Below are 72,089 nucleotides of genomic sequence, written 5' to 3' on the forward strand. Positions count from 1 at the left end.
TAAGGGCTAATGAGAAATAAATTAAAAACTGAAATACAGTAGAACCTCGTTGATACGATCTTCACAGGAACTGGAAAATAAAGTGTATCATAGGAAAATCGTATCATCCAACATATTATCCAACCAAATTGGATTTTCGGGAAAAGAAAAAACTTAACATTTCGAAAAATGTATTAAGCAGAATCGTATCGAGGTTCCACTTTATAAAAAGAAACGACACTGAAATTGGCTGTAGAAAAGTTAGTAAATTACTAACTGCGCTCTGAAGCTTGTCACAATTTTTTCTAGAGTTTAGAAGTCTAGGACCTTGATTTAACGCAAGAAATGAATAGTCAAAAATATTGTTACGGTGAAGGGAAGGAAGAAGTTGGATTAGACTAGAAGTCTGGCAGTTGCCTGAATGCCATTAACATCAGTTGTAAATATACATTATTTTACACTTGTGGGCCTGCTTTTCTCCTGCAACATTTCGGTGGAAGTGCTGGGTACAATCACGGAACTTCGCAGCGGACGTCATCTACCTGCCGCCACAATGGCAAATCAACCGGACGATACCGATGCAGACTCGGACATCAGTGTACTATCCCTCTCCGGCTTCCTCCATATTGGCAACAAGCAGCGGAAAGATCCTGTTCTTCGAACACTTATGGAACGCCTAAGCTCCTCGCCCAATGACCCATCCCTCCGGATGTTCACCTTGCGCGATGGAACTTTATACCGTTGCAGCGTTCGTCCAGACGGCCCAGAGCTCCTCCTAGTCGTTCCCAAGCACCTTCGACTCGCCTTGCTCCAGCAAGTTCACGACGCTCCTTCTGGCCCAGCATTTATCGCTCGGTGCGCCGTTATGTCGCTTCTTGCGACCTGTGTCAGCGCCGAAAGACGCCTGCTATGCCTCCTGCTGGTTTGCTGCAACCAATTGATATCCCTAAAGAGCCCTTTTACTGGGTGGGCCTAGACCTCCTTGGCCCCTTTCCAATTTCCATCAAAGGAAACAAATGGATTGCTGTAGCAACGATTATGCCACGAGATATGCCATCGCACAAGCGCTACCAACCAGCTGCGCTACAGATGTCGCCGACTTCTTACTATACGACGTCATCCTGCACCACGGCGACCCTTACCAGTTGCTGATGAATCGTGGCCGCTACTTTCTATCGAAGGTCGTCGACGATCTGCTCCGCTCCTGTTCTACAGAACACCAGAGTGCTACCGCGTACCAAGCTCAAATGAACGGCCTCACCGAGCGACTCAATCGCAAGCTAACTGAAATGCTGGCCATGTACGTTTCCGACGATCACCGCGACTGGGACGTCGCTTTACCATACATCACTTTTGCATACAACTCGTCCCGTCACGACACTGCCGGATTTTCACCATTTTACCTGCTGTATGGCCGCGACCCCACCTTGCCCTTTGACATATTGCTACCTTCCGCAGTACAATCACCCAGCACTGGTTACACTCGCGATGCTATTGACTTAGCCGCCCAGGCCCGAGAAGTAGCCCATTATCGCCTCACAGTCTCGCAAGCTTCTCAAAAGCGACGCTACGACCTTCGGCACCGAGACTCCCATTTTTCACCTGGTTCCCTTGTCCTTCTCTGGACGCCTTCACGTCGCGTCAGCTTGTCGGAAAAACTACTGTGCCATTATTCTGGTCCGTACCAGATCTTACACCAACTTTCCAACGTGACATGCGAGATCGCCCCAGTCGGTCAGCCTTCAGTGCCTTCCAACCTCATTAGCGATGTTGTTCACATCGCCAGGCTGAAGCCCTATGTCCCCCCATTAAGTGATGCCCTATAACTTGCACCGGGACGGAGCTACCCCGCCGGGAAGGTGATGTTACGGTGAAGGGAAGGAAGAAGTTGGATTAGACTAGATGAAGACGAAGTCTGGCAGTTGCCTGAATGCCATTAACATCAGTTGTAAATATACATTATTTTACACTCGTGGGCCTGCTTTCTTCCTGCAGCAATATCATGTAAGTACCCCTTTAAAGTTCAACATCTTTAGACGTATTTCTGCACATTGAGACGTAGTATTTACCGAAGACATAAGACTCTTAACAAAGCATGTTTCAGTCTTGCAGGCAAACCAAACATTTACAGTGGTGCACCTTCAAATAGTGCAGTCAATTCTATGGACCTTGAAATGCTTGCATCTTGCACACCTGCTCAAGCCAGAGGCAGGAAATTAGGACAACCTCCAAAACATTTCAATGATCTCTTTCTGAAAGGGAGAAGTGTGTTTTATCCAGCAATTCTTGACATAGCCAGAGTGGTCTAAAGGTATATTGACAACTATGTTCCTCACGAGCCCCGATTCACACTACAGGTGTTATCGGCCCCATCACGGTACACGCGTCTGTCAGGACAGAGCATTTCCTTGCCGATTTCTCCGCAGAAACAAGACGCTATCGACATTTGCTGATGCTCTAAACATCATCAGTATCCTATGTTAGAGGAGAAAATGGTGTGAAAACCCTCTATTTTCACAGATACAGGTTCCGTAACATTTTGTGCCGAGACATGACAGGATGGGTCAAATGTGTGAACCAGAATTAACTTACAATGGCACTTGAACATAAGATAAGTTAGAGAAACATTGCTGTAAACAGGTGGCAACACAGGTGAAAAGTTTTAGATAATGATGCCAAAGGACAGACACCATTGCTTGTAATGCTACAGTAGAAGCACAAGGTGAGATTTTCAAGATCATATGCTGGAATCTAAACCACACAAGGTAAGCAAAGCCCACCTGCCAACTGTGTTCACAGCAGCCTACACATATTGTCAACACACGTGACGTTTCTGTGGCCAACATACCATGGCTGTTGTGCCAGGATGATTGTGGACGCAGATGGCACTGAGCCAAAGCATTCTCGCCTTGAGCGCCTGCTGCATAAACCATTATTGCGTCTGGAAGCGTCCGCAACCTCCATGAAAGTGTTACAGAGGAAAAGAGATGCACCAAATATATTTACTGAATATTTACAAAAACTGTAGCAGCTGACAAGATAGTACTTAGCACGCAAAATCCAAAAGTGTTCCCTTTTTCATCAGCCTTTTAAAGTATGCTTTCTAGATCACTAGACTTTATCTTAGATCACTAGACTTTATCTAAAGCAGGAACAATCGATCAATCCTCTTAAAAAAAAAAAGACAATACAGCACTGACATGGGTACTCACATGAATGAGCCCACTTCATGTGTCGACCACTCGAATCTGTTTTAAACACAGGCCTATTTCCAAAGCTCCAACTGCAGTGCACTTGCTTTTATGAGATATGTAAATTAATTTGGGCTAGTTGATGGGTCTTAAACGAATGCACAGTGCAAAACAAAATATAGATGGAAGTGACAATGGTGCACAGAACCGTCTTCCAACTGTTTCTATTAGAGCATAACCTCCCTATAGCGAAGCAACATATAGGGAACTGACAGTTAAACTGAAAAAAGTGCCAGTCCTGATTACACCACCCTTAGGCATTCACATATTTTTTAATGATATCCCATTCATGCACTGCGTGCACAAGAGACTATTTAAATATGACAAGCCTTTGGTGCAACTTAGAATGATCAGGGGTTCCCTGCAGTGCGATTAGGTGACAAGTTTGGTTCAGTACATATTGATTGGTTTAATTGCATGGTATTTATATAATTGTTATTTTTACAATATATTTCGCCTACTGGCTAATGCGAAATTTGAGTGCAGCTCTATACATGTTTCCATCTCGCAATATATTGGCTAGCATGGACAATCTGTCTCGTGTGGCACTTCGCAAACAAAGCGAAGTGTGGCACGACTGCGTTGCTAATTGGAAGACCACGAGAGCAGCACATGGGTGATGCGTGGGCACAATTCACAGCAGCTGCCGCAGACAGACCTCTGCTCATGCAGCGCTTTGTTTCCATACAGATGATGCGCACTAGTGTGGTATAAAGGCATCCAAGATTTTCCTTCCTAGGAAACATCTAATGAAGCAATAGCTCCTAAGAAGGACACTATCCAAAATAATCAAGAAAGGAATAGAGAAAAATGTCACAGAAAATCACATCAAACTAGGTCAGAGCACCAAAAGTTGACCAACATTCTAGGCCTTGCCCTTGGAAAAAGTCTTGCAGCAATGTTAATTGAGCACAAATGATATGCAGGTATTCTATGGAGTGATGTCAAGGCTCGAACACTGAGCTCTGCTCTTCTGCAGGACCTTGGTGATGCACATTTTAAATGCCATTCTTCTGGCTACTATGGTTTCCAGGAAAATTGGTCATCCTTAAGAGGACAGGACACCACCATAGTACATTTTCAGGCATATTACTTGCACTAGCATACAAAACAATTAAGGTCTACTGACAATGAACATTTGCAGCAGGACACAATAGCAATGACAGTATTCGGCAGGATGTTTAGACAACAGACTAAAAAGAGTGGACTGGAGGTGAAACCAGTTCTTTTGGTGAAGTATTTAGCTCGGCTTTAAACAGTGCATTGCTTGCATATAGGGTAACATACTTGTCATGTGCAATTTTGTAACAGTGTACTTATGATGGAAAATTCTGATCAAAACCACACAGTGGCATGGTGAGGCAAGTGGACAACACAGTGGTTTTAAAGCATTGTTTCGTGCTGAGTACTAAGTAGCAAGTTCGGTATTCCCGCACAGCAGCCAGGTTAATAAGATCAAAAATGAGAATAAAATGTCAAACCAAGTGACAAAGCATGAAGTGAGACCTACAAAGTTTCAAGGTTCTTTGAGTCGTGTATGCACCTTGTTGGCAAATGTGTTAACTTTCAACGCAGAAAAAATGTTGTCATTGGAAACAACTTGTCAAAGATAATCACTTGTTTATCAACAAAGCGAGATTTTATCACACAAAAGTTCAAAAAAGCCTGCTTAAAAAATTTAAAACACCAGTAATTTTGACCTTCTTTTACATTGAACACCCTGTGATTAAACTGTCTATGGCATCTCTAGCATGTCATGCGGACCAACACCTAGGCAAGAGACAATGCCAGCAACTGCTGCAGAATAGGTGAAAGCAGAGAAAACAGTGATGGCACGAAACAGGCTGTAGCATTACAAAAAAATGCACAAGTTTGATGACAAATGATAAAAAAAAAATACAATTCAGAGCCCTTCCACTATGTGAAGATGGAAGACCAGCTGAAGCTGTACTTGTTGACAAGTATATTGAGTTATATATGGCTAATTGCTATATTGATTAAATAAAGAAACATACACAGAACTTCGTTATCTTTTATATTCTATTTACTTTGTCACCATGGTAACCATTGCTTTGTGGTCACTGTGATATACTGCAATTGGTCGCTGATGCTTTCGTGCCCACTCCCGCTTCTGTTTGCAAAGGTGATCCTCACGGGCACGCTGTTCTTCATCGGTCACAGAGCAGCTATCTGACATTACAGATCTGAGGACAAGACGGGTCTGGCTATAGCAGCTGCCCGTTGCCTTCACGCTGTTGCTCACACCGGTGCTCTTAACATGCACATCATTCTTCTTCAGTACGGGCTAGACGCGTCCTGGCCATAGCAGGACCAAAGTAAAACTGCTGATAACATCGCTAGAGTGATGTCGACTTCACAAGAAAACGAGGCACAGACATTGGTGGGTACACAATGACGTTTTATTATTCTGCCATCCACTACAGAGCCACTGAGCACTGCTGGCGCACAGCAGGCTACTGTGGATGCAATTTTGTCAACGCAACTTTTTTCTACACACCCTGTCGATGTATGCACTATTGGTCGCGGTCAGAACCTAGCCATATACAGCTTCGCTGTAAAAATAGCAGGGGAAACGGAAGCAGACACGTTCAATGCATCACAAAGGAATGCAGCAAGCAAAAAGATGCGGTTTCTGCAGCACAAGCCATGACCTTGTACAGCTTGTGGCAACAAAATGCAGCACAAGCAGATAGCTCAATCACTTCGCAGTTGTTCTAGCCTTGTGAACTGGAGCAACTGGCTTTCCTGTCCAGGAAGCACGGGCAACGACACTGCACACATGTTGGTAATATCAAGCTTTGATGCAGACATAGTAATGTGTGGTGAGGAATTAAGTGTAATCTTTGTTTCCACTTCTGCATGAATTTTGTGGAAGTGCTGGAGGGTCAAGGTTTTATAAAGCTATTAATTTATGTATGTGGTCTAATAAACCATTGCATAGTGAATGTGTGGCATCAGCAACAGATAGCCAGGCACTATCACAAAAAGAAGCAAAATAATGCTAGGTTGTCGAAAGTTGCAAATTCTGGAAGAGAGAGAGAAAAGGACAAGACTGCATCGATCAATTGGACATGACTGAAGGCATGCACGGTATGTCGAGCAAGAAGCAGACAGAAGGAGTATTAAAGAAACGCATGAAGGAGAAGCCTGACAGTGTGTGAAGGCAAGAGCATCACATGAAAAGAAAAACTTGAAGAAAGTAGCAAATGAATGGGGAGCTCAGATGATAAGGAGCAAGAATTTTCTGCTAGAAATGTTATTGCTGTTGTGCCTTAGCCCTGGTGCTGCAAATGGAAGGTGGAAGAAACAAGTACAGTACAAGTTGAAAAAGTGTTGTGGCAAGAGTGAGCGGCATTAGATCGGTGCCTCATCAAAATGATTGAATTTGCAGTGCTCATCTGCACTCAACAAAGTGTGCTAACCTGTGCTGCTGGAAGTGTGTGAGCTATCTCGAGATGAAATGTGCAATCAGCCAGCTCTTCCAGATTCAGAAAAGACTTAAGACCAGAGGAAAATTTCTAAAACTACAAGACGGCAACCTGATTTGATAAATCTTATTTTGAATGTTTCCAGTAGAAGCACTTGCACCAACGGAAACTAAGCTGCATTAAAGGTTGGACTTCAGAAAGTGAATCAACACTACACCAACGATAAATGCACTTCCACTACATGGATGACTTGCCTTGTATGAAAACATTCTTTCACCTTTTGCTCTCCTGTTCGCCACGTAAGCATTGCGGACTAAGACAAAGTCTCACTGTTTGGTGCAATGCGTTTATCACTGGCTGACCACAAATTAATCGCTGTCAATGTCGTGTAATAAAATTAAAAAGTTCTCTTCAGTTCCTACTTTGTGACTAATGAGCCGGCTGCGCTTACATAGGTGCGGATCCACCTCCAGAGGGTCACCACTGAATTGCATCTTTCTTTTTTTACAGGAGCGTGGAGGGCTGCATTAATAGTGTTTTCTCACTGACTGCACATATGTTACCAGGCTTTTTATCAATCTTTTAAATCACCCACACAGGCGTACGTTATCCCCTTCATTTAGTAAAGAGGGGTAAACATCGACAAAATGATGCAGCTCAAATAGCTTGAACGTGTATGCGTTTTCTATCCACAGCGATAGACAACATGGCTCGAGCGTTGCATAATGCCGTTTGCCTAAATCCTGCTTCGCTGCAGGGCCCCAATGTCGTGCAATGTACTGCGGCAAAGTATACCAAGAGTGGAAAGCGGCCAGTCAGAGGATACAGCGTGATGTTACGTGCCCAATTGCCGTCACGTCTCCTGCCGCAGTACAAGCACAGAGACTCCGAACAAGTGTACTGGCAGGCATTCAGAGCTATTTCGCATGCGGTTGTAGCGGTCTGAGCCCTTGTTTCGCCCACATAGAGCGCCCCGTATATGAGGTAACAGCCGGGATAATTAATTACCCTTGCGCACAAGCACCTCAGAAACGCTACGAATCTGCACCACGTAACCAATATCAGTGTTACTGTACAGCTTTCACAACGGTCTACTGTTATGAAATTGCATGACGACCACTTTTCTTTAGCATAAATTTGTTCGGTATTCATCCGCAGGACGTAGTGTTTTGCCAGTGTGGCTGTACAGCTCTCACAACGATCTACGGCTCAGATTGCATGGCGACGCAAGTTTTAGTACTTACACATACAGAGTACAAAATTTCCATTCCCACGAATCTCCAAGTGTGTTGTATGCTCAGTTACATTAAGAACTAATGCATCGGCACGGCAGTTGAATTCGTAAACTGTTTCCGTTCCCGCGATTCCCCTGAAGTGTGTGATATGCTGACCTTGATCAACGACACTAATGAACAATGCATCGGCACGACGTAATACTTTGCCACTAAAGTCCTCCGAGAAGACACCTCACTTCCAAACGTATCCCCTGCGACTATAACATTTAATATGCTACCGTCGCAACAAAATAGCAACAAACTCACCTCGGACGCGGCTTTGTCGTCTTGCCGCCCACGCATCCTGTCGATTCTGTGCTGCAAGCTCGGCTAGGGACAAACGGAGCAAACAGTTTTCTTCCCCGTAGTACCTAGGCGAAGAGAAATTTTGAGCACCAAAAGTCCCCACATTTCTCTCTCGCAACTACTGCTCCTCGCGCGTGCGCAGAAAGAGCGGTGAAATCCATTTTCGATGTGCTCGTCGAGACGGCATGCTGCTACGCTGCTACGGTTGCCGGATTAAAACTGACTACTGTCACCAAGTCTAGCAAGCGTCTCAGGAGCTGGCAACCTCGGCGCGTAGCAACATGGTGGTGCTCTTGGGGTTCCCGATTTCAATGCATGGGCCCTATGGGTAGCTTGTCCTCTAGAGGCAGTATAGTAACTCTATGGCGTAAGCCGAAGTGACCAGAATCGTGCAGCCACCTGGTGGCGCAGGGCTAACACAGACAAAAATAGCTAATATTGCAGTGACCAAGTGTATTTTACTTTGCTTCGGGTGAAAATTGTTGGCAGCAACACGATTACGCCATTGCCGAACATTTACACCAGCAGCGAAGCAGAATGCACTTGCTTACTACAATATTACCTGTTTCACGGCCGGTCTCGAGGGGAAGCGCGCGCTCCCCTAGAGACCGGCCGTGCCTGTTTTTCTCTGTTTGAGCTTTGCGCCGCCAGATGGCTGCACCATGCAGGTCGCTGTAAGGTCCCTCTATAATTTCCAAGGTAGCGACATCTGCCGCGCGCGCCACCTAGGAAGTTCCTGTAGCAAACGGCGCCCACGCTAAACCGCGGCATTCGTGAGGTGAAAAAATATCTGCATACGCACGGAAATAAAACCTACGGGTGCTTGACTGTGGCGAAAAATGCAAGAAGGACCCGAACTGCTAAATTTAGTCTTTTAATTTCAAATGAGTGCTCCAAGAAAATAGCTCAAGAGAGCGTAATGAGGGCTTGATCGCCTCGATTCCGAGTGTTTACGCTTCGTTCGTTTGCGCTCAATCACCGCGCGAGCCTTGGTGATTGCTTACGCTTAATCCCGTATGCTCTGTGAAATCTTTTGCATGTAAGTGTGCTGCGTACACATAGCGGTTGCATTGAACGAAGAAGTCGTGTAAAAATGAAGGCTGACAGTCGCTTGGACCGGAAAACTTTCGACATAACGTCGCTGAAACGTGCGATTCTCAAAGCGCGCGACCCTCACGGCAAATAAACAACATTCTGTGTGTTTGTGGAAACGAGTGCGCCAACAGTCTTCTTGTCGCTGAGTGTGTCTGTCGTGTAGCGATTACACGACGACTGCTGTATCTTGTGGTTCAATTTTACGAGCCAGTGCAACTGTCTTGACATGATGAAGAGGTGGTATGGATCGTGTCAGCGTGTCTCCTTGATCGTGTTCGGGCTGCCAGCGCGAACTGACCTCGCGGCACACCAACATCGAGCGTAGCGTGTGCGCGTGTGTGAATGTGGTTGACTGTTCTCGTGAACCGTGCGACGTCGCCGCGTAAACTCGAATCATGACGCGCATTGTTGTGTTTATCCCTTTTCGCCTCCGTGCACCGCTAAAGCCCCGTAAGAATTAGAGGGCTCTTATACTAAACGCACGCGGATTGACCCAGCTATTACTGCACTGTGTTTTGCTGGCAATCCGTGTATCACTTGTGGCGTTTTTCTTATGTTCATTTGCAGTTGTGTGTTTTTCCTCAGTAAAATGGCATTGCCGATTACTCAAACATCTTCGAGTGTAAGGGAAACTTGGAAGGAACGAGCTCGCAGCTGTATGTAATGTACTTTGATATACTGTATTACGCTTTATTATTTGACGGCCAGTAGCTGTGGCTATATATGCAGTATTCGTTTTTAAAAACAGAGTAATGCAGGCACTTAGCAATATATTTATTCACATATGCAATGCACAAAATACGAGTAGGATATTGGAAATTTCATTTTGGACATGTTGTAAAGCGCAGTTAAGAACGCGCGCACTAACACAGGAAAGTGTAAAAGTAGAATTCGCTGCTGAATTTCATTTTTTATCGCACGTAACGCAATTCGGATATTTGTCAGCGAGTTAATGCGTTTCTACTCTACTATTTACTTGCATGCTAGGTCATACTGCACTTGCTAAGTCAACGGGCTCGTAATGCACTAAAATCAGTAATCTCCACAAACTTCGGTCGTCAACATTCATGCGCGCGAGTAAAATACTATCGCAGCTCTGCACACACAGGTGTATACTATCTCTCGCACCTTCGTATCGCTCTACGTTACTTTCCTCGCATAGTCGTGCAGTTACCGACGGTTCAGTCTGTCTGTCCATTCCTATGCAACCAGAATTACCTTCTGGTAAGGTTTTGTTTGCTATGCGGGATGCAAAATAACTTCTTGTCGTCCTCCGTCTGATCTCGGTACCCATCCGCACAGCAACAAGGCATTTCGGTCCTTCGCATCCTAGGTTATACCGATCTATTCAGCGGGCTCACAGCGAACTAAAATAAATAATCTCCACAAACTTCGGCCCTCAACATTCATGCACGAGAGTGAAATACTATCACCGCTCGACACACGCACGTGTATACTTTCTATCACACCTTTGTATCGTTGTATGTTACTTGCCTCGCATAGTCGTGCTGTTACCGACGGTTCAAAGTCCGTCCGTGCAATTCTGTATAGCCATACTTTTCGTCTGGTTAGGTTCTGGTAGCCGCGCGCGATGCAAAATAACTTCTTGCCATCCTTCGTCCGGTTTCGGCACCCAACCGCACAGCAACAAGGCATATCAGACCTCCCGGAACGAAATTATCGCAGCGATGTGCAAAGCACAACAGGCTAAACGCGCGCTTTTCGCCTGGCGCGCAGGAACTTTCATGGCGGCAAAGGGGCGGAGCAAGGTCACATGTCGCCGATCAGCCTATCGCAGGAGTTGTCGGCTGGATCAAAGCGTGGCGGTACTTTTAAATGATTGAGGGACTTTAGGTCGCTGAAGAACAAACGCTGAAGAAATGAAACATTCGTAGTCAGCATCACCGCTAGGTATTGCCTATCGAATCAAACAGCACAGATAGCTTTGTTTACATGGATTACCACAGTGCGTGGGATCCGCACCATTTTGTAGACTGTGAAGTTATACGCTTAACGATCCCGCTCATTAATGGGATAGTTATACTCGAAGTGGGAACAAAGAAGCTGTCGGGTCCACGGCACATTTGATTTTAACGGCTTCAGTCGGATAGCCGCTGCGTGATTGAAGACTTCCGTGGAAATTTAGTCGTCTAAATTGGCTACAATCGATGGTGAATTCAGGAAGTTGATGAACGGCAAGAAGACAAAAGCTTGTCGACGGCCTCAGGAAAATAAAAATACTTTTTGAGCAGCATGTTCAGGGGGCCGTGCTATGGTTTTAACGTGTATCAGAAATCCTCCAAAATATGAACAGAGGCCGACAAAAATACGGGCATCTTTGGCCAGGCGAAATTGTTGATAATCCCAGGACTGCAATAACGTAAATATAAAGATAACTTGAAAATAAAAATATCATAATGTACGTTGGTAGGGAAGCCACATTTCGGGACGAATAACTTGTCTGTTGAAAGAGTTCAGCTGAAATCCGATGGTACCAAATAGGGCGAGAATGTCGGCTAGCGTCCTCATAGGGAGAAGCCCAGTATATCCTAAGGCCGACGCCAGCGTCAGGAAACTATCGGTTGACTACACATATAAGCGAGATGCTTACTGGTCAGTCTTAGAGGGTGAATCCTTACAGGGTGAGGAATGGGTCTGAAATTGGAGTCGTAAACCCCATCACTATAATTACAATGCACTCTACGGTGTCATTTTTCGATGGCTGATACCGATTTTCGCGCAATGAGAATCCGAACAAATTGTTTCATGCGCCGACTATCACCTACGTGGAATTGCCAACATTCCTTAATGATGTCCTCGACAGTCGCACAAGTCTTGAATGCAATTAAGTGTGAGGAGTTGTGCTCGAGGCTTTTGAGTATGTGAGCAGCCTTTTTGGCGTTCGATAACTGCTAGTCTACATTGCGGCTATCGTATAAAAGGAGAAGGGCAACATGGTAGACAATATGGTGATCAGACAAATCCTGCATGTGTAATCTTGCGCAATAATCTTAAATAGGAGCCATCTTTCACGCATGTGAATAACCGTCACAGGGCAGTACTTCGACAACTAAATGCAAGTAGTGTATATGTCATACCCAGGAGCGTAGCCAGCGGGAAGGGGCGGGGGCGGAGGCTGACGGGGCTTCAGCCCCCCGGAAATTTTTCGCGCTGTCTTGCGCTGCCGACCAAAACAAAAAATATTTCAGCGCAAGCATTGCAAACTCGGGCTAGATTTCGCATTAACGCCCATGCACCGGGCGTCACACGACGCGAGGAGCCCCATCGGAGCACAAAGTTTCAAGGGCGTTTCGATGGAGAGCGGGCTCGTCGCGGCATCTCGCGGATGCCGCGTGATCTACGGAACGCATGGATTTCAATTTCGAAACTTTATGGGTACAGAGGTCTCATGAACTTTTTATGGAAATGTTCATTTACGTTTCCAAAGTCGCGCTTTAGATTTTCAATTCCGGAATTTTGTGGGTTTAATATTGCTGCAAACATTTGGTGTCAAAGATACATTAACTGCAAGAGAGTACGCATTTGGGCTGGTTGGTTCATGATTACGAGCAATAAAAACAGCGCTAAACGACGGGACGAGTGAAAGGACACAGACAACTGCGCTCAGTTGTCACAGTTTCAGCCACAGACAGCGCAGTTGTCTGTGTCCTTTCACTCGTCCCGTCGTTTAGCGCTGTTTTTATTGCTCGTGATACATTAACTTTTCTTTGTTCGTACATCGGACCATACAACGGGACAAGCCAAATCAACACACTATTAGACAAATGGACAAAGTACGCAGCGAGGCCCGATGAGACGAAGCGTTGTGGTGGTTCATTTGTGCCGTCGTATCACAGAGAAGAATATCGACATCTTTTTTTCACCTGCGCCAAAGCATCCGTGTTAGACACTAAAGCCATCAAAGGTAACTGAGTTCTCATTTCTTTTTCTACTTTGTATTTTATTCGCGAGTACACACTGAGCCTGTTCAATTTTCTTGTTCTCGCTACCCGCGGGCTTCCAAAACCAGCGAGAGCGCATGCGTTTTTCTCGTGTTGCCCCGACCACCGCGCGGAGCACTTCGGCGCGTGTTCGTTTGTGTCACCGAGTGGATATTTGCCTCGCAGATTTTTAGACGCTTTCTGGCTAGTCGACGTGTAAAAGAAACAATGGTCGCTCGCAGCCATCGTTTGGGACTCGACCGATTGCAATGTGTTGTCTTGAGCGCAACCTCTTCGGGAAGTCTTGTCTCGCCGGTGTAGGGTACCGAGTGGTATACGTATGGTTCTCTGTGGGCCAAGCGTCTCACGTATTCTTCGATATTCCTTCGGTAGCCACATTAAGTGCCCATCCTAGCCCGTTGATATCGCAGCCTTAAAGAAAGGAAGAATAAAAACGTGGCTGCCTGTTTTAGAAGCCTCCCAAAAGCCCGGAATCAATCACCGCTGGGTTTGCCTCGTCGCGACTAAACTTTCTTAGGATGACAAATAATTTCGAGCCGACGAGCGGTCACTCTTTATCAAGAACACTGATAACGTTGGCGGAATATGCTTTGAGGTGACGTTGAATGCGAGGGGATAGCTTTTAATTTTATTTTTGCTTCGTTGACGTCATTACTACGTCACCGCGTGAAGCTTGAAAAGCTTATGGTCACTACGGCAAGTGGTTACACTCCCGCGAACTAAAACGCTGATGTCCAGAAAAGCTTGATACGACCAAGATATTAAAAAATACACAAGAAATATAGAGAGATTACAATGATGTATGCAATGAATGAAGCAACACATGTTAGTAAAAGTACAATTATTTAGAACTGAGGTTGAACAGCGCGAATAAAATAAGGACACGAGAAAACAAAATACCACGTATGTATAAACATATATTTGAGATATATTTAATTAAGGTCTTCGTACCCATGACCTTTGGTGGGAGTTGAACCCGGGACCTTTGCTGTTAATTAGGGCGAAGGTAATTAAGGTAGAATTTTATCTCACCCTTTGTGGGCGAATACAAGTAATGGGAAGTAACAATGCCTTCGAACGAAAATGTCCAGTAATATAATTAACGTTTCGTGAGCCCGCAGGCTTTCGCCTTCATACTCCTCTGCTTATACGCTAATGTCACTGTCAAGTTGTTCTTAGTGCAGTTTGAACTTCAAAATTTCGAACATTTGGTAAAAAAAAGAAACAAGGGAAAAAGGGTTCTTTTTCTGCCACTCAAAATTTCCGGAAATTTTTAATTTTTTTAAGTATTGTTATTTTTCTGGCTTTATAAAATTTTCGTTAAATTCTCAAAGAGAGTTGCGTTTGTGAAACAGTATCACATGTGACTTAATGAGTGCTTGCCCTTTTAAGATTATTTTGTTGAGCTGTTTTCCTGTTGAGATGCGAAACGACTGCTTATCTTGTATGGTTTTGTTTATATCCTTGGGCACGGACTATGTTTTTACGGCTATGCGTTCAATGGTAATCAAACTGGGTAAAGTTTGTTGAAAAATATGGAAGGACTTGCTTACAATGCTTCGTCACTCTTATCGGTGGAATGCTTCAGGTATCACTGGTACGCGCTGATCATGGTATTTTGATAGTATGGTGCATTCTTTAAAAAGTGCCTCACAGCCACATACACCGCAATGCAGCCACTGTCGTCTATCTCGTGCTTACTTTCGGACCACGTTTGAGTCTCCACGTTTCCTGCCATTCGCCCAGAGCCCCGTTCCTCCGACACGGAAACGACCCGTTAGGTTTTGCGCTGTAAAGTCATGCGCCAACCAGCTAAAATTCGTACGCTTGTGACAACAGGTAGTTGCCTTTCTATTCTAGGCGAGCAAAAAGAAAAAAAAACCCTTACCCTCGTAATCAGTTGCGTCACAGAAAGAGGAGGAGCCAATCTTTTCATGTCGACATTATATATTTGGGGTTTTACGTGCCAAAACCACTTTCTGATTATGAGGCACGCCGCAGTGGAGGACTCCGGATATTTTGACCACCTGGGGTTCTTTAACGTGCACCTAAATCTAAGCAGATGGGTGTTTTCGCATTTCGCCCCCATCGAAATGCGGCCGCCGTGGCCGGGATTCGATCCCGCGACCTCGTGCTCAGCAGCCCAACACCATAGCCACTGAGCAACCACGGCGGGTCATGTCGACACTGCCACCAACTAATGTGAAGTTAGTATAATGAGCGTCAAATTTTATTGTGCGTATCTGGGAATAGACGCATCTGCGGAAGTATACAAAAATTGAGTTGTATTGTAACGGGATTTTCTTCGAGTTTCTATATAAACGTGTACCATAAGCGCAACAGTTTAAAAGGGCAATGAGCCATTTTTTGTTAATTCTGGTTTTGTTAACTTGTTAGGAAAGGCTGTATCTGCCAGCGCGGACACAGCTTCACGTGCCGAAAAAAAAAACCGTAGTTACGCGTCTATCGTAGCCTATATACAAAACTTCCTAATAAATTTCCCTTTCTGGACTTGACATAGTCTGTTATTTCTTCTGAAGCCTCGACTGAGAGATCGAGCCAAAGCGATGTTTGCTTCGCTCAGGCCGATGATTGTGTGCGCATGCTTGTCATTTTCCCGAGGAGAAAAGACAACGCTTAGATACACAGGTTAAAAAAAAAGGTTCGGTCGATATGTTATAACGAGGGAAAATTGCCCGTTTAACCCCAGGTGGTCCAACGTAATCCGCAATCCGCCACTACGGCATGCCTCATAATCGTATCGTGCTTTTGGAACGCACATTAAAGCCCAGAATGTTTTTGATAACATTGATAATAGTAGCGAATCTGGCCAGTTTGTATCGGCTCGTTTTTGAAAAAGCGCGTAGAACGAGGAACAAGCTGTAAAGGAAGACACGTGTGATGTGCTGTGCTACACTAACACTTAAATGCTGTGCGAAGCTGCGTGGTAGCCCGTAAAGTATAATCTGTGCTTCGTTGTGCCGAATCTCGGGTTCGACGACACGAAGGGTGGTTGTTTTCATATCTCGAATTATACCACGGAATCCTTTAATGCAAGTAGGACATCTTCCACGAACAGTCTTGGCCTGATTTGCATCACTTGCTGAACGCAAGAGCAGCCCAGATGTTTCATATTTTAAATAATAATGCTCACTTGCTTAAATCACTCGCACTCTGCATCCAACATACATAATGTATGCAATTTTACGGATTACGCCATCATAACAAATAGCGCTTACTATAGTGATGGTAAAATTATCTAGCAACTCGATAAATATTTTAATACGCTGGTCAAAATCGCGTTCGTCTGAGGCGACATGACTGCGGGAAGCTGGGGAAGTAGTTCCTGCAAAACTAGGCGGCTAATAAGCGTTATGGAAATCACATGACCTGAAAAAGAGAGTGTAATGCGGGTAACGGAATGAAAGAAATAGCGTGTCGTAACATTTTGCTGGCGTTTTACTGGAAAATTACCGTTTTACATTGTTTCTTTAGTCTGTTTTACAGTAGCCTCGCCAGGTATGTACGTCGCGAGGCCTGATCTAGTCACTTTGCAGAGGGAAAATGACACTGAAGACGCGGCATAAGGACACGTATGTGTACGCCGTGAGCCAAAGTATACGGACCACATGGTCGCCGAAAAAACAGAAGTTCTTCGTAATTAACATGCATAAATGGACACTAACGGGTGCACTAGAAAATTCGTAATGCCAAGTTTGGACTACAACCTCACTTTTAAGTTGCATTCACAGACAGAGCAGAAAATTAGCTTTATCGCGTAATCCATGGTCGGTATACTTTTGCTCCCGGGTGTACGTAGTACAGTCATCTTCCTAATTTTATTGAGTAAATATACTACAGTAGCTTTAGACGTTTACACTTCTCGAACACCGGCATTAATGTCAGAGAGCTAAAGCGACGAAGGTGCTCACCTCAACCCTCGCGCCCTCTCTTTGCACCCGCAGTATTGAGAGCAAAACTGCAAACCATGTAGATTAGATGCGCTTATGCACACAATCACGTTCCTTTTTCGCAAACGATAAACGTTGTAGTTCACAGCCTCGTGGGTTCCCTTGGATGAAGGTAGCGCAAGGTAGCGCTCTAATGATTTGTACAATAAAGAAAATCTTTTGAGGGGAATGATATACACAGAAAGTGATAACGCTATTAGCCAATAGCCAAAGGGGAGGAGAAGGTTGCGTTATATCAGCGTTACCTCACTATAAGGTTCCCGAGAGGAGGCGCTGCACGAACGTTTTCGTCGGTGCTGGCACGATCAGTGCGATCCCCTACATAAGTTCAGGGACTTGCTTGCACGAGCAGAAGCACGACGTTATGCCGAACGACTGGGACAAGGTTCTTACCGAAGACGCGCCGGCACCGTCACCAGCTGCCGCCGCTCCATCTGGGACAGGTGCCCACAGTCCGCGACTGCGCAAACTTGCCGTCCGAATACCGCGCAGCCATGCACGTCCAAGAAGGAGCTTCCACGAAGGCGCTAGCAAGGCTCCGATACTCGACGAAGAGCAGAAGTGCCAATTTTCGTGGTCGTCGTCCTCTCCTTCGCCGTCCCCAAAGCCCCGCGGTGCCAGTCGGGAACTGCCCTCCGACATCGAGCCTTCGCCATCGTGCACGTCCAAGGGTAACCTTTTCTTTGTAGATTCCAGCCCCGAACGGGAAGAAAAGAGCGAGAATAAAGTTATCGTGCCACCTACGTACGTTCTTCTGGCCTCTTCTCCAAGCTCGAGTATAACAAGCGACTTCGAAAGTGACCCGAAGTGGACTGGCAGTCGTGCACAGACACCCGCCGGCTGTCTCAACCTAACGGCGAGTAGCGGACCCATGTGCCGCATTTGCCACGAGGGAGACCAACAGGACTCGCTCGTGTCGCTGTGCAGGTGCTCGGGCACCATGGGCCTCCTGCACATCACCTGCCTAGAGCGCTGGCTGAATGCCCGAAACATAGATCATTGCGAACTTTGCGACCACCGCTTTCCAACCGTGGGCCATGCCACTTGTGTGCGCTAGTTCTTCCACTGGGCGCTGCTCGGCGATTCGCAGCGGGCGGTCCTGCGAGACTTGTTCTGGTTCGCGCTCCTGACGCCGGTGGCCGCACTTTGCTGTTTCTTGTGCCCTCACACCGCCTCTAAGCAAGTGCTCGAAGGTCGCACCATTGAGGCCGCCGGCCTGGTCACTGTGGCCGGCCTCTTTGTCACGGCCTACATGGCCTGGTTCTTCCACAAGGTTCGCTTCCACTACCGAGCTTTCGCGGCATGGCAGGTAAGGAATCCGAGGCGCAGGATCCTGGCACCGCCTTTAGCCAGAGCAACAGCTGCAGGCGGGGAAGATTTAACGACAGGCGTTCAATCGGGGGTCGTGCGAGAGCTGGTGGACGTCGTCGTCGGAAGCGTCAACGAGACCGGGCGCCGGTGCACGGCACAGGGTCGACGCGGCGACCAACGAGTGGCTTTGGAACCTTCGCCGAACGTTTTGGCGGAAAACCCGCCTGCTGCGCTGCAGCAGCCAGCCTACGCACACGACCCATTTACAGATTCCGCGTTTTGGTAGATGTTTCTGGTAGTTTTGGTAAACGCTTTTACTCGTCTTATGGTCTAGGCGAAAGGATGCGTTAAGTATTCCTTGTAATTTGAACATTTTTTACCGGACTGTCAGCGCTGTGCAACTTCGCCTGTTTTAACTTTTTACTCGATGCGTTTCTGCAAATAAAACCTTGCTCGTATTTTAAATCAGCTTGTCTTGATATCGACTAGTTTTTCGTGTCTTTCTCAGTGCCAGAAATGATTTCCAGTCGGCAGCATTAACTCATGTCGTGGTGGTGTATTTTTCTTTGACGTTGTGAAACTAAGCCCGAGGGCGCAGGATCGGATTCCGGCCGCGATGGCCGCATTTTGATTTGGACGAAGTGCAAAAACGTCCCTGTACCGCGAAGTGGGCGCATGTTAAAAAACCCAGTGCGGTAAAACTAATCGGGCTCCCCCACTGGCGTGCCTTCTAATATTGTCGTTTTGGCACGTCAAACCCCAGATTTTTTTTTTACAGCAGTTAGAGCTTTACATTGCCTTATTACCTTATTTGCAGTATTTCGGAGTATCCACGGTGTTACAGGATTTCGCTAATCCATAGCAAAGTAGAAAGCTTTTAGAGTATTTTCGCATGACAATACGGACGCAATTCTCACCATGCTGGTATACCGCAACAGGGCGGCCACGTTGACGTCGTTGCGCCCTATCGCACGTACTTTGGTTTACATTCTGGTGAAATCCGTCCTTCACTGCATTGTCGATATTATCGTTTTGTTGCTCGGCGCCTGACTTCTGCATACGGTTGTAACGTAAGATTGCGGCCATGGTGACCTAATGCAAACCATATATCTGATGTCGTCCGTGCCTTGTGGGATTGCTACGTGGTTCCAATGGCATGAGAGAAAGAGGGGATGCGGTTCAAACATTGCAAATTGTATAAAAATTCTGAGGCAATAATAAAAAAAAATGCGCACTTGGTCGAACATAGCCTTAATTGATGACCCACTCCAGGCGTCCTTGAAGATTTAATTAGCTCGTCAAAGTATCGACAAGAATCCTCACACGGCAGCTGAAGACGGAAACATCGTCTGATAAAGACCTAAACCCTATAAAGAAATGACGCTTGTAATTGACCTTGTAGCGCGAGCGGGGACTGTTTCTGCCAGGTTGTCCATGGAATATTTGTCTGTTTCCTTGTTATAGAGCTATTTACGTACGAAAAGAACGTCCTAGGCGACGGAATAGAAAATAAGCAGATGCTCAGAGATCTTGTCAACGTTTTCAGCAAAAAAAAGCTCCCAATACTGCTGAGGGCCTGCCAATTGTATTGCCTGAGATGGCTACTAAGTTCCTTGTCTGATATTAAGGCTGATGGGAAAAAGTAGATTCGGCGAACAATGCCATAAAGGTCGAACTGACATCCCTCAGGGCATCTATAAGCTTTTAAGTGAGTTTTGATGAACTAATGCACTAAATAAAATCCGAGCTGAATGGTGCAAGAAGTCGCAGCCTCGAGTGCCAGAAAGAGAACGCGAAGACAAAGAAGTAGGTGACACTAGAAAACTGCTGACGGACTTGCACTCGAGACGGAACAACATTGAATTGAAAGGTATACCCCTGTTGTTGAAAACCTATAGAAAGCAGTAGAAACGATTGCCAGCTGTTTACGCGTGTGGTTTTCCTGTCAGGAATTTGACCTTTGAGAACAGAGTACCGACACAGGTCAACAATGCTCGAAATGTCGCGTTAAAATTTCGCTCGCAGCCCGTGCGTGATAAGGTACTAAAATCGGCAAAAGTGAACAGGCTTAACGCAACAATGCTTGGTTTCCAAACAAATGCACGCGCGTTCGTGAACGAACACTGGTGCCTTGAGGATACGGTTTTGCTAAGCAGGGCCCTACAGAGGCGGAAAAAAAAGAAAGAAAAGCTGGAGATTCGTCGGGCTGTCAGAAGGAAAAGTCTTGTCAAGAAAATCGGAGAACTCGAAGGTCATTCACATACCGTTTGAGGATGGCTTCACGAGGCTAGTGTAGGTATACCTGGGACCTCAAGTCCGCCTATTTAGTGAAATATAATATTGGTGTCCTGAGCTCCGTCTTACCATATTACCGTTCGTTGCGTACGTCAAGGTATCCCTGTTGTTTAAATTGAAGTCGAAGTCGTACCGGTATATAAAACGGCAATCGCTCTGATCTTTCAAGTTACGAACCTATACCTGTTTTGAGTATTATCAATATTATTTTTGAAATAAAACATTTCAAACCGAGACTGCCGACAGCGTGGAACGGCACGAACTAAGCAAGGAAGATACACCGACAAGCGTTGTGAAAAGCTTAACCATATCGGCCCGCGCTGTACCAGACCTATTTCCGTCCACCAGTATAAGGAAATCATAGACATACCTATATGCTTTTTTTATTCGTGTGCAGTGCAAGGACCACTTTTTGGCATGTGAGGCAGCAGTTATCTGCGCTTGTCCGTTCTTCTCCGTTGTGCAGTTCATGTCGTTTCGTGTTAAGTTTCAGTATGGAATACTAACGTGTCCAACGTACCGTTCATCTTAAAGTTATTGCAAAACGTGTACGCAACTTCCTTGAAGAACGCCACGCAATTTGCCCAGACCAACCTGGATTCGGGGGACATCACTCCACGGCAACAGCTGTGCTAAGTTTTGCAGAAAAGATTACCACAGCATTTTCAAATAACCTGCTTGCCGCTGTAGTTCTCCTTGACCTAAAGAAAGCTTTCGATACAGAAGATTTATTTATTAATTTATTAAGAATACTGCAGGCCTTAGAAGGACCAGGAAGGAGGGGAAAGGTACATGCAAAAAAAGAAAACGCAATGGATAGACGAAGGACTAAAAAAAAAGAAAGCTCCGGAAAAATGTTTTATTAGAATGTGAAGACGTCCAGCCAGCGGTCGATTTAAACACCACTGGCCTCCTTGAAGCCCTTGGGTTCAGCGGGAGCAGTGGTAAAGTAAACCTGTCCGCAATAGGTATTAGTACGAGGCGATTGGAGGAGTGGTGGAATAAAAGTAGGGAAACGACAAAAGACGGAGACGTACAAAGACACAGTTCGCTATATGGGATCAGAAAATTTGGGTGTGGTAGTTCATAGTGTTTTTTTTTCGTTTTTAATTGTTTAACCTAGGTAGGACATTATAGGCAGTATATTAGCAAGAGCTTGGTGGCGCAACCCACCACCCTCTTGCAGAGGGGACGCTAATAACGTCCATCCATCCACCGTCCATTAAGCAAGACAACAAAAAATCTCAAATGGAGCTGGAGTGTTTATACCTGTTTAAAAGGCGCGCCACTCTCGCCGACAAGGAACATCGGCAGCCGCGTCGGCAGCGGTCGTCGACGTCTCACGAGAAATTGATTTCTGGGATCGCCAGCCGTTTGTGCGCAGGCGCGAGTAAAAGCGGGGGCGAGATAGAAAATTGGGGGCTTTGGTGTTTAAATATATGACTCTGCCTAGGAACTACGGAGTAGGTTTCTTAGCGTGTGTTGTATACGTTTGTCCCCTAGACATCCCAGCATCGCGGAGCGCGGTCGAGATTGTTTTCGCTGCGCCACCGGCTGCCCGCGCGGTGAGGCAGTGGGCACAGTCGCCCCATTTGGTGATCACTGTGCCTGAAGGGACAAGGTTCTCACTAGTGTTGTATAAGTCGCGGGTCGCCTTTTTCGTCGCGACAACAGATCGTATTTTTTTACACGCACTGCTCCATGAAGGTGCATTAACCGGCAAACGGAGGCCTCAGGAGAGCACCGGAGGTTATCATAAAGCAGGCGACGCAGGATCTGCAGGGCACCCAAGGGGTAGCAGTGGGATCAAAGCTGGAAGCAGGGCGGCCCGTGGATTGGGACCGCGGAGGCCGAAGCGTGCCAGCGGGTGTTCGCATAAAAAATTCCCTTATACAGCCCTGGCACGCGCAGGACTCCGCGAGCCCCAACCCACGGATCAGTCTGGGTTCTAGCTTTGGTGTACCCGTTGCCACTTTGGTGCCCTGGAGGTGTTGCCAACAATGCGAAATAGTGACACGGTGTTACGATGAGTAAAAACACACGATTAAATAAATATAATTACGTCCATAATAGTTCTGCGGAAACCCGCAAGGTGGAGAGAAGTAATTAATAAAGGGGATGATCGAAAGACCCTGCCTAATCGAAACGGAGGATGGATCCCTAATTTGCTATGGTTGTCTCGAGAGGTTGGCGGTCTGGCGGGCGCCCCGCAGGGATTTCGGACCCCTCTGTGTGTGTGCGTGACTAAGGGAAGAACGCTTTCCGCAAACTGTGCGACTCTAGAGGGAGAACCCTTTCCGGAACCAAACAGGACTCACGGGTTGCCCCGAGCTGAGGCAAGCACGTGCAGCGTCGCCTATAAGAAAGGGAGCAGCCGCAAAGCACCGACGGGACACAGTACCCCAATGGGCATTGAAACTCCCTCGGACGTCCGGATAAGATCCCGACGTCCAAGTCCTACAGCAGTCGTCCTGGGGACATCCAGTGGATATCATTATCGGACTAACTTTAACATCCACTTCTTATCCTCCTGCGGACATCCTTAGGTCATTCGTGCTGGACATTTCGCCAATATCCTGAGCATGACTTTGTTCGGATTTGAGTGACGAACTGCTCCCTTGCTGAGCATTTCTGCGCTTGCAAATACCAACGTAGAACCGACCTCGAGTTCGTTCAAGCTATAGCCACAGCTAACTTTGTTCAATAGAGGCATCAACGTTTGTCGGCGAAATATATCAACGAGTCTTCAAACATGCGGCATAAAATAAACCACATTCGATCTAATTCTACCCGCCCATGGGATTTCCTTCTTCTGGTGGAGAGCATACAGGTACCCACGGAGGCAGGTTAGTGGACTGGTTCTAATTATAACGAACAGCGTGATCGTAAAAGGTACGTGCATGCACATGTGACCGCCTCATTTTGCAGAGCCACAGAATGATTTCTGTGCTTACAGTGCTCACGCGTTATCACGCATATCCTTTGTGAGCCATCACGCTCGCCAGGCATCGATGTGACCAGAGATCAACTGCGCCATTGTATAGTTAGAATAGCAGCTTGGGCTTGTTGGTTTTCCATCCTGCTAGTAACAGCGCAAAATATAGACAAGGGACGAGACAAGAAGACACCACAAGCGCTGACTTTCAACAACGTTTATTCCGAAAGAAACACGGCTTTTTATAAACATTGCCCTCATGTGTCGCAGTCACGTGATCGCACATCATGTGAAACAAGCACTTTTTTCTTTTATGCACTCAAGATAGCGGTTGCACGTGCAAAAGCTCAAGTTCTTTTTTTGTCAGTAACAAGGACGGCGTGCTAACGCATTGATCACGAAGTCTGGTAATCTCGGCTGCCTCAATTATCTCCCGGACCAGCTGGTCATTGTGTTTCTTCAGCACTTTACAGCGTCTAAATTCTGCGGCGCAATCTTTTGAGGGGCAATCCCTGATATGTATGCCTAGATTCCTGTTAGCCTGCTCGACGCTAAGTTTATGTTCCTTCAGTCTCTCATTTGTGCATCTAGAAGTTTGCCCTATATACCTTTTTCCACATTTCAGAGGTATTGAATACACAACGGCTTCTGCGCACTCCACAAAACGATTCTGGTGATTAGTCGTGCACCCTTCCTGCTTTATCGGCTCTTCAGCATTGACGCGTCGGCAGAGGCTTTTTAGTTTTTTCGGGGCAGTAAGCACTACATTGACTCCAGCTTTTCGCCCAATCTTTTTCAGGCGGTGAGATAGGTTGTGCACGTATGGCAGGGCCACGGTCCGTCGTTTTTCTTTTGGCTTCTCGCTACCTGGCTCGCCATGGGCACGCTCGAGTTTTAGGTTCTTGCTCATTTTTTCCGCAACGGACACAAGAAGGTGCGACGGGTAACCAGCCCTAGTAAGCCGGTCAACCTGCCGACGAAAACTTTGTTCCATTGCGTGGATGCACGATTTTTTGAGCGCATTTGTTAGACAAAGGTTTGCAATTGCTCTCTTCACTAGTTTTGAATGCGCTGATTCGAATGGCAGTGGCGCCTTGTCGCCTCTGGGTTCATAGGCCCAGCAGACCTTCCCTTTGGAGAGCTCGAGCCGGAGATCAAGGAATCTCAAGGACCCTTGCTTGGGGACCTCGTGGGTAACAGCAAGCGGCTGAAGCGCATGACTAAAGCATGTTAGTGCCTCCGAAACTGCGTCATCTGAATTCGTGCCAGAGCCATCACATAGAACCAAGTAATCGTCAACATACCGAAAGACTCCCCGGACGTTGGTTCTGGTTAGGGCGTTCTGAAGTAATCTATCTTTCTGGGCAAGAAACAAATCGCTAAGTACTGGCGCAATACATGACCCTATACAGACGCCGCGTTTCTGGAGGTACACATTCCCTTCCCACGTAACATAAGTGGATTTCAAGTATACAGAAAGGAGTTCCAGGAACCCACCGGTTGAAACCCCGGAGGCGTTCTGAAAAGCGACAGCACCGTGTGCATCTATACATTCTTCCACGCACTCCAAAATTTCATGTTGGGGGATCGAATAATATAAATCTTTAACATCTACAGAGCATGCTGCAAAGTCAGTGCTAGAATTGTCTTTTAAAAACCTTATTACAGCGTCTGAGGATTTCACCTGGTAAGGATCGTCAACAGTTAGTAGCTTTAGTTTTTCTTGCAAAAACAGGGCAATCGTTTTCTGCCAAGTGCCCTTCTCAGATACTATAACCCGCAGGGGCCACTCAGGTTTATGCGTTTTTACAGTGAAAAACATGTCAAGGGATGATTTTTTGCTAGTTTCGATGTTACGCACAAGGCGGTCGAGTTTGAGATTTCCGCATAGCTTCTTTGCAGCTGACTTTGCTTTTCGCAGAACAGACTTTTCATGACTGTTAAAAACAGAACTTATGGCCTCTAACGCCTTATATTGGTAGACGTCTTTCGGCATCACAGCGAAGCCCCCCTCCTTGTCAGAAGTAAGCAACGAGAGGGAATGTTCTTTCAAATACGTCACCACTTGTCGCACAGGTAGGCGGTTCGTGCCCATTTTGCAACGGGCAACCACGTCGACTCCGTCGGACAGGCACCTGGCACTTTCAGACTCTGGCCCTGCGCGTGCAACTCGTCGCACCATTGCCAGTAGTTCCGGTGTAGAAGTCCTCGGCTCGACGGCAAATTTAGGTCCAAATTTGTCAACGCTGTCTGCCGAGCGAGAACCATGTCGTTCTGCGCACGTATGAAGATTCTTCCGCCGGAAGTAATTGCCCTCTTTGGAGGACATGCACCCTCTGATAGCCACGGGCGAAGATGCCTGAAGATTCTAAAATCTGAATGGTACCGCCAGGCCCGTCTGTACAGGGACTGTTTACGCCTACGTCTCTCCAGCTGCACCCGGCAATGGCGGGATACGTTGCGCGTCATCGACAGGTCTACCGAGGCTCTGTGGAACGTCATCCTGGCGAAGCTGCGCACCGACACTACCCTGAAACGAAGAGCAGCAGAAACACGGACGCCTGGAAGCAGTGTCCATACCAGCGGAGTCGAGGCTCTGCCTCACTCGATCCTGGAGGTTCTACGTCATGGACCTAAATTTGCCGTCGAGCCGAGGACTTCTACACCGGAACTACTGGCAATGGTGCGACGAGTTGCGCGCGCAGGGCCAGAGTCTGAAAGTGCCAGGTGCCTGTCCGACGGAGTCGACGTGGTTGCCCGTTGCAAAATGGGCACGAACCGCCTACCTGTGCGACAAGTGGTGACGTATTTGAAAGAACATTCCCTCTCGTTGCTTACTTCTGACAAGGAGGGGGGCTTCGCTGTGATGCCGAAAGACGTCTACCAATATAAGGCGTTAGAGGCCATAAGTTCTGTTTTTAACAGTCATGAAAAGTCTGTTCTGCGAAAAGCAAAGTCAGCTGCAAAGAAGCTATGCGGAAATCTCAAACTCGACCGCCTTGTGCGTAACATCGAAACTAGCAAAAAATCATCCCTTGACATGTTTTTCACTGTAAAAACGCATAAACCTGAGTGGCCCCTGCGGGTTATAGTATCTGAGAAGGGCACTTGGCAGAAAACGATTGCCCTGTTTTTGCAAGAAAAACTAAAGCTACTAACTGTTGACGATCCTTACCAGGTGAAATCCTCAGACGCTGTAATAAGGTTTTTAAAAGACAATTCTAGCACTGACTTTGCAGCATGCTCTGTAGATGTTAAAGATTTATATTATTCGATCCCCCAACATGAAATTTTGGAGTGCGTGGAAGAATGTATAGATGCACACGGTGCTGTCGCTTTTCAGAACGCCTCCGGGGTTTCAACCGGTGGGTTCCTGGAACTCCTTTCTGTATACTTGAAATCCACTTATGTTACGTGGGAAGGGAATGTGTACCTCCAGAAACGCGGCGTCTGTATAGGGTCATGTATTGCGCCAGTACTTAGCGATTTGTTTCTTGCCCAGAAAGATAGATTACTTCAGAACGCCCTAACCAGAACCAACGTCCGGGGAGTCTTTCGGTATGTTGACGATTACTTGGTTCTATGTGATGGCTCTGGCACGAATTCAGATGACGCAGTTTCGGAGGCACTAACATGCTTTAGTCATGCGCTTCAGCCGCTTGCTGTTACCCACGAGGTCCCCAAGCAAGGGTCCTTGAGATTCCTTGATCTCCGGCTCGAGCTCTCCAAAGGGAAGGTCTGCTGGGCCTATGAACCCAGAGGCGACAAGGCGCCACTGCCATTCGAATCAGCGCATTCAAAACTATAGTGAAGAGAGCAATTGCAAACCTTTGTCTAACAAATGCGCTGAAAAAATCGTGCATCCACGCAATGGAACAAAGTTTTCGTCGGCAGGTTGACCGGCTTACTAGGGCTGGTTACCCGTCGCACCTTCTTGTGTCCGTTGCGGAAAAAATGAGCAAGAACCTAAAACTCGAGCGTGCCCATGGCGAGCCAGGTAGCGAGAAGCCAAAAGAAAAAACGACGGACCGTGGCCCTGCCATACGTGCACAACCTATCTCACCGCCTGAAAAAGATTGGGCGAAAAGCTGGAGTCAATGTAGTGCTTACTGCCCCGAAAAAACTAAAAAGCCTCTGCCGACGCGTCAATGCTGAAGAGCCGATAAAGCAGGAAGGGTGCACGACTAATCACCAGAATCGTTTTGTGGAGTGCGCAGAAGCCGTTCAATACCTCTGAAATGTGGAAAAAGGTATATAGGGCAAACTTCTAGATGCACAAATGAGAGACTGAAGGAACATAAACTTAGCGTCGAGCAGGCTAACAGGAATCTAGGCATACATATCAGGGATTGCCCCTCAAAAGATTGCGCCGCAGAATTTAGACGCTGTAAAGTGCTGAAGAAACACAATGACCAGCTGGTCCGGGAGATAATTGAGGCAGCCGAGATTACCAGACTTCGTGATCAATGCGTTAGCACGCCGTCCTTGTTACTGACAAAAAAAGAACTTGAGCTTTTGCACGTGCAACCGCTATCTTGAGTGCATAAAAGAAAAAAGTGCTTGTTTCACATGATGTGCGATCACGTGACTGCGACACATGAGGGCAATGTTTATAAAAAGCCGTGTTTCTTTCGGAATAAACGTTGTTGAAAGTCAGCGCTTGTGGTGTCTTCTTGTCTCGTCCCTTGTCTATATTTTGCGCTGTTACTAGCAGGATTGTATAGTTGACGTCCATTCACGACGCTTTTCAAATAATAATAAACAGCAGCCACACATTTGGAAACTTCATAAATATTTCGATCTTCTCTAAAGATGCAGAAAACGTGCCGCAAGCATACCCAATACTACCAATGCAATCTTTTCTGAAGCTTCGCATACCCTGCATTTTTTTTTTTTGCGGGAGGCTATTTCTTTTTATCGCGCGGGTTCTTTCCGGCAATATTTTTGGAAGTGTGCATCAGCAGAATTTCACTGGTGGCATTAACCCTTTCGTGTTTACATTGATGTTGTGACAGTTAACAACACAATAATTTCCAGTCATTCGAAGAGGCGCCGTCGGAAACAAGAGACGTTTCGCGCGCAGCGCGAGCTAAGCGCGGGCGCGACCTTGACGGGAAGCAGCGAAAACGTACACCTGTGGGAGGTGAAATAATTCCGCCGGGAGAGAAGCGAGCACCATGCGAGTGCTGGCCTCTAGGATGAAACTTGGCCTGCGAAAAAGGCGCGAAGGCGAGCGTTTCGCGCGTTTATTGTGAGTGCGGAGGCACCATTTTCAGTTGTCACTACGGCTGCGCAAGGTGGTCAAGACTGTTGTTTCTTTCTCCTGAGCTCCTGGCCGGGTTGGCCCCGCAGTAAAGGTAAGATGAAGCGTGCCTGGACTTTATACTGTACCATGTCTTGTCGGTGTGGTCTACAGGCCACATATGCGCAGTAGTTCGCGTGAGCGCCTTTCTTTTAGTCGCATATATGCAAGGAGGTGCTGCTCTACGCGATTGCTTGCGGTCGCATATGTTGCTGGGAGCTGCTATTCACTATTAATACGGTGTAGTGCGCGTAAAGTATGCAGAAAGCTCGCAAGAGATTTGCTGAAGAGAAAGCGGCACGGGAGACGAAAAAATCCCTTCAACTTGTCCATTCTGCGTGCACCAGGCAGGAGTGTTCTTCGACCGAGCAGCCGAGCGCCAATACCACTGAACCACTGCTGCGGGCTAGAATACTTGTGACTTTAAAATTCCTTTTCTGGTGTATTGGCTGGAGTAGTGCCTTCATAGACTGCAGTTGATCATTTGATATTGTAACATTATTTGTGCACAATTTTGTGCTTAAATTCATTGTTTTCACAGTTTTCTTCTCCATTGAATGACTGATTTACAATGCTGATATTTATGTCACTTTTCAGATTCTGAGTGACAAAAGGGTGTGAAATAGAAGGCATCAAGGCATCAGTGGGCATTTTGTCTTCACTGAGTACTTCAATGAGTGAAGGGCAGCCAGTCCACTGCAGTCTTTCTTTCTCGCAAGTCATGGCTGCATGCTTCTGAACGGCCTTTTTTGTGTGTATCGATCTTAATAGATTTTCTGTTGACATGTCTCCTTTCTTGTAGTCCTCTCACTATATTTCTATTATTTTGTAATCGATTCCATTGCAGTATTTTTGTCAGTCTTATGCGGCTACTTCCGTTGCAGTTTGTGTTACCACTAAAGAAAGCTGAACTAGCTGGTAAATGTTCACACTTTTGCATACAGCACAACATGCATAAATGCACAGTACCACTTGTTTGTACTTCCTGTTGTCCATTGTCATGTTACGTGGTATTGTAGGAACCATGCTAAAGTGTAAGCTTACTACTATCTCAATTCAAGTGATGGCTAAGTTCTAGTGTGTTGCAAGGTGATGCTACGAAACAGTTTGATTACATTTTATTATGCCTCTTTTGTGTTACGATGTGGCCGTGAGTCGGAAAGGCTGCACTATATTGAGCAGTACTGCATGAGGACTCCAGTTTCAGTATATATCAACCGTTCCGTTCATTGCTATTTACTTCTTTTCCTCAGGAAGAGGTGGCAGGGCTACTAGCATGTAGCAAGTCAAAGCTACACATATTTCACATTTAACCATTCTGTGTCACTTCCAGATTTATGTTTATTTGTTACAAACAATAATTTCCTTGATAGTTATTTCACTGTGAAGTATTTATCATTTATGCTGGTCTTTGCTGGCGGCAAAAAGTCTGCTCTCTTCTAGTCGTTTTACTTTTATGCGTAGGGTTGTATTTGTTTTCTTGCTGTCAGCCCAGAGTTTTTATCTAGTACATAGCGAGAATCGCTGTTTCAGTTCTTATTTGCATTTTGTTTTACTGTGACTTACTTTTTCGAGAAGAAACAGTATTTTATTTGTAGTGCATTGCAAGTTTGTCACATTGCCGCTACTGTTTGCATAGTTTTGTTCATATGCATGTGTAAACCAAGGAGGGATCATTTGCCGTTTCCAAGGTATTGCTAGAATATGAAAAAAAAAGGCGCAGTCCATATAATTTATGTCTCAGCTGTGTGATATTTTAGGTGTGAGGATTGCTAGTACCTTTATGTTCCTTGTATACTCATTACTGAATGTAGTGAAACGCGATAGCGTACTGATCGCCAACTTTTTTTTCGGGGATAGGAGCCTCACCTCAAGACTCATTCACGCTAATGAAACAGTGAATGCCTGCGCTCTGTTGCTGTCTCGTATACCATGTGGCATTCTGAGCTTTTTTCTCATGCTCCCTGATGTCAAGGTGAAGAATAATCGTACTATAGTGAAAGAAGTGTACCATGCTTTTGAAGTACCCTGAGTGCTACACCTGGCCCTGCCCACCTCAATTGATGTTTCTAAAGATATACTACCGATAGTGGTGCTTAGTAAACACTCTTATATTATGTGATCACATCTCACTCTTGTAGCCCTTGGGGGCTGGAAATTTTAATGTACTGCTGTAAAAGCTGTCACCTGCAGACTTTGTCTTAGTTTGTGCTAATAAGTTGTTGGCTTTTATTATAATGCAGGACTGTCACAAATTCTTTCTCTGAATGTTACAGGTTTGCAGTATATCAATTGTCTCGTGACCAGTTCTGTGTTTGAGTACTTGTAACACTTGCATCACTATACCGGCTCTCCATGTATTAAATCGAGTTTTTGTAATGGAAATGAATAAAAATTTCTGTGAAAGTGATTGTCCATTTTATGTAAACTTAGCTTGCTTTGGAATCTTTGTTCCATGGGTGCAAGTTGTATTTTCATTGGTGCATGTCAGTATACTGCATCATCTTTGCAGCACAGATTCTACACAAAGCCAATGTTTACGCTAACTGTGCTATTCAGCCCATTTAAATAAAAATGAACATCCTGCAGACATCCCTTAATGGTCCACAGTTCGTCGTACGGATGTCTGACGGACGTTTAGCAATGAAAACCTAAACAAATTCTTGCGTCCGAGGAACATCCGTATATCCGTTCTAGACATCCACGGGACACCCCTCGGACTGCCAATTAGTATGCGCCTGCTAGTCCTGTGGATGTCCGCCGTACGCCCTTAGGCGATCTGCGGACGTCCTATGGATGACCAAGATATCCAGAAGTGGTAGTCCAGTAGACGTCCAGAGGAGTTCGAATGCCCATTGGGACATGTCACGTGACGCTGACGTGAGTGAAATCCCGCCTACGATTTAAGCGGGGCTATTTAAGCGGCCGCGCAATGTATTTTTCATTTATTCATTCACCAACCATGCAATAAATAGTGCAAATTTCGAACTAGAAACATCTCGCCCTTGCCTGGACGCCATGGGATACCGGACGCCTGCAGCCTGCCGACAACGCCACGCTACACCGTAGTAAGGCCAGTCGAGGCACAGAACACCTACGTCGATGTTCGAGTAACATGCGTCGCTAAAAGGCGTAAACCGAAGTGATTTGAATCGTGCAGCCACCTGGTGGCGCAGGGCTAACACCGACAAAAATAGGTAATATTGCAGTGACCACGTGTATTTTACTTTGCTTCGGGTGAAGATTGTTGGCAGCAACACGATTACGCCAGTGCCGAATATTTACACCAGCATCGAAGCAGAATGCATTTGGTTACTACAATATTACCTGTTTCACGGCCGGTCTCGAGGGGAAGCGCGCGCTCCCCTAGAGACCGGCCGTGCCTGTTTTTCTCTGTTTGAGCTTTGCGCCACCAGGTGGCTGCACCATGCAGGTCGCTGAAGAACAAACGCTGAAGAAATGAAACATTCGTAGTCAGCGTCACCGCTAGGTATTACCTATCGAATCAAAGAGCACAGAGAGCTTTGTTTACATCGATTACCACAGTGCGTGGGATCCGCACAATTTTCTATACTGTGAAGTTATACGCTTAACGATCCCGCTCATTTTAATGGGATAGTTATATTCGAAGTGGGAAAAAAGAAGCTGTCGGGTCCCCGGCACATTTGATTTTAACGGCTTCAGTCGAATAGACGCTGCGTGATTGAAGACTTCCGTGGAAATTTAGTCGTCAAAATTGGCTACAATCGATGGTGAATTCAGGAAGTTGATGAACGGCAAGAAGACAAAAGCTTGTCGACGGCCTCAGGAAAATAAAGCTACTTTTTGAGCAGCATGTTCAGGGGGCCGTGCTATGGTTTCAACGTGTATCAGAAATCCTCCAAAATATGAACAGAGGCCGACAAAAATACGGGCATCTTTGGACAGGCGAAATCGTTGAAAATCCCAGGACTGCAATAACGTAAATATAAAGATAACTTAAAGATAAAAATACCATAATGTACGTTGGTAGGGAAGCCACATTTCGGGACGAATAACTTGTCTGTTGAAAGAGTTCAGCTGAAATCCGATGGTACCAAATAGGGCGAGAATGTCGGCTAGCGTCCTCATAGGGAGAAGCCCAGTATATCCTAAGGCCGACGCCAGCGTCAGGAAACTATCGGTTGACTACACATATAAGCGAGATGCTTACTGGTCACTCTTAGAGGGTGAATCCTTACAGGGTAAGGAATGGGTCTGAAATTGGAGACGTGCACCACATCACATTAATTACAATGCACTCTACGGTGTCATTTTTCGATGGCTGATACCGATTTTCGCGCAATGAGAATCCGAACAAATTGTTGCATGCGCCGACTGTCACCTTCGTTGAATTGCCAACATTCCTTAATGATGTCCTCGACAGTCGCACAAGTCTTGAATGCAATTAAGTGTGAGGAGTTGTGCTCGAGGCTTTTGAGTATGTGAGCAGCCTTTTTGGCGTTCGATAACTGCTAGTCTACATTGCGGCTATCATATAAAAGGAGAAGGGCAACATGGTAGACAATATGGTGATCAGACAAATCCTGCATGTGTAATCTTGCGCAATAACCTTAAATAGGAGCCATCTTTCACGGATGTGAATAACCGTCACAGGGCAGTACTTCGACAACTAAATGCAAGTACTGTATATGTCATACCCAGGGGCGTAGCCAGGGGGGGGGGGGGCGGAGGCTGACGGGGCTTCAGCCCCCCGGAAATTTTTCGCGCTGTCTTGCGCCACCGACCAAAACAAAAAATATTTCAGCGCAAGCATTGCAAACTCGGGCTAGATTTCGCGGTAAAGCCCATACACCGGAAGTCACACGACGCGAGGAGCCCCATCGGAGCACAAAGTTTCAAGGGCGTTTCGATGGAGAGCGGGCTCGTCGCGGCATCTCGCGGATGCCGCGTGATCTACGGAACGCATGGATTTCAATTTCGAAACTTTATGGGTATAATGTTCTCATGAACTTTTTATGTGAAAGGTTCATTTACGTTTCCAAAGTCGCGCTTTAGATTTTCAATTCCGGAACCTTGTGGGTTTAATATTTCTGCAAACATTTGGTGTCAAAGATACATTAACTTTTCTTCTGTTCGTACATCGGACCATACAACGGGACAAGCCAAATCAACACACTATTAGACAAATGGACAAAGTACGCAGCGAGGCCCGATGAGACGAAGCGTTGTGGTGGTTCATTTGTGCCGTCGTATCACAGAGAATAATATCGACATCTTTTTTTCACCTGGGCCAAAGCATCCGTGTTAGACACTAAAGCCATCAAAGGTAACTGAGTTCTTATTTCTTTTTCTACTTTGTATTTTATTCGCGAGTACACACTGAGCCTGTTCAATTTTCTTGTTCTCGCTACCCGCGGGCTTCCAAAACCAGCGAGAGCGCATGCGTTTTTCTCGTGTTGCCCCGACCACCGCGCGGAGCACTTCGGCGCGTGTTCGTTTGTGTCACCGAGTGGATATTTGCCTCGCAGATTTTTAGACGCTTTCTGGCTAGTCGACGTGTAAAAGAAACAATGGTCGCTCGCAGCCATCGTTTGGGACTCGACCGATTCCAATGTGTTGTCTTGAGCGCAACCTCTTCGGAAAGCCTTGTCTCGCCGGTGTAGGGTACCGAGTGGTATACGTATGGTTCTCTGTGGGCCAAGCGTCTCACGTATTCTTCGATATTCCTTCGGTAGCCACATTAAGTGCCCATCCTAGCCCGTTGATATCGCAGCATTAAAAAAAGGAAGAATAAAAACGTGGCTGCCTGTTTTAGAAGCCTCCCAAAAGCCCGGAATCAATCACCGCTTGGTTTGTCTCGTCGAGACTAAACGTTCTTAGGATGACAAATAATTTCCAGCCGACGAGCGGCCACTCTTTATCAAGAACACTGATAACGTTGGCGGAATATGCTTTGAGGTGACGTTAAATGCGCAGGGATAGCTTTTATTTTTTTTTGCTTCGTTGACGTCATTACTACGTCACCGCGTGAAGCTTGAAAAGCTTAAGGTCACTACGGCAAGTGGTTACACTCCCGCGAACTAAAACGCTGATGTCCAGAAAAGCTTGATACGACCAGGATATTAAAAAATACACAAGAAATATAGAGAGATTACAATGATGTATGCAATGAATGAAGCAACACATGTTAGTAAACGTACAATTATTTAGAACTGAGGTTGAACAGCGCGAATAAAATAAGGACACGAGGAAACAAAATACCACGTATGTATAAACATATATTTGAGATATATTTAATTAAGGTCCTCGTACCCATGACCTTTGGCGGGAGTTGAACCCGGGACCTTTGCTGGTAATTAGGGCGAAGGTAATTAAGGTAGAATTTTATCTCACACTTTGTGGGCGAATACAAGTAATGGGAAGTAACAATGCCTTCGAAAGAAAATGTCCAGTAATATAATTAACGTTTCGTGAGCCCGCAGGCTTTCGCCTTCATACTCCTCTGCTTATACACTAATGTCACTGTCAAGTTGTTCTTAGTGCAGTTTGAACTTCAAAATTTCGAAAATTTGGTAAAAAAAAAAGAAACAAGGGAAAAAAGGGTTCTTTTTCTACCACTCAAAATTTCCGGAAATTTGTATTTTTTTAAGTATTGTTATTTTTTGGGCTTTATAAAATTTTCGTTAAATTCTCAAAGAGAGTTGCGTTTGTGAAACAGTATCACATGTGACTTAATGAGTGCTTGCCCTTTTAAGATTATTTTGTTGAGCTGTTTTCCTGTTTAGATGCGAAACGACTGCTTATCTTGTATGGTTTTGTTTATATCCTTGGGCCCGGACTATGTTTTTACGGCTATGCTTTCAATGGTAATCAAACTGGGTAAAGTTTATTGAAAAATATGGAAAGACTTGCTTACAATGCTTCGTCACTCTTATCGGTGGAATGCTTCAGGTATCACTCGTACGCGCTGATCATGGTATTTTGATAGTATGGTGCATTCTTTAAAAAGTGCCTCACAGCCACATACAACGCAGTGCAGCCACCGTTGTCTGTCTCGTGCTTACTTTCGGACCACGTTTGAGTCTCCACGTTTCCTGCCATTCGCCCAGAGCCCCGTTCCTCCGACATGGAAACGACCCGTTAGGTTTTGCGCTGTAAAGTCATGCGCCAACCAGCTAAAATTCGTACGCTTGTGACAACAGGTAGTTGCCTTTCTATTCTAGGCGAGCAAAAAGAAAAAAAAACCCTTACCCTCGTAATCAGTTGCGTCACAGAAAGAGGAGGAGCCAATCTTTTCATGTCGACACTGCCGCCACCTAATGTGAAGTTAGGATAATGAGCGTCAAATTTTATTGTGCGTATCTGGGAATAGACGCATATGCGAAAGTATACAAAAATTGAGTTGTATTGTAATGGGATTTTCTTCGAGTTTCTAATATAAACGTGTACCATAACTGCAACAGTTTAAAAGAGTAATGATCCATTTTTTGTTAATTCTGGTTTTGTTAACTTGTTAGGAAAAGCTGTATCTGCCAGCGCGTACACAGCTTCACGTGCCGAAACAGTAGTTACGCGCCTATCGTAGCCTATTTACAAAACTTCCTAATAAATTTCCCTTTCTGGACTTGACATAGTCTGTTATTTCTTCTGAAGCCTCGACTCAGAGATCGAGCAATACCGATGTTTGATTCGCTCAGGCCGATGATTGTGTGCGCATGCTTGTCATTTTCCCGAGTGGAAAAGACAACGCTTAGATACACAGGTTTAAAAAAAAAAGATTCGGTCGGTACGTTATAACGAGGAAAAATTGCCCGTTTAACCCCAGGTGGCCCAACGTAATTCGCAATCCGCCACTACGGCATGCCTCATAATCGTATCGTGCTTTTTGAACGCAAATTAAAGCCCAGAATTTTTTTTTATAAGATTGATAATAGTAGCGAATCGGGCAAGTTTTTATCGGCTCGTTTTCGAAAAAGCGCGTAAAACGAGGAACAAGCTGAACAAAGGAAGATACGTGAGATGTGCGATGTTACAGTAACACTTAAATGCTGTGCGAAGCTGCGTTGTAGCCAGTAAAGTATAATCTGTGCTTTGTTGTGCTGAATATTGGGTTCGACGAAACGAATGGCGGTTGTTTTCATATCTCGAATTATACCACGGAATCCTTTATTGCAAGTAGGATATCTTCCACGTACACTCTTGGCCTGACTTGCGTCACTTGCTGAACGCAAGAGCAGCCCAGATGTTTCATATTTTAAATAATAATGCTCACTCTTAAATCACTCGCACTCTGCATCCAACATACATAATGTATGCAATTTTACGGATTACGCCATCATAACAAATACCGCTAACTATAGTGATGGTAAAATTATCTAGCAACTCGATAAATATTTTAATACGCGGGTCAAAATCGCGTTCGTCTGAGGGGACTTGACCTCGGGAAGCTGGTGAAGTAGTTCCTGCAAAACTAGGCGGCTAATAAGCGTTATGGAAATCATATGACCTGAGAAAGAGACTGTAATGCGGGTAACGGAATGAAAGAAAAAGCGTGTCGTAACATTTTGCTGGCGTTTTACTGGAGATTTGCCGTTTTACATTGTTTCTTTAATCTGTTTTACAGTAGCCTCGCCAGGTATGTACGTCACGAGGCCTGATCTAGTCACTTTGCAGAGGTAAAATGACACTGAAGACGCGGCACAAGGACACGTATGTGTACGCGTGAGCAAAAGTATACGGACCACATGGTCACCGAAAAAACAGAAGTTCTTCGTAATTAACACGCATAAATGGACACTAACGAGTGCACTAGAAAATTCGTAATGCCAAGTTTGGACTGCAACCTCACTTTTAAGTTGCATTCACAGACAGAGCAGAAAATTAGCTTTATCGCGCAATCCATGGTCGGTATACTTTTGCTCCCGGGTGTACGTAGTACAATCACCTTCCTGATTTTATTGAGTAAATTCAACTCAGTAGCTTTAGACGTTCACACTTGTCGAACACCGGCATTAGTGTCAGCGAGCTAAAGCGACGAAGGTGCTCACCTCAACCCCACGCGCCCTCTCTTTGCACCCGCAGTATTGAGAGCAAAACTGCAAACCATGTAGATTAGATGCGCTTGTGCGCACAACCACGTTCCTTTTTCGGAAACGATAAACACTGTAGTTCACAGCCTCGTGGGTTTCCTTCGTTGAAGGTAGCGCAAGGTAGCGCTCGAACGATTTGTACAATAAAGAAAATCTTGTGAGGGGAATGATATACACAGAAAGTGATAACGGTATTCGCCAATAGCCAAAGGGGAGGAGAAGGTTGCGTTATATCAGCGTTGCCTCACTTTAAGGTTCCCGAGAGGAGGCGCTGCACGAACGTTTTCGTCGGTGTTAGCACGATCAGTGCGATCCCCTACATAAGTTCAGGGACTTGCTTGCACGAGCAGCAGCACGACGTTATGCCGAACGACTGGGACAAGGTTCTTACCGAAGACGCGCCGGCACCGTCACCTGCTGCCGCCGCTCCATCTGGGACAGGTGGCCACAGTCCGCGACTGCGCAAACTTGCCGCCCGAATACCGCACAGCCATGCACGTCCGCGAAGGAGCTTCCACGAAGGCGCTAGCAAGGCTCCGATACTCGACGAAGAGCAGAAGTGCCAATTTTCGTGGTCGTCGTCCTCTCCTTCGCCGTCCCCAAAGCGCCGCGGTGCCAGTCGGGAACTGCCCTCCGACATCGAGCCTTCGCCATCTTGCACGTGCAAGGGTAACCTTTTCTTTGTAGATTCCAGCCCCGAACGCGAAGAAAAGAGCGAGAAGAAAGTTATCGTGCCACCTACGGACGTTCTTCTGGCCTCTTCTCCAAGCTGGAGTACAACAAGCGACTTCGAAAGTGACCCGAAGTGGACTGGCAGTCCTGCACAGACACCCGCCGGCTGTCTCAACCTAACGGCGAGTGGCGGACCCATGTGCCGCATTTGCCACGAGGGAGACCAACAGGATTCGCTCGTGTCGCTGTGCAGGTGCTCGGGCACCATGGGCCTCCTGCACATCACCTGCCTAGAGCACTGGCTGAACGCCCGAAACATAGATCATTGCGAACTTTGCAACCACCGCTTTCCAACCGTGGGCCAAGCCACTTGCGTGCGCCAGGTCTTCCACTGGGCGCTGCACGGCGATTCGCAGCGGGCGGTCCTGCGAGACTTATTCTGGTTCGCGCTCCTGACGCCGGTGGCCGCACTTTGCTGTTTCTTGTGCCCTCACAGCGCCTCTAAGCAAGTGCTCGAAGGTCGCACCATTGAGGCCGCCGGCCTGGTCACTGTGGCCGGCCTCTTTGTCACGGCCTACATGGCCTGGTTGTTCCACAAGGTTCGCTTCCACTACCGAGCTTTCGCGGCATGGCAGGTAAGGAATCCGAGGCGCAGGATCCTGGCACCGCCTTTAGCCAGAGCAACAGCTGCAGAACGACAGGCGTTCAATCGGGGGTCGTGCGAGAGCTGGTGGACGTCGTCGTCGGAAGCGTCAACGAGACCGGGCGCCGGTGCACGGCACAGGGTCGACGCGGCGACCGACGAGTGGCTTTGGAACCTTCGCCGAACGTTTTGGCGGAAAACCCGCCTACTGCGCTGCAGCAGCCAGCCTACGCACACGACCCATTTACAGACTCCGTGTTTTGGTAGATGTTTCTGGTAGTTTTGGTAAACGCTTTTACTCGTCTTATGGTCTAGACGAAAGGATGCGTTAAGTATTCCTTGTAATTTGAACATTTTTTATCGGACTGTCAGCGCTGTGCAACTTCGCCTGTTTTAACTTTTTACTCGATGCGTTTCTGCAAATAAACAGCTTGCTCTTATTTTAAATCAGCTAGTCTTGATATCGACTAGTATTTCGTGTCTTTCTCTGTGCCAGAAATTATTTTGAGTCGGCAGCATTAGCTCATGGCGTGGTGGTGTAATTTCTTTGACGTTGTGAAACTAAGCCCGAGGGCGCAGGATCGGATTCCGGCCGCGATGGCCGCATTTTGATTTGGACGAAATGCAAAAACGTCCCTGTACCGCGAAGTGGGCGCATGTTAAAAAATCCAGTGTGGTAAAACTAATCGGGACTCCCCCACTGGCGTGCCTTCTAATATTGTCGTTTTGGCACGTCAAACCCCAGATTTTTTTTTTTACAGCAGTTAGAACTTTACGTATCTTAAACCTTATTTGCAGCATTTCGGAGTATCCACTGTGTTACAGGATTTCGCTAATGGATAGAAAAGTAGAAAGCTTATATAACATTTTGGCATGACAATACGGACGCGATTCTCACCATGCTGGTACCGCAACAGGGCGGCCACGTTGAAGTCGGTGCGCGCTATCCCACGTACTTTGGTTTACTTTCTGGTGAAATCCGTCCTTCACTGCATTGTCGATATTATCGTTTTGTTGCTCGGCGCCTGACTTCTGCATACGGTTGTAACGTAAGATTGCGGCCGCGGTGACCTAATGCAAACCATATATCTGATGTCGTCCGTACCTTGTGGGATTGCTACGTGGTTCCAATGGCATGAGAGAAAGAGGGGATGCGGTTCAAACATTGCAAATGGTATAAAAATTCTGAGGCTAGTAATAAAAAAAAATGCAACTTAGCTTGCAAGCGCGGATGTGCGCACTTGGTCGAACATAACCTTAATTGATGACCCACTCCAGGCGTCCTCGAAGATTTAATTAGCTCGTCAAAGTATCTACAAGAATCCTCACACGGCAGCTGAGGACGGAAACATCGTCTGATAAAGACCTAAACCCTATAAAGAAATGACGCTTGTAATTGACCTTGTAGCACGAGCGGGGACTGTTTCTGCCAGCTTGTCCATGGAATATTTGTCTGTTTTCTTGTTATAGAGCTATTTACGTACGAAAAGAGACGAAATAGAAAATAAGCAGATGCTCACAGATCTTGTCAACGTTTTAAGCAAAAGAAGGTCCCAGTACTGCTGAGGGCCTGCCAACTGTATTGCCTGAGATGGCTACTAAGTTCCTTGTCTGATATTAAGGCTGATGGGGAAAAAGTAGATTCGACGAACAATGCCATAAAGGTCGAACTGACATCCCTCAGGGCATCTATAAGCTTTTTAAGTGACAGTTTTGATGAACTAATGCACTAAATAAAATCCGAGCTGAATGGTGCAAGAAGTCGCAGCCTCGAGTGCCAGAAAGAGAACGCGAAGACAAAGAAGTAGGTGACACTAGAAAACTGCTGACGGACTAGCACTCGAGACGGAACAACATTGAATTGAAAGGTATACCCCTGTTGTTGAAAACCTATAGAAAGCAGTAGAAACCATTGCCAGCTGTTTACGCGTGTGGTTTTCCTGTCAAGAATTTGTCGTTTGAGAACAGAGTACCGACACACGTCAACAATGCTCGAAATGTCGCGTTAAAATTTCGCTCGCGGCCCGTGCGTGATAAGGTACTAAAATCGGCAAAAGTGAACAGGCTTAACGCAACAATGCTTGGTTTCCAAACAAATGCACGCGCGTTCGTGAACGAACACTGATGCCTTGAGGATACGGTTTTGCTAAGCTGGGCCCTACAGAGGCGGAAAAGAAAGAAAGAAAAGCTGGAGATTCGTCGGGCTGTCAGAAGGAAAAGTGTTGGCAAGAAAATCGGAGAACTCGAAGGTCATTCGCATCCCGTTTGAAGATGACCTCGCGAGGCTAGTGTAGGTATACCTGGGACTTCAAGTCCGCCTATTAGCATAACCATGGCGCTCACAATAACACAAGCCGATCAACAGCTATTCAAATTCAAATTATTTATTTATTCTTTAAAACACAATAAAAGTGTGTCCAGTACTGTTTGGGCCCGTAGCCATAGGCTAGTTATGGGTCCATGAAATGAAATTCTATAATGCAGGCACTTCGTCACATGCACAATAAAAACTTGGAAGAGCGGAGAGGGGGATATTTACATAACAAAAATGACAAAAAGAAAGCATAACAAGGAACAGTCGCTTCAAGTCAAAAACATCGTGTATGTTATATTACAATAATTAATGGGATGGCAACATGAGATAGATGTCTTTTAACATGTTTATTGCATGCGCTGAAATAATTTTTTAGCTGTAAGTGCTAAATTTTTTAGCTGTAAGTGCAATTTCTTGTGGAAGAGTATTCCATATCTGGACGCCAATGAAAGAGAGCCGTCGTTCTCCATAAACGTTATGCGTGGGCGGTAGATTAAAGTTGCCTAATAATACATTTCTGGTAGCACGCGGTGATATATGGAAGAGGGAGATGTGGAAGGGGTGGTTGTTTCTTACGATACTGCTTACGACAGTTGCTGTTTTTAGGAGGCGTAGTGAATCGAAGGGTAATATCCCTAGGTTGTGGAATAATGGGAGAATGGATAATGGGTCGTGGAACTGCTATGCGATAGGAGTACGACTATTTTTTTACTGCAATGTTCGCAGCATAAGCAAGAATTTGAACTAGCTCCTCGCACTTTTATCAAAGCATGGGCACAGATTCGAGAGGTGTTGCTAGCAATCACTGAAACCTGGTTAAAAAAAAGGAGAGAAGGTGGTCATTCCTGGTTATGTAACTCCTTCCAGGGTAACTCCAGGGTAACTGTCGCTTCCGCACAACCCTGTTCATGTGGTGGCGGCGTGGCGACGCATTCACTGAATTATTATCACTGAATTGCAGTTCCCCAGATATAGAAGCACTATTTCTCAGATTGCACTGTAGCGGTATAATCGGTACCGTTTATCTGGCGCAAAATTCTACTGCTGCTTCTTTTTTCGATAAAATAGAACAAATACATGCATTCTTTCATCTTTCGAGGAAGTACAACACTGCGGTGGTAATCCTTGGAGACGTGAACGTTGACACACATTAGCCATATTAATTATACAGAATTACTTAATTCTTTCAACTTTCGCAACACGATCAACTTTAACTAACCTGATTGACTAATGCGTCAGCAATAACAACGGACCTATGTTGCCTAGCACTGAATCGAAAAGGAATGCTGGCGTTTACGATGCACCAATATCAGATCACCTTCCTGTTTTTGTTTCCATTAATGACGTAAGGAAAAAGAGTGCAACGTAATTGGTCATGGTCAGCAACGCAGATTACAGCTTACTGCAAAATAACATACTTGCCATTGACTTTGAAAATGTATGCTATAATGACGTCAATATTGAATTTCAGAATGCAATAAAAATTTTTCCTGTGCCATCGACCATAGCCGTTGAAACGTAGCTGTACGCTCATAGAAGACTACTATGAGTCCCTGGATGACGAATGAGATACTTGCTTTGCTGAAGCAAAAAGCTTTCCGCTTCAACAAATGGAGGGCCAGATAAACATAACGATTACTGTTTAGGCTGCAGTTTGAAATTTTAAGAAACCCGTATCTTTCACGAGAGCATGAAAGGGAGAATATTATTCCACTCTTACTGAACAAGCTCAGGGTAAGTGTAAGAGAACGTGGGAGCTCGTAAACAAATTGTTTGGAGATTTACCTTCAGAATGCACTGTGGATAACTTTAATTAACATTTCGCAGAAATCGGGTCAGTATTAGCAGCGCAGTTCTCTTCTAATAGAAACCAATACATTTCACGCTCTTTTTGAATACGTTGTCTGGTGTTCACAACACTTGAGGAAATTCAATAAGCTGTTGCTAATATGAGCACCAGCAAAGCAGCGCGGTTAGTGAAATATCATAGTGGTATCCTGGCCCAGTCTTATGTCACGCATTTAACCATTCGCCGCGTACGTCAGAGTATGCCTGTTCTTTAAAAAAAACCAAAGTCGCACCGGTATATGAAGACGGAAATTGCTCTGATCTTTCAAGTTAAAGGCCTATATCTGTTTTAAGTATTCTCAACGTTATTCTTAAAGAAAATATTGCAAACTGAATCTATTGACAGCGCAGAACTGCACGAACTACACGAGGAAGATACACGGACAAGCGCTCTGAACAGCTTAAGCATATCGCGGCCCGCGCTGTAACCGCTCTACCTGCATGCACCAGTATAAGGAAATCATCGAGATACCTAAATGTTAGTTTTTTTTTCGTGTGCCGTGCAAGCACCGCTCCCTGGAATGTGAGGCAAAAGTTGTCTGCGCTTGTCCGTGCTTCTCTCTTTTTTCAGTTTCAGTTTCACAGTTTTTCACAGTTTTTACAGTTTCAGTATGGAGCACCAACGCGTCCAACGTACCGTCCTTTAGAAAATTATTGCAAAACGTGCAGGCATCTTCCTTGAAGAAGGTCGCGCAATTTCCCTGACCAACATGGATTCGGGTCACATCACTCCGCATTAACAGCTGTGCTAGCTTTAGCAGAAGAAATTACCACGGCATAACACAATAACCTGCTTGCCGTTGTTGTTTCCCTTAGCCTAAAGAAAGCTTTCGGTACAGTAAATCATGCAATTTCACTAATGAAATTAAAACACTACGCTTTCCACGTGAAATTTTTCAACTTGTTTGATAGCTACTAAGCAAACGCACACAAGTGGTCAGAAGGCGGAATCTTTCATCTTCTTTATTAAACATAAAAAAGAGAGGTACTGCAGGGATTCGTTCTCGGACCCTCGCTGTTTTCGCTGCCCAGTCGACCGATTGTTTGCAGTACCGTGCGAGCGTCCACTGGCCGGCCGGTGCTGCGTTCTCCAGGGTAGCGTACCTCACCGCTGCCTACCAGTTGTTACGACGCCTGTTTTTAGAAGCTCGACCGATGTTATTATTGGGTAGCGTGGCGTTGTCGGCGGGCTTCAAGTGTCCGGTAGACTATGGCGATCAGGCAGGGACGATACGATTTCTAGTGCGAAGCTTGCACGGTTTATTCAATGGTTGGTGAAACATGAGAAGAAGAGAATGAAGTGGAAAAGTACATTGCGGGGCCCTTCAAATAGGCCCACTAAAGTCGTAGGCGGGATCTTGCTCACGTCAACGTCACGTGATATGCACTGAGTTCCACGGTGCTCGGCGGTGGCACCCACTCACCCGGCGACCTTTCACGAGTCCGCCTCCGCAGTTGGCAAGCAGTAGGTGCGGGATCGTAGGCACTTATCCTTTTTCTAGGGGATGTTGGTTCGCGGAAGTTCTCCTGCAGAGCTTGCCAGTTCGTGGAAAAGACGTCTGGTTGTGGATAGGCGGCTGATCTATTGTCCCAGTTGACGTCTTCACGAGCGTGCCTCCGCTGGCGGCAGCCCGGGGTCCTGTCTGGTTCGCGCAAAGGGTTTTCACGCACACACACAAAGGGGCCTGTGAACACTGCGGGGTGCGCACCCGACCAGCATCCACTCGAGACAACCACCGCAAATTAGGCATCCATCCTTCGTTCCGCTTAGGCATGCACACACATGAAGGGGCCTGTAAGCACTGCGGGGCCCTGCCAGATCGGTCATCCATTCGAAACAACCATGGCAAATTAGGAATCCACCATTCGTTTCGATCAGGCATGGTGGTAGAGCATCCTTTTTGTCCGGGGTGTTACACGCCAACCATGACACCGGTCAGCGTCTTCTAACCGCGTAAAGCGACGAGATTAGCAAGAATACCGCATGCGCACTAAGTTGACTGGAAGCCGTCATTTCCATGTGCCAGGGAGCTTGCACCAAGTTAATCATGCCAGAGGCTGTGTCGTGCTGCTGGAAGGGGCCTAGCAGACGAAACTCGCGCTTCCAGTGAACTTGGTGCGCATGCGCTAGTCTTGCTCGCGGGTATTGTGGGTATTATATCTAGTATGGGTATTAGAATAATACCGATACTAGATATGCTCAACACAGTGCCACGTTGTTTCGTGAAATGGAAATTTTACCTTTTAACATCTTACATCAAACTGCTTTTACTATCCATGGCGTCATTGAACGCAACTTCATCCCCGCCTAACTAGATGCGTCACTGTACACAATTTCAATCTTTCACCGACTAACAATGTTTATGGAAAGCAACTACTTCAATTTGATGGAGTTAAAGTCTGAAACGACGTGCCACGCCACGTAAAAAAAAAAAAAAATTTCCAGTGCACTTATATACCTGCTCCAGGAAAACGGCTAAATCTATGTACTCGCACGTTTTTTTTTTGTTCTAGGTTACTGTTCATTTAGGTCAATGAAATATTTTTGTTCTCCACCGTAAGTGTGATTCGTATGCATAACTTATTTTTATTGTCATCTATTAGCATTGTATTATATTGTAATCGCAGTGTATGTAGCACGATGTTGTAGGTTATGCGAATTGTATTGACACATGTATTTATATTTATCGGGCGACCAGGTTTCGCCGGCTAACAAATCTTATCGCACAGCGCGGGACGCGCTTGCATGTATCCGAAGTTTCTGGAAAGTTATCGATGCTGCTATCCGCAGTCTGTTATCGCCGAACCTTGTGTTATCTGATTTATTCGCCTGACGCGAATGATGTAGAACTTTATGGAAGGCACGCGGGTCCCAACGATTAGTCTGGAACATTCGACGACTCTGTATAAAAGCCGACGCGCTTGACCCGCTGATCAGGTTTTCGACGATCGCCGACTGTGTTCGCCGCTATCGTTGTGCTTTAAGTGTAGCCTGTTTTGTGGGCACAGGTTCGCCCAATAAAAGCTAGTTTTGTCTTTCACAGTACTGCTACTGTGTCATTTAACGTCACTACCACGTGACAGTATTATCATGCGTTTTATTCCTTGCATGAGTTGCCCTTTATTGATTCACAGTTCATGTTTTCTTTTTCTCATTTATTTTCTTTCTGAGCAGAAATAAATTTTTCATTTGTTGTCTTTGTATAATTTATTGAAAGTACTTACAAATTAAAGCCGTGAAGCGCTCTCCAGCATCCTGCTTTCTCGCAAGCCTAAAAAGGACACGCTACACCTTACTACGCATGCAACTTGAACGCTACTGAACCAACAGGCAATCACAAATTATCGAGATTTATCTCGAAGCAGTGATTTACCGTACTTCTGCACGACTTCCAATGTCAACATGGACATTCTCCGAAGTAGGCACAAAAAGAAGAAAAAGGTGCTCTTAGCAGCGGATGCAGCTCCTCGTTATGTCTTGGGACGAGTTGTACGCGTAATTCGCCTACAATGACAAGGTCTAATACACCTTAAAAAGCCCAAATTGGGAACAGTGTTACCAAGATTACTGCATGTGCCCGACCAAGTGACAAGTTCTTTGCTAAGGAGCCGTCGTATTTCCCTTGTATTTACGCAATGGTTCAACCTCTGCCTCCCACCTGGAATATGTGGTATGGAATCCCGCCTGAATTTTTTAAAATTCTTTTAAACATGAGGCCCGCATCGCAAGAAATGAGGTGTCAGCGTCGGACGCCGTTCAGCGACAAATCACGCCGAAATGAAAAACATAAATATCTTTCTGGGTTCAAAATTGATTTATGTGGTGATCGCAACTTTTACGCAATATGTATAATTCTGTTCTGTACTTGCAGTGCATAGCATGTGTTGTGTGTTTTGGCCGTTCGAAATATCTAACTTTACATATGCGTACATATGCTGCACTCATACACAAAACTTTGCGATTCATGTACTGGTGGACGGTACATTTTTTTTTATTCATCCACTGTGCTACTGAGTGTCATATTTTGTGTCACTATTTTCCCTTTTTACGCAAATTGGTTTCCTTTGCCTAGTGACAAGGGGCAGCTGGTGCCACCATAAAGGCGCCAACCTCTCCTAATATTTATTTCAATAATAATTAAAAAAGACAACCACAACCACGCAGAACCTCCGCGTGGAGGAGATGCTTTAGTGAACTAATTGAATTCCTCAAAGTAAAATGCGTCAGAGAAATCGCAAAGGATGACCTGAACACAGCCTAGAGACACGATAGCGTAGGAGTTTAGTTTGAATATACCACTAAACATAATTATGTTACGCGGACGCTCAAACACAAGCTATTTTCCAGTGTTTCTGCCATTCATAGAGCGACGTGGTGCGCACGGTTCTTTGCAACATCATCGCGGTCGCCTCCGCGCATGCGCGAGAAAGCTGTGCTTCCCGGGAAGCGTGACAAGCTGTCAGAGATCTGTGAGTGCTATCGCGTTCCACTCCTAAAGTCGAAGCTTAGGCGTCCTGCAAATGTTATATCTCGATTATTCACAGAAGTTTCTGGAACTGATACTCCAGGGCTATGCGGGTGTCAGCGTTTGGTTCTCTTCGGCAGCGCGCCTGCAAGGAACACTATCAGTGAACATCATAAGAAACATGTTATATGTAATATCAAATGGAAAGTCATTTTGATATTGTCGCGTGGTTGGTGCGCGCGGGGCACGAGCACGCAGGGACGGAACGAAACGTGCGGCCGCTTGCTTGGACGAAAAGGGAATGCCCCTTCTTTATTGGGCCCGAAGATGTAGCGACACACACAGGGGGCACCACACTCTGGTGGCAGCCTAACGAATGGGGCTGAACTGTGGCGACCTGTACATCTCCCCCTTGAAGCATTGGAGGCTAGACGGGAGTGATTCAGGAAGCCAAACACGTCAAAAGTTTCACAAGTTCAAACGGCGCGGCGAAAATAGGCCGGCCGTAACGTGTTCGTGTCACACCGTCACTGCGGTCCCTGGCTGCAGGGGACTGTTGCACAGACTGTCCGAGGGGGACCGTTGATTCCACGATGTTGGCAGGCCGAGGCTCCTGACAGCGAACTTGCTGCAGTGGTGGTGGTTCCTCTCCGGAGGCAGTAGGCCCAAAAGGCGCTAGGTGACGCCGGTTGCGCTGTAGGGTGCCACCTCGCTCCGTTTCGACCACGTAGCTTCTTGGTCTTTGCCCCGGACTGTGGACCATAGCCTGCACTTAATCAGGTCGCACCCAGACACGCTGACCTGTTTGGAGTGGCGGCAAGTCTCGAGCTCCATGATGCCTGTTGTAGTTGTCGGCCTGCTTCTGCTTGTAAGTCGCATCTTTGGCGACGACTTCTTTCATTGGGGGCCAGTTGGGACCTAGCTGGGAGCCTTGCTTTGGGATTCTGGTTCTGAGTTGACGTCCCATCAACAGCTGGGCTGGACTAAAGCCGTTGTCTCCTGGAGTATCCCTATAGCTGAGCAGAGCCAGATAAGGATCCTTTGACTTGCGAAACAGGTCCTTGATAGTACGCACCATCCTCTCCGCCTCTCCATTCGATTGAGCGTAGTGTGGACTGCTGGTCCTGTGGTTAAAGCCGTATGACGCTGCAAACGCCGCGAACTCTTGCGACGAGAATGGTGGGCCGTTGTCTGACCTGACTTCTTGCGGGATTCCATGGCGGGCAAAGATGGATTTGAGAGCGTCGATGACTGCCTGAGCTGTCGTGCTCCTCAGGGTCACCACCTCAGGGAACCTTGAGTAATAGTCCACCACCAGGATGAACGTCTGGCCGTTGAGGTGGAACACGTCCATTCGAAGGAATTTCCAGGGATGTCCAGGTAGGGCTGTGGAGAGCAGGGGCTCGGCAATGTTCACGCGGGTGGAAGCGCACTGTTCACAGTTGGCAACGAGAGAGGCGATGTCTGTCGAGATACCGGGCCACCAAACTGACTCCCGAGCTAGGGCTTTGGTCCTGTTGATGCCCTGATGACCTTCATGCAACAGCGTCAAGACCGCTGGCCGAAGGGACAATGGGATGACTAAGCGGGCGCCTTTCAACAGAACACCGTCGCAGACAGAAAGCTCGTCTGCCATCGAGGCGTACTTTGTGAGGTGCAGTGGTATCGTGGCCTTTTTAGGCCAACCATTCTGGCAGTAGGAAGCGAGGGCTTTGCACTCTCCATCGGACTCTTGTGCCTGTCGCACGTCTTTAGGGCTGAGTGGCAAGACTTCCGACATGCAGCCGACTACCTGTGCTGCAAAAAGTTCGATAGTGTCTAGAGGAGTGGGTGGCTTGTAGGTGATGCGTGACAACGTATCAGCTGTGGCTAGCAGCTTTCCTGGCACGTGCAGCATACGGAACTGGTATCGCATGGTCTTCAGCCGTAGCCTCTGAATACGAGGCGGCAACACGTCCAGTTCCATCTTGCCCAGAAGCGAAACGAGTGGTAGGTGGTCAGTCTCGACGTCGAAGGGGATGCCACGGACGAACTCGTCGAACCTTTGGATATCCCACGTCGTTGCCAAAGCTTCTTTTTCAGTCTGGCTGTAACGCTGCTCGGTATCGGTCATTGACCTCGAAGCGAATGCGACTGGGCGGCGCTCTCCTGAGGGTTGCGTCTGTAGCAAAACTGCGCCGAGTCCGAATGAGCATGCGTCTGCAGCCACCGTAGTGGCGTACGACGGGTGGTACTTGGCCATGCACCTGTCTGACGTCAAGAGTTCCTTGATTTTCTCGAATGCTGCCTTTTGGTCGTGCTGCCACACCAAACTTGCAGACTTGTTCAGTAAGGCTCTGATGGGAGCTGTGACGTCCGAGATGTGTGGCAAGAACCTGGCAAGATGGTTCACCATTCCGAGCAGCCTTCGAACGCCAGCGACGTCCGTTGGGGCTTCCATGGCTTTGACTGCTTCGGCCTTGCCCGGATCTGGCCTGATGCCCTGTGCTGAGACGACAACTGCGAGGAAGGAGACCTCGGGTACCCCAAAACGACACTTGTCCTGGTCAAATGTGACACCTGCTTTTGCAAGGCGAGGTAGCACCTGGCTCAGTCTGGCGTCATGTTCCTGGCGGGTGCGGCCAAAAACCAAAATATCATCTATCATATTGGCGACTCCTTCTTGGCCTTCCAGGATTCTTGCCATCTGCTTTTGGAAGTACTCTGGTGCGGAGGTGAGGCCAAAGGGGAGCCGGCAGAAGCAGTATCGGCCATATGGGGTGATGAATGTCGTAAGCTCTTGGGAGTCTTCTGAGAGCTTCACCTGGTGGAAGCTCGCGGTCGCGTCCAGTTTCGAAAAAACTGTTGCATCGCCGAGGAGGCGAAGGACTTGCTCGACAGTTGGCAGAAGATGTCTTTCACGAAGGACGACCTTGTTGAGTTGTGTTAAGTCGACGCAGAGGCGGTAGGAACCATCGCCTTTCCGGACGACGACGAGACCCGAGCACCATGGTGTTGGCTTGTCGACCCTACGGATCACGCCTGCGCTTTCCAATTTGTCCAGCTCGCGGCGGACAATCTCGAGCAGCGGGATGGGGACCCTGCGAGGTACGCTTAGCGAGAATGGTACGGCATCGGGTTCCAACCGGATGTTGTATTCGTCCTTGAGGGTGCCGAATCCATTGAAGAGCTCGGCGTGCAGCGTTGCTTTTGAAGTCTTGAGTTGATCAAGAAACCGAACTACTTGGAGGGCTTGGAGCGCTGGCAGTCCCAGAAGAGGCACAGTGAGAGACTGGATCACGTAGAGACGCTGACAGCTTGCTTTCCCTTGCCACTGAAGTCGTGCCACATACGAGCCCAGCACGCGCAGCAGCGTGTCGACTTGGTCGAGTTTGGCAGGCAAGGTAGGAAAGTCGCTGGGAACAGCAGATACGTCGGCTCCGGAGTCGACTTCGAACTGCGCTGTGTAGTCGTCAACGGTGACGTCGACGAACTTTGCCGAGGCGGGCGTCGCGACGGCGTGCAGGTGAACGGAGCTGAGCTTGTACTGCTTGAACTTCCGCGAGCGGTATACTTCGGCAAAGTGGCCTTTCTTTTTGCTGAAGTTGCAGGTGGAGCGACGGGCCGGGCAGTCTGAACGCCGATGAGGCGCGCGGCCGCAGAATTCACATGTGGACGGCTCGCGTGAGCGCTCTGCTAGCGACTGCGGCGAACGAGGCTTAGCGGTGGAGCGGCGGCGAGAGGGGAACTTGTTAGCTTTTGCGGCGTCGAGGTTGAGCTCGCGGGAGTGCTCGGTGTGGTTCCGGGGCAACGCCTTTTCCCTGTCGGCGTCTTCGGATTGACGGGCTTGTGTCCAGGCGTCCTGTAGCGTCAACTTCGCGTTCCGGCACAGCTGGTCCGAGAGACGAGAGTCGCGGAGGCCGACGACGAACCGGTCGTATACGAGCCTTTCCTCAACAGCAGCAGACGGATAGTTACAGCGCTTAACCATCCTGCGCAGTTCTGCGTAGTACGTGTCAACGCTTTCGTCGGGCAGCTGAACACGTCTGTGGAACCGTGACGATTCGTAAAGCTCGTTTGCCGGGTGCACGAAGTGCTCAGTGAAGCGGGTGGCAACAGCTTGGTATGAAGCGAGACAGGGCGTCGAGCGAGAAGGTCTCGAGAAGCGGGCGGGCCTCCAGGCCCATGCAGTACAGTAGCGAGCGTACCTGCATGTCATCCGACGCTTGCGTCAGTCCTGAGACCGCTGCGTAGTCTTCGTAGCGGCTGAGCCATGTCGCCCTCGTTGGCGGGTTCGCGAAGTCGAACGGTGCCGGCGGCTGGAAGTTGACGCCCTACAATTTCGGCGGCTCGCCGGTCTCGAGGGACATCTTGGTGCCTTCCTATGAGGTGAGGGATAAGGCAGGGCGGAGTTATCCGGCCACTTCTGACACCATGTCGCGTGGTTGGTGCCACGCGGGGCACGAGCACGCAGGGACGGACCGAAACCTGCGGCCGCTTGCTCGGACGAAAAGGGAATGCCCCTTCTTTATTGGGCCTGAACATATATAGAGACACACACACAGGGGGTGCCACACTCTGGTGGCAGCCTAACGAATGGGGCTGAACTGTGGCGACCTCTACAGATATCATAAAAAAATAGTAATGCCAAAAACTGCTACTTGATGCATTGCGTATATATTACTCGTACAGTTCTTTCGCACTTTCTGGTGGCACTGACAGGGACGCTGAGTACGTGCCCTGGCGTACGCCTCTTTTTCACTCTATATACGAGTACACGAACCGCAAGTCAGCGTATATTATGCGCCGTTCCACGTCTTCTCTTTCTACTAGCGAATATTGTGGAAAATGTTTGCACCATGTACCCCAGGCTTGAATAACATTTAGATGACCGAAACCTGTGCTTACCGCTATCGTTTTGCTTAAGGCGGTGCTTTATTTTTCTTTTAGTTGGGGGTGGGAGGGGGGGGCGTCAAATTCGGCAAATTAGGAATTCAGTTGTAAACTCGCACACTTGGCGGTGTTTGAGGCTTCACCGTGAAATACCAGGTGCCAAAATCACATATTTATTTTAACAAACACACGAAAAAAATACAAGGTGATAAGACGTAGAGTCCTCATCGCGTGAGCGGCTAGCGATGCCACCTTTTCACTGCTTTCTTTCCTGGTGTATATGGAAGCGCCCTGCTCGACTCACGTTGCACGTGGTACGCGCTTTCAGCTGGTCACATTAGCATATGACACAAATGTGTATTTCTGACGTATTCGAATAAGTCAAGCACAGCATTGGGGATCTAAAGTCGAAAGTTATGTAGCGAATATAGAAAAATTAAGCGAGTAAAATGCGACAAACCCAATAAAAGAATAAGAATTGATTTTTTTCTCTTCTCTCTGTGTTTAGCTTTTTACCTATCCGGCTTCCTCCCTTGCCCAAGTGTTTTATATTCTGCATATTGCGGGACAGCAGTCAGACATGGCCCCCACGTAGGCCTGTATTATTATACTGTTGACAACATGTGCGTTCGACCTGCATAATTTTATTTGGTGTAAATGGAAAAGAGAAGTCCTACGTGAATGCACAGTTTGCATAGTGGTCGTGCTGCTACAATCAACATACTGAGAGGAATAAAATTGGCTACATCGAGATCATGCGGGTCAATCGATTGAATTGTTACACATTTCCACAAAGCGTGTGAAATGTGAATACAGGTAGTACCGCATAAGATATGAGAAGAACAGTTAAGGTCTTACAAGACTTCTTGTAAGAGACGTATTAACATGCAACTCTGGAATAAAGTGGAGCACCTGGTGTTGTTTAACATGCGCCCGAAGCTAAGAACTCAACTTTTTGCATTTCCCTTCGGTCAACACTTTCTCTAATTCGCGGTTCACTTGTTCTCGTTGCGAGAGCCCGTGCTCGCGAACACATTGGGTTGCATCATCACTGTCGGCGAATGTGCAGCCAGATGGGACACAGCTGCGTCTTTCAGGGACAGCTGATGTGGTCAGAGGCGTCTGTTGATGCACCTTCCACCTTATCCTACGTAAGATTTTCGTCACGACAAGCGCTGCCTGCATTGCAAGGAATGTAGGAACGAGTGGGCTTCACTTGGCATGCATATTGACCTGCAAAAGAGGCAGTTTCGCTCCTTTTTCAGTCTTGGGTGCCGGCTTCTGAATGTTTTTCTGGGGCCGAAAATACAGTTTGCAGCCCCCAATCCTGACAGCTTACGCACAGTTCTGGTACCCGAGATCCACGAATGGTGCCATGCAATGTAGTATATTGAACTCTGAGCATTGTATAACATTCAGACGGTAACCATTTTTCTTTTCATCGAATTATCACACACTTCTCTTTTTCTCACTCGGTGCAAGACGAGGCTGTCTTGTCACGTTTCTTGCTTGCGCGGATAGTCAAAGATGGCGAGAACGATGGCGTCGATGCAAACAGCTGCTATTGGATACGCGCGTAGCCTTGCACGATTATTCGCGTGTGTGATGTTTTCTTGACGTTCTAGATGTGAAAGAAGTCTAACCAGTGACAGATCAAAAACTAAACTAATTATTTAGCGAAGTGCGCATTTATGTATTTTATTTTTCTTGCATGAAGCACGTTCGTCAAAGAATGGCTGGACTGCAAATGCTATTTCACGAGGCCAGCAATCGAGGCCGGTCTTTTACAGCGAAGGTTTCTGGCCACTATGCCCGACCGCACAATCGTGTCCGCGTACGGAGAAGTGCGAGCAAAAACTGTCATCATCAGCAATGGCGTATACCCCCCTAAGCAAGCAAAAAAGTGCATCGTAAAGAACAGCGTGTCGAAAATTGTGATCATCAGTGGCTTTACTTACTGTATTTAGAATGTATGTACATCTCGCCTAATAGGCCCAGATTGGACATCAAGTGCTTCATGCGAACGCACTTCGCAGCACTGGCAAATGACCACACCATACCGGTCATCGTCGTAGGTGATTTTAACGTTGACATTGCCTAGCCACAAAACAGGTGGTTTGTCCAGTTCGTCGCCGACAAATTTCCCTTGATGAGATTCACCGATGCCACTCTACCAACAACCACACATGGCACGTGTATCAAAATAAAATAAACGTCCTAAATCGCGGGATAAAACCGCCACGCGCAATCTCGCCGTAGCGAAGCCATATCACGTGAGCGCTGGCGCTTCCAGTTTCTGCCCTCCCGTGCCAGGCTTTCAGGTAATATGTGGCGAGTGCAACATCCCAGGCCGAGCCGAGATTGGTGGTGGCTTCATGAGCTCTTTCTTTCGGCGTGCCAACACTGTTAAATAAATCACAGCATTAAAACCAATGAGGGTACAAATCTATCTAAAACTCGCACCCTCACACCCATTTAGGTGTGAAGGCGTAAGATATACACCAATTAGGTACTTATGTTACTTTTAAGGGTGTAAACTATTTAACAGTGTAGTGCTGAAAGTCGCGTAATCTAGCTTTCGGAAACTTGACATGAGTGCTGCCAACCCTCGAAGCCAGTTTTCCCCTAAATCGGATAAAGTTTTCCCTGTAGGATTTTCTAGACTTTGTGCAAAATGTGGTAGTCCACATGGTGATATGATGTACGTAGGAATAAACTTTTGCTACTGTTATGGAAATAGACAGCAAATTTTATAGCTTAAACATATATTTGCACTCACGTTCGGGTAATCATACAATGAAGTTACTGGCCTCAAGCTAAAACGATGTCACAGTGCAAGTTATGTTGAGAACCTAGTGACGGGCTTCGCGAAATATTAACAAAATACGACGTCAACACAAATATAACTTGTTGTTATCGGAACTTATTCTGCACGCAAAGACGAAGTTGCAATGATTACACGCAACCTTATTCGAATAGCAAGGACGATGGCCACCATACCTCTCTTACATAAGGTAGCAGTGCCAAAAGAGTGCATCACTTGACGTCACTGTGAAGGTGTGCATATATATATATATATATATATATATATATATATATATATATATATATATATATATATATATATATATATATATATCTTGTATGTATATATATATCTGTACCTTGTAGCACCACTCAAGTTCTTTACGTTTGAAAGGTAGCCTGAAGAAACCCTCTTTGCCTACTATATATATATATGTATATATGTATGATGCCTTGTGCTGATGTAGATCGAACCAGCACACTTATGCGTTTACGCCTCATATGCTGCAATGCACGAAGCCACGCAGCTAAGTTTCCGTATATTTATAATCCTAAACAAAACTCCCCGAAGCACATGAACACTGGTACCAGAGAGTTTCGTACAACAATTACTAGAGAGGATATCTAGCGCGGCGATCGCTCAGCCACCATGAGAATGATGGGTAGTAGTACATGGACGTGTCTGATCTTCGTGCTCGTGGATTCAGACATTGTGGCTGCTTCATTTATAACGCTTTATCTTCGGGCCTGAATCGGACTTTATTTCTAAGCAATTTATGCATTCTTTAATGCCATAACGCAATAAGATTCTCGCTTGATCATGCGTCCGCGGCGCGATACGCTTAATATAGGGCGTCTGTGATAAAATTCCCCACTTATAATTCTGCTGTTGGGCATACTTATAATGTTTACTTAATTATTTATAAAGGAGTACTTAAAAATAATCACATTGCAAAGTGAAGAAGCCATTTGAAGACAGACGGACGAAGTATATCCCCTTAAGTCCAGAATTATTATCCAATGTTCATATATGTGTGAAACATATATAATTTTCTTCCAATGTGCTTGAGACTCTACTGAAAGCAAGTCGAGGTGGTAGAATGTATCTCTTTGCATTTCACGGTGAGTCGAAATAATTATATGGTGTAACTAAACATTTGAATATTATAAAGCAGCCATGATATGCTTCGTCATAAAAAAAGTTGAATCCCGCGCTCGAATTACATGCAGAAGTTATTTATTCGTGACAAGTATTTCAAGAAAGTAAAGAATATATCCCGAGGTTGCTACCGGCACGGCCCGCATCAAACGTCACGTAAAACACGGTAGTGCCTTCACCAAAGCGATACTCTGAAACGATGCATGCCACTTAGAAGTAAAATGAAAGTAATTTAGGTTAGCAGAATCTTCAATTTTCCCCAAGCGCAATGTTTGTGCTCTATTCCTGGCACCCACTGCGCATAAATGAGAAAAATGGGTGGTGTCTGCAAATGCTAACGCCGTGACTGAAGGGGGTACAGGCAAATCCAAACACTGCCCATCATTTCCATGCTGGCTGAACTGCCCTGCATGCAGTTCCCTTAGACACTAGCGCCACAGTTCCCTCTGGTAGTGCATGTACGAAACTCTGACCGTGACTCTATTCCAAGGTTTATTTGCCTGTCGGCTGTTCCCGGTAAACTTTATTAAATACGCGTACGCAGTTGGTCGCTTAGCACCACGACCACATTGTCGAGCTCAGCGCTAGGTATATGTGTCCGCTTGAAAGCGAGAATTGTGCGGATATCCTAGGTATACATTGTGGCGCAGAATACATTTCTTGAAAACGGACAGAAGAAAGGGAGACAGTGAAGCGCCAGCGCGGATACCCAAGATATACCCAAGTGCGGATACCCGGACTGGCCGGCAGCATACATCAGAACAAATAAAAACGAACACCGACCAATGAAAATTTATTAAAGTAAGACGTCCGCATCTTTTTCTTGAATCCTGACAATCCAGACCACCGAGCCCGCACTTCAATCGCAATGACGGCAACTTTCCCGATGTGTATGCACGTTGCTTAGGTCACATCTTAAAGTGAGCTGTAGGGTTATCAATGTCTCGCCATTCAGAACAAACTACCAACTTCCCTTTTCTTTCTTTCTTTCTTTCTTTCTTTCTTTCTTTCTTTCTTTCTTTCTTTCTTTCTTTCGTTCTTTCTTCCTTTCTTTCTTTTTTTCTTTCTTTCTTTCTTCCTTTCTTCCTTTCTTTCTTTCTTTCTTTCTTTTCTTTTTTCATTTCAATAGCCAGAGTTCTCATGCACAGAACGCAAATCTTCGAGTCGATATACCAACGCAGCGCTAAAAATTTCGCCATCGCGTATACCAACCACGAAAACGATATACGTTATCAATTTCGTTAGTATCCATCGGAGTAGTAACCATCAGAGCGGTTTGCGCACTATCGGACCAAAGAAGACGCGACGCTTTGCAAACTTACTCTGAGAGCGGCCTACTTCTATACCTCACCCGGCTGCCAGATGGTCATGCAGGCCATCTCCGCAATGACGACGCCGCAAGAGTTGGCGACGCAATTTCACGCCGGCCGCCGAGACTGCACGCTCTTCCTGAGAGGGATTACCGAGAGCTGCTGTATCCGCACATTAAGCCTGCTATTCGCGGGTTTCGGCGATGGACTGATTATTCCGCACCCAGCTTCACCAACGCACGCAGTCAACGTTCTCGCTTGGGCCTCGGCGTTGTAGAAAAACTGCACTTTGGAGGAGTTGGTCCTCGACCTTTCGCGGTCCACAACAGCAGACTGCTGCGTCTTACTGCGAGCATTCGCGCGCAACCACACCCTAAAAAATTGACATTGCACAATCTTCCCCGCGATAGTGGCCTGCGCGAAGATACTCTAATGGAGATAGAGAAAGCCTTGCCGAAAAAAAGTCAACGAAATGGTGAGAGGGCGAGCCGCAGAAGTAAAGGAGCTCAGAAAACAGCTAGGAGCCGCAAACAATAAAATCCGAGCGCTAGAAAATCTCATGCCCATCCGAGTAACAGCTACAGCTAGAGAAACTGCCGCATCCGTACACAGGAACGCAGAGGCGAGCATGGACGTGGATAGGGCACGTAATGCTAAGAGAATACTAACGGAAGATATAGACTCCACTGCACAACCCGCAAACAGCCTCGAACAAAGAGTCGAAGCAGTCGAGCAAACAATGACAAGCAGAGCGAATAGCATAGAAGAAACATTCATCCCAATACAGTGTGTAATGCAAGAAACACTCAAAGCCTTCCATGACATGCTTAAAACTGAAATCACCAGCATGCTACCCACCTTAGGCAGCAATACAGAGACTCCGCAATCCACGCTCTCACCAGTGAACATGGCTACGAGTCACGCAGGACGACCTCATGACGGGCACGGCATCCCCACAGATGCACCCCACGCCAGGTCCATGGAATTCCGCATAGGGGATGGCGGAACAAGTTAGGATATTCCAGGTGGAACTGCAGGTCGTTTGCCAGAAAGAGGGCAGCGCTGCAGTTCGCAATGGCGGACCTCGACCCCAAGGTCAATGTCATCGCGCTACAGGGAACAGAATCAGCAATCAAAGTAACGAGCAATACCTGTTTTACTGAGCTCTCGACAAGCAAGAAAGTGAGTGCAAGAACAGCCATTGCTGTGCATCGAAACATCATCGCAATGCAAATCGACTTACAAATCGAAAATCTGCACTACACATTTTTGCAGCCAAAACAGGAAGCATAAATGCCTCCATATACTAAACATATATAGCCCGCCAAAGTGCAATACTATCCCCTTCCCCACAATCATGAGAAAAGCATGGAAAGAGGCGGCACAAGCCCAGCTCGTCGTCCTGGGAGACTTTAATGCAAGCAGTACCATGTGGGGCTACCCGCGAAATACTAAGAAGGGATTGTCGATAGCAAATGGGGCCAACTACCACGACTTGTCCCTGCTCGCAGATTCCACGCAGCCGACACGTATTGGCAACAGCGTGTAACGAAACACCACTTCCGATCTGACCTTCGTCCGGCAAGTAGAGGGAGTGACGTGGTCCAATACAGGCCTCAATTTGGGTAGTGATCATTATGCCCTGGACATTAGAATACCTGCAGCTGGGTATAAGAAAGAAGAATCTACTCGTCGAACATAACAAGTGGGACCAATTTAGATTCAAACGCAACCGTCAGGCAGCAACGAAGGTTAAAGACCTAAACGAGTGGACGGCGCAGCTCCTCCAGGATGCGGAAGAAGCCACGATCGAGGCGTCCACCGAGGAAGATGGCCCCAGGCCCGACTCTAAGCTGATAAGCCTCCGGGAAACGCAGCAGACTCTCTATGCAAAATGGATGAAGCGCAAACATAACCGCACACTTAAACAAGCACTGGCCTAGGCTAAGGCGGAAGTACTAGAGTATTCACGTGAGCGGAATCGGCTCAGTGGATGCAGCTGTGCAACAGACTAAAGGGCCAGCTCGGCTCGAAGAACCCTGGTTCTTGTTTAGGCATTTGCTCGATCCCGATAGCAGCAGAGGGGCAATGGCCAAGAAGGTCAATCGACTCCTTTGGGCACATCAGGCCTCGGAGCAAGAGATCATACAAGAGCTCACCAGCCGCTATTTTAATACAGAAAAAAAATGAGCTGGCGTACGCAGAGTGCACTGGTGAAGCGAATAAGAGCATAGATGCCGACATAACCGAGGCTGAGGTGAGAGCTGCGTTCGCCGATCTAAAAACAACCTTAGCGGCGGGGCCGGACGGCATAACAAATAAAATGCTACGCAACCTCGATGACCGAGTCCTGACTGGCCTAATTGAAGAAGCCTAACCGGCCTCTTCCATCAGGTGTGGCGCACCGGGGAACTGCCACAGAAATAGAAGGAGGCTGTCGTAGTCTTTATTCCAATACCGGCAAAAACGCTACAACTGGAGATTCTGTGCCCTGTCTCACTTACGTCATGTCTGGGCAAAGCACTAGAGCACGTAGTTGTAACACGCCTCGGCGAATGTGTAGAGGAACACCAATTATTCTCACCCACACTCTTTGGCTTTCGGCCAGCTGTGTCCACGCAAGACATCATGTGGATGTTCAAAAGGGACGTGGTGCCGGAATCCCGGGGACAGTGCGCACGACCCTGGGGCTTGATGTGCACAAGGCGTTCGATCACGTCAGACACGAGGCCATACTCAGAAACCTATCGGACATGAATGTTGGGGCACGGGTGCACAGATACATCATCGCCTTTCTTCGCGACGGGACAGCCACCTTCAACATTGGAGATATCAACAGCCCTCAGGTCAATCTCGGTGCTAAGGGTACACCCCAGGGTGCAGTACTATCTCCTTTTCTTTTCAGCTGTGCAATGACGAACCTACCCAAGGAACTTAACAAGATCTCGCTCATCCGCCTTGTGGATCCGTCCAATGTTACCATTTGGACGAGACAAGGCAATGCCGGGGCCGTCAAACAGGCATTGCAAACAGCAGCCGACACGGTACAAGCCTGCATGGCCGGTAACGGCCTCAAATGCTCCTCTACCAAGTCAGAACTGTTTATTGCCGGCAAAACAACGCAGGCAATCAAAACTACGCTGTAAATAGTAGTCAATAACGAAGTAGTACCCCAGGTCGCCACCATCACAGTACTGGGGAAATGGCTAGAGGAAAAGAACTCGTGCAAAGAAACTATGAAGAGACTGGCGAGCGCCTCTCGCCAGATAATCGGGCTGCTGCGACGTATTACTGACTGTAAGTTTGGACTCCAAGAGAAAGAGGCATGAAGGCTAATCCAGGCTTACTTCGTCTGCAGGATATCATACACATGCGTTTTCCTTCAAATACGAAAGATCGACATCGCAAAGATCGACACTTCACTGCGTTCAGTCTACGGAGTAGCCGCTGGACTTCCTACGTGGGCAAGTAACGAAAGCATGACACCGTCACCGAAATCGTGGAAGCACAGAGAGCGGCGCAGCGGTGGAGGCTGTCATACAAACATCAAGGGCATGAGATCCTACAACTCCTGAATCTCCGCCCCCCCCCCCCAAGCACACACAGGAACCACCAAGAGAATGAAAATTCCGAGAGACATTAGGAACAAACTGGTCATTCCACCACTCCCGAAGAACACGGGTGAATACAACAAGGGACGCCGACGCGCACGCGCGGAATCCCTTAAGAAGACTCTAGGCTTCAGCGTTGTACGTGGACGGTTTCAGCACCACAACAACGTTGGTCCGTAGGTGGCGTGACAGGCTCGACAATATAGTTCACAGGCGATGTCTGCGCTACAACACGGAAGGGTCTTTGATATTTGGAGACAAGCTTGGATGAGATTCCAGCACGAACGGCGGGAACCCAAAGCCACACAAGCGAGTTCAGATGAAAGTGACAATGCGGATGATCATCGCCAAGTCTAAAATTTTGTTTCCATTGGTCGACGGCTGTAAAGGAACGGGCGAGCTGACGCAATTCCTCTGCGCGGCGGGCAGCTTCAGAGATGGGCGTGCATTCGGATGAGTCGGGTCTGTACGGAAGAATGGTGTCGAGGGTAGTCGAAGGTTCGCAGGCATACAAGAGGAAGAATGCGGAGAAGTTTGTGGTCGCCTGTGGTGCAGTGTTGTAGGCGAACGTGTTGAATGGCAAAATGAGGTCCCAATCAGCTGATCAGAGACGACGTACTTGAACAGCATGTCCCCAAGGGTGCGGTTAAATCTTTCCGTCAGACCATTAGTTTGAGGATGGTAGGTAGTGGTGGTACGATGAACGATGCGACATTCAGCAAGGAGCGCGTTTACGACTTCGGAGAGCAAGACACGTCCTCTATCACCTAAAAGTTCACGAGGTGCACCGTGACGGAGAATAAAGTTTTTCATGAGGAAGGATGCTATATCGCGAGCGGTGGCAGCAGGCAGAGCGGCTGTGTCTGCGTATCGCGTCAAATGGTCGATGACGACGACTATTCAGCGGTTCCCGGAAGCCGTGCTCGGAAGGGGGCCATACAGGTCAATGCCAATGCGATCGAAGGGCCTTGCAGGACACGGGATTGGTTGGAGTGGACCAGACACATGCTAAGCAGGAACCTTACGGCATTGGCACTGAGGGCACGACCGAATGTACTTGCACACAAAGGTGTACATGCCACGCCAATAAAACCTGGAGCGAAGCCGGGCGTACGTCTTGAAGACACCCGCATGTGCACAGTGCGGGTCAGTGTGGAAGGCAGAGCATATTTCACCACGAAGATTTCGAGGTATGACCAGCAACCACTTACGGACGTCAGAGACGTAATTCCGGCGATAGAGAAGTACATCCCGAATTTCGAAGTGAGATGCTTGACGGCGCAAAGCTCGAGAAGGTGAATGAACAGTCGATGGGTTTAAAAGGAAGCGGATAAGACTACTAATCCAGGAATACTTGCGTTGCTCCGAAGCAATGCCACAGCCTGCTGGGAACAAAAGTACTTGGTCAATGGCGGCAGACAGGCAGGCATCGCTTTCGGTTGACACGGGCGAACTGGAAAGCGCGTCGGCATCGGTGTGGCGGCGGCCAGACCTGTAGACAACGCGCACGTTGAAATCTTGCAACCGCAAAGCCCAGCGAGGTAATCGACTTGAGGGGTCTTTCAACGGTGACAGCCAACAAAGTGCATGGTGGTCGGTAATCACGTCGAAAGGGCGGCCATAGAGGTAGGGTCGGAATTTTCCAACTGCCCAGATTATGGCTAAACATTCCTTCTCCGTAACGGAATAATTCTGCTCGACTTTGGTGAGGGTGCGGCTTGCGTATGCAACGACGTACTCGTCGAATCCAAATTTGCGCTGCGCGAGCACAGCGCCGAATTGAACACCGCTGGCGTCGGTGTGTACTACGGTCGGAGCTGTCGGGTAGAAGTGACGCAGCATAGGCGGCGAGGTCAGTAGACGACGCAACTCTTGGAAGGCATCATCACAAGCGGACGACCAGGCGTAGTCATATAAGTCGCTCCACAGAAGCTGATTCAAGGGAGCGGTAATGGACGCAAAATTCTGAATCAAGCGGCGAAAGTAAGAACACAGGCCAAGGAAGCTGCGAAGTTCTCTTACGGAGGAAGGATTGGGAAAATCAGCAACTGCACGGAGTTTGGCGGCGTCAGGAAGAATACCGTGTTAAGATACTACAGGGCCAAGGATGGTGAGCTGACTTGCGCCAAAGTGGCATTTCTTCAGGTTGAGCTGAAAGCTGGCGGAAGTTAGGCACTGCAACACTTCCTCCAGCCTACAGAGATCGGTGGGAAAATCGGCTGAGGAAATGACCACATCATCTAAGTAACACAGCCACGTTTTCCACTTGAGACCACGCAAAAGGTTGTCCATCATATGCTCAAATGTTGCGGGGGCGCTGCAAAGCCCGACAGGCATGACACGAAATTCATATAGGCCATCTGGTGTCACAAAGGCCGTTTTAGGTTGGACTTGCCAATAGCCGCTGCGTAAGTCGATAGAAGAGAAGGACTCCGCGCCTTGGAGACAGTCAAGGGCGTCGTCAATTCTCGGAAGAGGGCAAACATCTTTACGAGTGATTTTGTTAAGATCACGGTAATCGACACAGAATTGAATCGATCCGTCCTTCTTAACAAGAACAACGTGCGGCCCAGGGGATCATGCTCGCAGTCGAAAGACGAATGGAACTTGTCGAGAAGGCGTAGAAGCTGGGCGCGTTGAGAAACAGTCAACGTGTCGGCGATGGAGCTATGTAAAACATCGGGCGAAGTCGGCTCCTGCGCGGGGTTAAAGGCCACTCCGGCGACCTCATGAATGGCGATGGGACCGGTTGGCATGTCAGTGACGGTAGCATGGTCGACACACTGGGTACAGCCAACGCACTTCCCATGAAGCAAAGTGAGATGATAGGATAATCGGCTGGCGATGAGCAGTCTGCTGACGCCAGCCTGAACGTCCAAAAGAGCGAAAGGCAGCGAGGAACATTTGCGACGAGCAAAAATTGCAGATGGCGTAAAAAGTGCGCTGGCATCAGCAAGTGAGGAGGTGGACGCAGTGGCACGAACGATGGGGATGGCGCAATGGTCGGAGGTGGTGGCTGCGCGAGAGCCTCGGCATAGCTGAGAGGTGCAGTCACCTCGGGAAAAGCAACGGGAGTCGGCACAGGTGGAGTCTCGCGGGCAGAAGGGAGAGCTGCGCACACTTGCTCGTGGATGACCTGGCGAAGGTTGGCTGGCAAAGGCGAAGGTGGTGGCATGGCTGAGGACAGCAGCGAAAGCTGACGAGCGACCTCAGCACAGACGAACTCTTTTATTTGGCCAAGCAGGGAGTCCATCTCAGGAGCCGCGATTATGCCTGCGAGAGTTCCGTCGGATGCAGGGGGGGCGCCGCGTGAGAAGACGCTGTCTGCAGAGCTCGTCGAAACGCTGGCAAAGCTCAATGACCTGAGAGACAGTGCCTGGGTTTTTGGACAGCAGCATATGAAAGGCATCGTCGGAAAAACCCTTCATGATGTGCCGTACCTTGTCCGCCTCCGCCATCGTCGGGTTGACACGCCGGCAGAGGTCGACGATGTCCTGTATGTAGCGGGGAAACGTTTCATCACTTTGCTGGGATCGGCTTCGTAGGCGTTGTTTAGTGCGAAGTTTGCGCCCGCTAGGGCGGCCGAAAACTTCTGCGATGCCGGTTTTGAAGCTAGCCCACGTGCGGAGATCGGCTTAGTGGTTTTTGAACCACAGCTTGGCGACGCCCGATAAATGGAAGATCGCGTTCCCGAGCTTTAGGGGATCGTCCCATTTCTTGGTGTTACTGGCACGTTCATACGATTCTAGCCAATTTTCAACGTCTTTCTCATCGGTGCCGCTGAAGATATCAGGATCCCGCTGAACACCAGCACACACGATGGCTGGAGTGACCGGTGGGGATGTCGGGCTGGGGTCGTCAGGCATGACGGATGGCAGGGTTCGGGTGCGTAATTCCAGGTTGGGGAAAGCCGTAGCACCTCCACCAGAATCTAATATGAATACAGCGCAAGAGAGCAGCAGTCAGCGTGTCTCAACCAGACCAGCTCAGGCAATCTCGAGCTCGCGCCTCCCGGGTGACTGGCGCTGTGGCTGCGGCGCCGGACATTCCACTTCCCCCCACATGCTATGCCACCACGTCCCGTGACCCACTGCAATATCACTTTATGCTTTATTTCCGCAGCCAGAGTTAAACTGTCGCGCCACGCATGACTCAACCAGGGTTATGTTTAGCCTCTCGCTCAGCGTTCAGTGAGGCATAGCTGGGCAGTATGGTTGTTGATCTAAACGGTTGTAGACGAGTTTGACAGAGCTCACACAGACATAGTAGGTATAATCCAATAAACGCAAACCTATACCCATCAGGAATAACAAGGCTTACAAGTGTGCATTCATGTCATAAGCTTGATGGTTGCACGGCTGTGGCGCCTCCGAGTTCGAGACGTAGCGTCCAGATGTGGTGTGAAATGGCTTGGGCAGCAAGACAGAGGGATGGCAATTCGAGCCCTCTTGAATAAGGCGGCCACTAATAGGGAGTGAGCACGAGTGCAAGATTAGGCTGTAGGACTTTCAGTCAACTTCAGCTTCACCGTGCCAACCCTGGGGCATCGAAGTCGGGCCCCAGCCATTATCTGAAGCAGGGAGCAGGCCGCTCTATCTACTATCTTATTGTCGACCTTTGGCACTTTGTAAGTTGTGCGAGGTTTTCTTTTTGCCCATTCTCCTGAAGCGCACACAGAATCTCGAAGTAGGGGTCGCATTTTCGAAGCCACCACTCCTGTCGTTAAGGGGGGATGCGGTGCTAAAATCACAATTTTCGCCAGAAAAACGAATCTTCTAAGTTTGCTTATTTTGTATTACTAGACGTATAAAGAAGCTCATCGCCAAGTTTGGTTGCAATCTGCGCCGTGAAAGCGAAGCAAAGAAGGAAAAGAAGAACCGCTGACGCACGCTGGGCGTCGAGACTGCCCATGAACGCTGTACATATCCAGCTTTTCTGAATGGGATGAATGGATGTTTTTAGCGTCCCCTTTGGAACGGGACGGTGGGATGCGAAACCAAGCTGTTGCTATTATACTTCCTAATGTCCTACCGAGGTTAAAAAAGAAAAAAAAAACGAAAAAGAAACTGCTATGAACTCCCACAACCACATTTTCTGACCCCCTATAGCAAACTTTGCTTTTGTACGTCTCCGTTTTTTGTCGTTTCCATACTTCCACCAATCTTCCAATCACTTCTTACTAAACTTTATTGTGGACAGGTTTACTTTTCCACTGCTCCCGCTGAACCCAAGGGCCTCAAAGAGGCCAGTAGTGTTTACATCGACTGCTGGGCAGACGTCTTCCCATTCTAATAAAACATGCTACATCGTTTCCCTAGCTTTACCGCATCAAGCACATGCTTCTTCTTCCTTCTTATATTTCGCTTTATAGTTGCGTTTTCTAAGGCATCCCGATCTCGCTTCTAAAAGTAATGAGCTTCCTTTTAGTGATCATAAATCGTTTCTTTCCTGATTTTGTTTTTTTCCTCTTAAGCAGTTATTCATCGCAGGTTTCTTTTCCATTGCCGCCACCCATGAGATTATTTCAGCATCTCTGACTTTCTCTTGACGTTGTTTGTCGCTGTGTTGCCCACCCTACAGGCCACATACTAGCTGGTAAGCTTCCTGTTTCTTTTCTTCCACTGGTAATAAATGTTTTTGCTGTACAGATACCTCAAAACTCTCCCAGCTCATTTTTTTTCTTCCATATTCCACAGTCGTTCTTCACAATCAATTTTACTGTGGGCTTCCCTCAATTCAAAATTAGTCGAGCCCATAGCACCCTGCAAAGCTTCCTTTGTAGTCTTCCCGTGAGCGCCCCATGCGAGGCGTCTCACTGACCGTTGGTTCCCATCGAATCCTGATTGCACCCCTCATTTAAAGCAAACAACCGCAATTCCAAAAGTAAGTCCTGGAACCATTACACCTTTCCACATACCCCGGAGCAACTCGTACCTATTGTATCCCCATAGTGCTCTGCGCTTTATTATGGCTGCATTTCTGTTCCCCTTCCTTGTTGTTCTTTCCTGGGTTTCCATATATCTATTGCCTTCAATTATCCATATACCAAGGTATTTATATTCTCTTACCCTAGGTATTTCCTCGCCCTGTATTGCCACTGTCTGTTCACTGTTTTTATTGAATGCCATAACACCGGTTTTTCTGACACTAAATTTGAAACCTAAATTCTTGCCTTCCTGTCCACAGAAATTAGCCATACGTTGCAAATCCCTTTGCTTGTTAGCTAGCAACACACTGTCGTCTGCATAAAATAAACCTGGAAGCTGCTGCTCTACTACTGTACCCGCCTGTTTGTATGAGAGATTAAACCCGATATTAGTTCCCTCTAGCGTCTCTTCCATCCTAACCATGTACATCATAAACAGCAGTGGGGATAAAGGGCACCCATGCCCCAGTCTCTTGTTGATATCAACTTTCTCCCCGCTCCTCATCCCTTTCCATTCAACTCAAACTGTATTTTCTAGGTAAATTTCCCTCAAAAGCTATAGACAATCGTCACCTAACCTTTCCCCTTCCAGGATATCCCACAAAGTAACAGGCGTGGCAACAAGGCGTAAACTGGGGTGACCTAAATCGTGCAGCCACCTGGTGGCGCAGAGCTAACACACACAAAAATAGCTAATATTGCAGTGACCAAGTGTATTTTACTTTGCTTCGGGTGAAAATTGTTGGCGGCAACACGATTACGCCACTGCCGAACATTTACACCAGCAGCGAAGCAGAATACACTTGGTTACTACAATAGTGCCTGTTTTTGTCTGCTTGAGCTCTGCGCCACCAGGTGGCTGCACCATGCTGGTCGCTGAAGAACAAACGCTGAAGAAATGAAACATTCGTAGTCGTCATCACCGCTAAATATTGCCTGTCGAATCAAACAACACAGAAAGCTTTACTTTAGGGCGAGAATGTCGGCTAGCGCCCCCATAAGGAGAGGCCCAGTATATCCTAAGGCCGACGCCAGCGTCCGGAAACTATCGGTTGACTACACATATAAGCGAGATGCTTACTAGTCAGTCTTAGAGGGTGAATCCTTACAGGGTGAGGAATGGGTCTGAATTTGGAGACGTAGACCCCATCACATTAATTACAATGCACTCTATGGTGTCATTTTTGATGGCTAAAACCAATTTTCGCGCAGTGAGAATTCGAACAAATTGTTTCATGCGCCGACTGTCACCTTCGTTGAATTGCCAACATTCCTTAATGATGTCCTCGACAGTCGTACAACTCTGCAATGCAATTAAGTGTGAGGAGTTGTGTTCGAGGTTTTTGAGTACGTGAGCAGCCTTTTTGGCGTTCGATAACTGCTAGTCTACATTGCGGCTATCATATAAAGGGAGAAAGGCAACATGGTAGACAATATGGCGGTAAGACAAATCCTGCATGTGTAATCTTGCGCGATAATCTCAAATAGGAGCCATCTTTCACGCATGTGAATAACCGTGGCAAGGCAGTGCTTCAACAACTAAATGCAAGTACTGTATATGTCATGCCCAGGGGCGTAGCCAGCGAGAGGGGGGGTGGGGCTTACGGGGCTTCAGCCCCCCGGAAATTTTTCGCGCTGTCTTGCGCCTCCGACCAAAACAACCCCCGGCGCCGGAAATCATTCTGGATTAAGTCTAAAATGTTTTTTTTTTGTGCTCGAAAAAACATTTCAGCGCAAACGTTGCAAACTCGGGCTGGATTTCGCGTTAACGCCCATGCACCGGGGGTCACACGACGCAAGGAGCCCCATCGGAGCACGAAGTTTCAAGGGCGTTTCGATGGAGAGCGGGCTTGTCGCGGCATCTCGCGGATGCCGCGTGAACTACGGAGCGCATCAATTTCAATTCCGAAACTTTATGGGTATAGAGGTCTCATGAAGTTTTCATGTCAAAGGTTCACTGACATTTCCAAAGTAGCGCTTTAGATTTTCAATTCCGGAATTTTGTGGGTTCAATATTGCTACAAACATTTGATGTCAAAGATACATTAACTTTCCTTTAGTCGTACATCGGACCATACAACGAGACAATCCAAATCAACACACTACCAGACAAGTGGACAAAGTACGCAGCGAGGTCCGATGAGACGAAGCGTTTTGGTGGCTCATTTGTGCCGTCATGTCACAGAAAAGAATATCGACATTTTTTTTTTCACCTGCGCCAAAGCATCCATGTTAAGACACTAAAGCCATCAAAGGTAACTGCGTTCTTATTGATTTTTGTACTTCGTATTTTATTCGCGAGTACACATTGAGCCACTTCAATTTTCTTATTCTCGCTACCCGCGGGCTTCCAAAACCAGCCAGAGCGCATGCGTTTTTCTCGTGTTGCCCCGACCACCGCGCGGAGCACTTCGGTGCGCGTTCGTTTGTCTCACCGAGTGTATTTTTGCCTCGCAGAGTTTTAGACGCTCTCTGGCTAGTCGACGTGCAAAAGAAACAATGGTCGCTCGCAGCCATCGCTGTTGGGACTCGACCGATTACAATGCGTTGTCTTGAGCGCAACCTCTTCGGAAAGTCTTGTCTCGCCGGTGTAGGGTACCGAGTGGTTTGCGTATGATTCTCTGTGGGCCAAGCGTCTCACATATTCTTCGGTATTCCTTTGGTAGCCACATTAGGTGCCCATCCTAGCCCGTTGATATCGCAGCATTTAAAAAAAGAAGAAAAAAACGTGGCTGCCTTTTTTAGAAGCCTCCCAAAAGCCCGGAATCAATCACCGCTGGGTTTGCCTCGTCGCGACTAAACGTTCTTAGGATGACAAATAATTTCCAGCCGACGAGCGGCCACTCTTTGTCAATAACCCTGATAACGTTGGCGGAATATGCTTTGAGGTGACGTTGAATGCGCAGGGATAGCTTTTAATTTTATTTTTGCTTCGTTGACGTCATTACTACGTCACCGCGTGAAGCTTGACAAGCTTAAGGTCACTACGGCAAGTGGTTACACTCCCGCGAACTAAAACGCTGATGTCCAGAAAAGCTTGATACGACCAGGATATTAAAAAATACACAAGAAATATAGAGAGATTACAATGATGTATGCAATGAATGAAGCAACTCATGTTAGTAAAAGTACAACTGAGGTTGAACAGCGCGAATAAAATAAGGACACGAGGAAACAAAATACCACGTATGTATAAACATATATTTAAGATATATTTAATTAATGTCCTCGAACCCATGACCTTTGGTGGGAGTTGAACCCGGGACCTTTGCTGTTAATTAGGGCGAAGGTTATTAAGGTAGAGTTTTCTCTCACCCTTTGTGGGCGAATACAAGTAATCGGAAGTAACAATGCCTTCGAACGAAAATGTCCAGTAATATTATTAACGTTTCGTGAGCCCGTAGGCTTTCGCCTTCATCCTCTTCTGTGTATACGCTAAAGTCACTGTCAAGTTTTTCTCAGTGCAGTTTGAAGTTCTTTCAAAATTTCGAAAATTTGGTTTAAAAAAATGAAACAAGGGAAAAAGGGTTCTTTTTCTGCTACTCAAAATTTCCAGAAATTTTGCCATCCGTAGTACCTGCTGATCCAACAACTGAAGGTATTTTGATTTTTCTTGCTTTAAAATGTTTTTGTTAAATTCTCAAGAAGAGTTGCGTTTGTGAAACAGTATCACATGTGGCTTAATGAGTGCTTGCCCTTTTAAAATTATTTTGTTGAACTGTTTTCCTGTTGAGATGTGAAATGACTGCATATCTTATATAGTTTTTTTTATATCCTTGAGCCCGTAGTATCCTTGTACGGCCATGCGCTCAATGGTAATCAAACTGGGTAAAGCTTATTGAAAAATATGGAAGGACTTGCTTACAATGCTTCGTCACTCTTATCGGTGGATTGCTTCAGGTATCACTCGTACGCGCTGATCATGGTATTTTGATAGTATGGTGCATTCTTTAAAAAGTGCCTCACAGCCACATACAACGCAGTGCAGCCACTAATGTCTATCTCGTGCTTGCTGTCGGACCACGTTTGACTCTTCGCGTTTGCTGCCATTTGCCCAGGGCCCCGTTTCTCCGGCATAGAAACGACCCGTTAGGTTTTGCGCTGTAAAGTCATGCGCCAACCAGCCAAAATTCGTACGCTTTTGAAGACAGCTAGTTGCCTTTCTATTCTAGGCGAGCAAAAAAAAAAACCCTTAACCTCGCAATTAGTTGCGTCACAGAAGGAGGAGGAGTCAATCTTTTCATGTCTACACTGCCGCCACC

At 47.0% G+C, this 72,089-nt stretch overlaps 1 protein-coding gene and 1 long non-coding RNA gene across 2 annotated transcripts; both read left to right on the plus strand.

The window, feature by feature from the left end:
- Positions 1 to 17,651: 17,651 nt before the first annotated feature.
- Positions 17,652 to 25,062, plus strand: LOC135918077 (E3 ubiquitin-protein ligase MARCHF11-like). The gene is made up of 3 exons (XM_065451738.1): positions 17,652 to 18,317; positions 18,468 to 18,596; positions 24,916 to 25,062. The coding sequence occupies exons 1-3, from the start codon at positions 17,652 to 17,654 to the stop codon at positions 25,060 to 25,062; spliced, it is 942 nt and encodes a 313-aa protein (XP_065307810.1).
- Positions 25,063 to 29,094: 4,032 nt separating this feature from the next.
- Positions 29,095 to 31,540, plus strand: LOC135918082 (uncharacterized). Its single transcript, XR_010569539.2, has 2 exons — positions 29,095 to 29,185; positions 29,728 to 31,540. It is a non-coding gene; the product is annotated as an uncharacterized lncRNA (long non-coding RNA).
- The last annotated feature ends 40,549 nt before the right edge of the window (positions 31,541 to 72,089 follow it).

The sequence above is a fragment of the Dermacentor albipictus genome, unplaced genomic scaffold (assembly GCF_038994185.2).
Source record: "Dermacentor albipictus isolate Rhodes 1998 colony unplaced genomic scaffold, USDA_Dalb.pri_finalv2 scaffold_30, whole genome shotgun sequence".
In the NCBI taxonomy this organism is placed as follows: domain Eukaryota; kingdom Metazoa; phylum Arthropoda; class Arachnida; order Ixodida; family Ixodidae; genus Dermacentor; species Dermacentor albipictus.

Excerpts from the sequence above, each read along its gene's own strand:
- LOC135918077 (XM_065451738.1), top strand. The coding sequence starts at position 17,652 with ATGCCGAACGACTGGGACAAGGTTCTTACCGAAGACGCGCCGGCACCG. Across the intron at positions 18,318-18,467 it reads GCGACCACCGCTTTCCAACC|CAAGTGCTCGAAGGTCGCAC; the intron begins GTGGGCCATGCC and ends ACCGCCTCTAAG. Across the intron at positions 18,597-24,915 it reads GAGCTTTCGCGGCATGGCAG|TGGCGCCTTGTCGCCTCTGG; the intron begins GTAAGGAATCCG and ends TTCGAATGGCAG.